Source organism: Panthera uncia, unplaced genomic scaffold (genome assembly GCF_023721935.1).
Source record: "Panthera uncia isolate 11264 unplaced genomic scaffold, Puncia_PCG_1.0 HiC_scaffold_1468, whole genome shotgun sequence".
NCBI lineage: Eukaryota > Metazoa > Chordata > Mammalia > Carnivora > Felidae > Panthera > Panthera uncia.
The window spans coordinates 1-65,189 of record NW_026058105.1 but is presented as its reverse complement, the minus strand read 5'-3'; the positions used below and the strand labels follow the sequence as shown (position 1 = coordinate 65,189).

Genomic DNA, 65,189 nt, shown 5'->3' with positions numbered 1-65,189 from the left:
ATAGGAATGCAATTGATTTCTGTGCATTGATTTTTCTATCCTGCGACTTTGCTGAATTCATGGATCAGTTCTAGCAGTTTTTTGGTGGAATCTTTTGGGTTTTCCATACAGAGTATCATGTCCCCTGTGAAGAGTGAAAGTTTGAATTCCTCCTGGCCGATTTGGATGCTTTTTATTCCTTTGTGTTTTCTGATTGCTGAGGCTAGGCCTTCTAGTACTATGTTGAATAACAGTGGCGAGAGTGGACATCCCTGTGGTGTTCCTGACCTTAGGGGGAAAGCTCTCACTTTTTCCCTATTGAGGAGATATTAGCCATAGGTCTTTCATATATGGCTTTTATGATCTCGAGGTATGATCATTCTCTCCCTACTTTCTTGAGGGTTTTTATGAAGAAAGGATGCTGTATTTTGTCAAATGCTTTCTCTGCATCTATTGAGAGGATCAAGATCACATGATCTTGTCCTTTCTTTTATTGATGTGATGAATCACATTGATTGATTTGCAGATATTGAACCAGCCCTGCATCCCAGGTATAAATCCCACTTGGTTGTGGTGAATAATTCTTTTAATGTGTTGTTGGATCTGGTTGGCTAGTATCTTGTTGAGGATTTTTGCATACGTGTTCATCAGGGAAATTGGTCTATAGTTCTCCTTTTTAGTGGGGTCTTTGTCTGGTTTTGGAATCAAGATAATGCTGGCTTCATAGAATGAGTTTGGAAGTTTTCCCTCCATTTCTATTTTTTGTAACAGCTTCAAAAGAATAGGTGTTTACTCTTCTTTAAATGTTTGGTAGAATTCCCCTGGACAGCCATCTGGCCCTGGTCTCTGGTTTCTTGGGAGATTTTTGGTTACTGACTCAATTTCTTTACTGGTTATGCCGACCCTCCTTTAAGGCCTGGGTTGTGGTAGGTCCCTGCCCTAGTCACGTCTTGTCTCCTCACCCCACTACCTGACTGGCTACCCCAAGCCTGTCCACCCCCTGGTGGGGAGGGGTCCCACCCCTGCCACCTGGCTTGCATTGAGGGGCTGGGGTGGGCATTGTGGGTGGGATGGGCACGGGCTCCTTCTGAAGGCAGACCTGGGGGCCTGTCTGCTCTGCCTCCCTGCCTCTTGGCTGGTGCTTACGGAATCAGTGCTCTCTCCCAACCCCAGGGCCCTCCTGTCGTCTTCTGCTGAGACACTGGGACCCACACCTTGGTCACCCACAGAACACCTTCCGTAAATCCCACCTTAGAGGGAGCCAGTAGGGAGCAGACAGAGGGGGCTGGGCCAGGGGAATGGGGGGGGGGTGTCTGCTCAGTCCTGTCCTGTACCCCTAGTTAGCCTCTTTTTTTTTAATTTTTAAAAATGTTTTATTTATTCTTGAGAGAAAGAGAGACAGAGCATGAATGAGGGAGGGGTACAGCGAGAGAAGGACACAGAATCTGAAGCAGGCTCCAGGCTCTGAGCTGTCAGCACAGAGCCCGATGCGGGGCTCTAACTCACAAACCATCAGATTGTGACCTAAGCCGAAGTCGGACGCTCAACCGACTGAGCCACCCAGGCACCCCCCGCCCCTAGTTAGCCTCTTGAGGCTAACTGGCCAGCCCCGTGGTCAGGCCCAGTTGTCTTCCGGAGCCCATTTCCCAGTGGCCCCTGCAATGGGCGTGGGGCCCTCTTGGCCACTTCGTCTAGGGGGTGGGTGGCTGTGATCCATCCCCCCGACATGGGCCCACAGCCCAAGGGCCCCCCGGGGCCTCCTTCACTCCCTCTGGGACTCCAGGCACCTGGAAGCCGCCTCTTCCTTTTGTGGGACACCCAGGCAGGGCAATGAAGGCAGTAGAGGGACAAAGGAGTGTCTCCTGAGCCTCGTCGGATCGGGTGTGGATGTGGAGTGTGATGTAACTTCATTACCACCACTCTCCTTTAATCGGCACCCAAGGGGCTGGAGCCTGGAGGCTGCAGTCCCGGCTCGGGCTGCCCAGGAGCCAGGAGCACAAACCAGAGCCTGCCACCGAGTCTGGAGCCATGGGGAAACTGAGGAAAGCTCGGAACATATCACAGGCCACATTGTTTCTGTATGTATTCTCTCTGATTATAAAGGTGATGTTCATCGGAGAAAGTACTGTAAAAAACAAAAGAGAGAAGAAGAATCCCCTGTAAATCCATCTCCAAGATACAACCACTGCTAACGCTTTTCTGTTTTTGTGAATTTCCTGATAGTCTTTAAAGAAAGTATTGTGTAACGTTGAACCCATTCGCACATACGCACGTACGAGTGAAAACTCAGCCAGCCACCTGTCCCTCCCTGCCTCTGTCCGAGCTGGGCTGCCTCCTACTCACTGAGACCCTTGCTCCCAGAATTGGGGTCACACTGCCTTAAGCAGATCTTTTTGCTTAATATTGTGTCGTGAGAATTTTCCAGCCACGTTCTTTTTTTTTTTTTTTTTGAAGTTTATAAGCATTTTTTTTCCCAAAAACAGTATAGGCATGTTCTATACAGTTTGGGAAAAGGGGGAAAAAATCTCAGATTTCCCTCGCACAGTGTTTTTATATATTCTTTCTCAGCCTTTGTCCATAAACAGATATTTTATAAGATAGGCCTCAGAGTTCCCATGTCATTTTATATCTTTTTTTGAGAAACAGGCTTGCTGTTGGCAGACTGCGGTAGGGCAGCCGTATGCTTCAGTGAGGTCGACACTTCATACCAAAGATCGTTGCCACTAAAACGAATTTTGGTACCTCAATAAGTTCAGTATAGAATGACCTCAGGGCCCGGCAGTTGCACTCCTAGGCATGCACCCCAAAGATCCGAAAACAGGGACTCAGACGAAAAGTCGCACACAGGGGTGCACGGCAGCACTGTTTGCAGTGGCCCCAAAGTGGAAACAACCCAGTGTCTACTGACGGATGAACGGGCCAGCGAAATGTGGTCCCTGCGTTTGGGGGACTAGTAGGGAATATTCAGCCGTAGACAGAATGGAGTGCCGATGCCTCCTGCAGCCTCGCGGGAACCTATAAACCGTGCTAAGGACATTGTTCAGTTGCATTTATGTGTGGACAGAAAAGAGAGCGGTAGGGGCTGGGGTGAACGTGGAGACAAGGGGCAGGGGGTCACCTTCCGGGGGGATGAAAATGTGCCAGAACGAGATACAGGCTGTGGTTGCAGAAAAATGTGAATGAGCTAAGTGCCACTGAAGTGTATACCTAAAAACTTGTTTTAGTTTATTTAGTTTTGAGAGACAGAGAGAGAGAGAGAGAGAGAGAGAGCAGGAGAGGGGCACAGAGAGAGAGGGAGAGAGAGAATCCCAAGCAGGCTCCACACTGTCAGCACAGAGCCCGATGTGGGACTCGCACTCAGGAACTGTGAGATCATGACCTCAGCCAAAGTCAAGAGTTGGACGCTTAACCGACTGACTGCCCCCCCGCCCAGGCACCTCTGAAGTGCACCCTTTAAATGGTAAAAATGGTAAATGTTATGTTAGGTATATTTTACAGGAACACAAAAAACTATGCTGCTCTGCACAGCCTTGTAATTCACGTGCTGTTATTATCATTTAGGATCTACTACTTAGAGATGATTTATTGGATCAAAGGGGAAATGATGAACATTTTCAAGATTCTTTAGAGTTATTAACAAATTTCTCCAGAAAGTTTCCCCTTTTAACAGCGGGTGAGATTCAGACAGAGTGTGTGACTGGGCGACAGGGTCAGCCAGGATGAGGGACCCCTTAGTGCCGTGGGGTCTGCGAGGGGCCACTGCCCTTGGGACCTGTGGAGCCGGGGCTTGCCAGGTGCTTTGGTGTCTGGGGACCCAGGGCAGCGAGTGCTCTCCCAGTGTGTAAATGGGAACTGGGCCACGTGCCAGGAGAGTGTGAGGGCCGCCTGGGCCACATTAGAGCAACGGGGCGTGCCTCCAAGGCTTCGATCCCCTCTCCCCACCGTGGAAGTGGAGTGACTTCCAGCTCAGCCTTGGGTCGGAGCGGCAGGTCTCTGGCCAACCCGCCTGGGCCCATCTCGGCAGCGGGGACCGGCTCCGTGTGTGCGGCGTCCTCAAGCAGGGAGCACCGAGTCGCTCTCCGGAGGGGCAGTGCTTGACGATCCGCTGGCTTTGCGAGCGCACCGTGACACCAGCAGGATTGGCAGTCGGGGGGCCGTTGAGGTGGGCTTCGGGCGTGTGTGGGTGTTGCGAGACGAAGTGGATTTCTTCTGGATTGTTCCAAAGGCGGGAGGTTTGTACTTGATGAAAGCAGCATCTTCTAATAGAGTTTCTGACAACGAGCGTGGCCAGCAAGCACCGCTCTCCCCGGATCGGAAGTGACATCGCCAGTGTGATCCTAATTGTGGATTCCCTCTGGATAGAAGGCTCCCTGGCCTGGTGGGAGAGACAGACGTAGAAGCAGAGCTGAGGGCCACCTCGGAGGCTCGGGTGGGGCCCCTCGGGGCCTGGCTTCCCCTCTGAGCTGTGGATGAGGACGTCTCGCCTGCCCGTGGGGAGTCGAGTCACAGGCCTGTCAGGCCACGTCCACATGCTGGGTCTCCTCTTTGTCCCGGGGTGTTCGTTGGGCCTTTCGTGGCGCCCTCAGCATGTGTCTGCTTGCCAGCGAGTGTGACTCTTCGGCCAGGGATGGATGCACCTGGCACCCGTCCTTGCCTGGGTGTGGGTGACAGGAGGGGGCCAGGCAGTGATGAGCGGCTAACAGGGGGGAGGAAAGAAGGATGTGCGAGGCAGGGGACGGAGGAGACCGAATGATAGAGGCTCACCCAGCTTAAGCAGGGACATGGGGGGGGGGGGGGGGAGGGGAGGAGGAGACCCTCTGGAAGGAGAAGGGGATTCAACACAGGGTCAAAACCCGCCCCCCTACCACCGAGCACTAGCGCCCACCCACACGCGCCACCCACTCCCACTCCCCGCCCACAAAGGCCACCCTCACACACGCTCTACCCACACCCCTATGCCCGTTCCCACCCACCCACACTCACATGCCCCCAGCCCTCACCCCTGCCACCCTCGTGGGCACCTACCTCCCACGTCCCCCCCAACCGCTGCTTGTCTAGAGAGGACGGGCTTTCTTCCACGGTGGCCTGAGATGCCCCGGCGCTGGGCCCCCGCTTCCTCTGCTTCCCACCCGACGCGCTTGTGCGAGCACTCTGAACACAGCCTGGCACAGTCGCCCTTCGGCAAACCGGAGCCGCTCTCTATTCCTGCTTTGTGGCTGTTCGCAGTAACAGCCGTCAGGCCACCCAGCCCAGAAAGCTCCATGGCCCCAAGCCCCCCAGTGTCGCCCTCCAAGTAGGCGATGGCATCGTGAGCTGCCCAGCGGGCCTCCCTGCCCCCGGCTGCCCCTCCACACGCAACCGTTTTGAAATATTTCTCAAGTACGGAAAAGCATACAGCCGTCCGACCTCGCCTCTGGCCTGTTGGCCTCAGCGTCTCTCCCCTAAAAAGGCAGGTCCGAAGCCGCCTGCACACACCCATCCCTGACCCCATTCTATTCCTTCCCTTGTGGACAGATTTGGGTTTGTCATCCTGATGTCCGTTTTCTCCTACTGATACCCTTAATGAGCACAAGTGTTTCCATACGCCACACGCACGAGCGAGCCCGATTCTTTGATCGATCCTACCCACGGCACATCCTTGGGCTGTTTCCCCGCCTTGGCCATTGTGACGCGATGCTGCTGACACCCCAGCGGCCAGAAGGGGCATCTTCCCAAATGCTTATGGCTTGCTTCGGGCTCCCTCTTCCGCGAGTGTTGGTTTTCCTGTTGAGTTGTTTGCATTTTCTTATTGTTTTGTTGGAAATCTTCTGTGTTTTGTTGGAAATCTCCTTACAGAAGATAGGATAGTCCTTTATCGGTTCTATGCTTGTAAGGATCTTCTCACAGCCGATCTTCTCTTTTCACCGTGCTTATGTCCTTTGTTCAAATTTGTGTCTTTTCCATTCTTGCTTGTCTGTTTTGTAATCTTAAGAATCGCTTTTCTGTTGCAACATCATTGACATTGGTCTCTCGCCTCCAAGGTAGGCGATTTTGCTTTGTCCATTTAGGACTTTGATCCATTTTGGATCGCCTGTCGGGGGCTTGGAGTGTGGGCAGCAGGGGAGGAGCGGGAGTGGGTCCCGGGTGTCTCCGTGGGGACAGTCTCTGGCGTGTGTGCACGTTTGTGTGTGACCCGAGGAGGGGAATCTGAGGGCAAGCCGGCCTGGTTTCGGACAATGTTGAGGCTGGTGTGCACGACTTTAACTCGAGATGGCAGGACGAGGGCAGGGCTCGAGGCAGGACGAGAAGAGGTCTTAACACAACACTGGGTCCTCACTGTGTGCCTGCCCCCGAGATACTCTGCCCATCCCCCACACTTCCGTAGCCCGCCAGTGGCTCTCACCCCCTGTGGGAGGGGTCATTTCTTACTTGTCACCGGCTGTCTCTGCCCCACTTACCTTCATTGGCTTGGGGGGCCCACCCTGCGTGAGGAAGGGGAAAGAGAGGAGGCTGAAGGAACACGCGGGTCAAAGGGAAGGCTTCTGGGCTGCCCAGGTGTCACTCTGATGACTCATGACCCATCTCTGCGGGCGCCCATCCTCCTCGTGACATCCCAGCCCACCCCGTATTCCCCTCCCCACTGTCTGGTCCCAGTTTCCATAGCAACGCTGCAGCCGGAAAACCAACAGATTCCAGGGAGAAAGACATTCCTGCATTTCTCAGTGTCACCTGAGCATCCTGTTGCACACTTGTGGCTCTGCGCCAGGAGTTCCAGGGAGACACCTACCCCTTGGAGATCCCGAGGACAGCCCAGCCCTGTTGCATTTTAGGGAAGCACTTGACTTAAGGGCGCTGGGGCGCTGGGAAGCGTCCGAAACAAAAAGCCCCACTTTGGAGCGGTTGCTAATTTCTGTGGTGCAAGTACTCCCATCACGGCCACCAGCGTGATGTCACTGAACACGGAAAGAGATGCAGGTCCCACGCCATTATATAGGATGTCCTCTTTCCAGACACGCGACGCATTAGGAACCCTGAGAGTGCAAACAGGAAAGGGTAGGGAAGATCATTAGACAGTCGTGAGCTTGGAGTACTGGCTGCCTTTGCTTGTAATATAATTCATTCCGTTGTAAGATTAGTCCATCAAAATGGCGATAAGGGCTGTGTTTAACAAGGGGCTTGCAAATTTCCTGGCAGCTTCACAGTCAGTTCTGCTAAGGGCTCCAGGGCCGTTCCTGCCATCCCTGTGTCTACAGGCTTTCCCAGACGGCCCTTTCCTCGCCTTTCCAATGCACACCTGCAGCGGGCCTCTCCCCTGCGCGCTCAGCCGCCCTGCCTTGACCCTGCAGCCTCTAGGGCTGTACCTGCCACATTCGCACACTTACCATTAGTTGCAAACCAATACCTTCTTGGCTGGTTTTTGTTTTCTTCTTTATGATTTTCTGTGTTTTTCGAATGCTCTGCAATGAACCTTTGTTTCTTTGATGATTAGACCCGACTGATTAAAAAAATCTTTTCTGACTATGGAGAGTTTGGGGAGAGGGAGATCTAAATACTGAGATTATTATCTACAAGGACATAATCAAGCAGCAGATAGGTAATTATTTGGGCTCCATGGCTCAGAGGAGCCACTGGTTGGCCAGGGGGCCCTAGGACTCCCTGTGCTTCCTAAGACGGCCTTCTTGGAATGACAGCCAGGGCTCGATCTGTTACGCGGCAGCCAGAAGACACGATTTTGCAGTTGGGTTGGGCATCTGTGTGAAGAACCCCATCCCCCTGAGACACCCAGGGACAGAGGTGGCACTGTGGGAATTCGGAGACTGGGACCTGTGCCCAAGTGCGGCCCCTCCCCCCTCTTCTTGCTGAACCTCTGTCCTTGCACGGGTGCTGGGTCCGTGGGCCCTGCACTCTCCGTGCTGCCTTCACTTCCCCTTGCAAACCAGCCTCCCCTCTCCTTTCTCCTGATGCGGGCCAGGTGCCCCTGCTCGGGGAGCCTTCCCTACCCCCTTCCTAGATGGGGTGTGGCAGGCCCTGTGCTTCCTTGGTAGCAAAGGTCTGCTTCAGTGGCGACCCGCTGGGTGTGGCCGTTTGCGGTACCCCCACTAGTGCGTGTGCTCCCTTCCGTGAGCTGCCGCTGCCATTTCCCCTCCTTCTGGAACTGCTTCCCGATCCTCACCCTCCGCCCCTCACTGGCCTCGTGGCACGTGTCCTGAACTCTGTCCGTGTCTGTTGGGGCCTCAGTCTACTTGCCTCCGCGCCAAGGAGCACATGGAGGTCACAGCGCGTGGTGCCGGGTTCGCAACCCCACCTTGGCCATCCCAGGGCCCAGCGCACCCAGGCTGCTGCAGAAATGAGCAGAAACAAGCGGCCAGGCTGGGGCCGGCCCTTTGCCCCCGGTTGCCTTGAGGGCACACCTTGCTCCGCCCAACGGGGCCCAGAGAGCACTCCGCCCTCCGCCCACCACCCACCACCCACCACTGGGGGTCTCTTCCTGGGAGGCTGCAGCAGCCCAGCCTCCTTGAACACCGCCCCCAACTCTGACCACTACAGCCCCGTCTGGTTCATGACCTTGACTCACTCCCTCCCTTCTGCTCCCTCAGTTTCCTCATCTGCAAAATGGTGGTTGGGGTCAGGATTCCGGGGGAGACGCACATCAAGGCACCAGAAAAATGGTGATGGTCTTGTAAGGGTCACTTCCTTGGCACCTCCCTTAGGTTGCCTTGCAGTGTCAGGAGGGAGGCTCTGTGTGTCACCTTCTCTCTTCAGCAAGTCTGTCATTGCCTTGACGACAGAGATCCTGCCCTTCGTGTCTGCGTGCTCTTTCCAGCCCTCCGGCCTGAGCCCATTTATTGACTGACTTCCGTTGGGAGAGGAATCAAGGTCTTCCTCCAGCCTTGCTGTCAGATGAGCTTCTAGACACCAGCTCTGGCCTCAGTACTGCCCGAAGGAGTGAGGAGGACGGAGGAGTGGGTGGCTTCTGCTGGAGGAGGGCCAGGGCGTGTTCCAGGGCGAGGGCAGAGCCCCCAGACCCAGTGCACGGTCGCCGGGGCTCCCCGAGCCCCGGACGGCACCGTGTAGGGCAGGGCGAAGGGGGCTCGCTTGGGAATGAGGGTGGAGAGCCCACCCGCCACCGGTGGCAGGTGGCGGAGAGCGGGGCGGGGCTCGCCGCGTGCTCACGGGGGCGTGTCTCTGCCGCAGGTGAACGGGAAGGAGCTCTCCAAGCTGTCTCAGGAGCAAACCCTGGAGGCCCTGCGCTCCTCCAAGGAGCCCCTAGTGATCCAGGTGCTGAGACGCAGCCCCCGCCTCCGGGGGGACAGCTCGTGCCATGACCTGCAGCTGGTGGACAGTGGCACTCAGACCGACATCACCTTTGAGCATATCATGGCGCTGGGCAAGCTGCGCCCGCCCACCCCGCCCATGGTCATCCTGGAGCCGTACGTCCTGTCTGAGCTGTGAGTCGCCCTCAGGAGGGCCCCGGGCCCTGCCTCCAGAGAGGGCACGCCACCCAGACGCTGCCTTGCCGCAGCTCTGGGCACGGCAGGGAGACCCCGACTGGCCTGTCCTCTCAGGCGGGAAGCAGGCTCCTTGGCCTCCAGAGCTGACCGTGGCATCCACGGGCTCAGAAATTTCTAGGCTTCTAGCCTCAGGCTGGACAGCAGCCGGTGAAGGGACCAGGGGAGGCTGACATACAGGTTCCCTGTGGTAGCTACCGCAGGGCCAGGGGACTTTGCTGCCTCGGCCCTTCCTTCTTCCTCCTCTGTCCCCCTCTGCCGTCCATTGTCTTCTGCCTCTCAAGCCTCCCTCTCTGAATCTTCCACCATCCTGGTCTGTCCCATCCATCTCTTCGGCTTCTTTCTGGCCCGCTCAGAAGAAGGGCCTCTCGTCCAGGCCCGTGGCTCACTCCGCTAATCTAAACCCGGGCTGCAGGGAGGTAGTCCCGGGATCCCCTCCTCTACCGAGAGCGAGGCCCCTGGCCGCCAGCAGCCACGCTTAGCCTTGGGGCCAGGAGGGCTGCCCCTGGAGTATCCTGCCCTCCCCAGCAGTCCTCTGGGGCCTGGATAACTCCTGGGGGCGTTGCATGAGCGGGGCCAGTGCCAGGTGGGAGGGACACCTGTAGTTTGGAGAAGTTGGTACCCTGTCGGCCGGCGGGGGCTGGGCGACAGGGTGGGGTGGGGGGGGGAGAGGTAGGCATGCCTGTGTCCTCAGTGCAGTCCCCTGCACACTCCTGTCCAAGAAGCATTCCCGGCCTTTGCATGGATGCATGTAGCTCAGAAGCAGGGGCTCCGTGCTGAGCGCGCTGGGACCGGCCAGCCTGGGGGCTGAGGCTAGGGCACGAGAAGACCAGACGGTTGGCCTGACCCCCCTTCTCCTGGGCAGCCCCCCCATCAGCCATGAGTATTATGACCCAGCGGAGTTCATGGAGGGCGGCCCACAGGAGGCAGACCGTATGGACGAGCTGGAGTATGAGGTGAGCCAGGCGGCCAGGCCAGGGCGGGGCCCACAGCCGGCTCCAGGGGCCAGCCCCGGGATGGCTGTCTGTAGCCCGGCTCAGGCCTGGCTCCTGTTGTCTGCAGGCGGCTGAGCCTTGTGGCCCTTGCCCACGCGCGACTGGTTACTCAGGCTCACGGGCCAGGTTGGGTCAGGTTGGACTGAGTCGGGGAGGGTACGGGAGAGGTCCCTCAGCCAGTCCGTGTCAGCGAGTGTGTGTCCCACGCATGTCCGTGTCCCGTGCGTCCCGTGTCTTGTGTGTGTCTCGGGCATTTCCCGGTAGGGTGGGCCGTGGCACACTCGCGCCCTGGGGATGGCAAGAGAGACCCTCTGAGTCGGAGGCTGGAAGCTTGGCTCAGGTGATGTGCCGCTGCTGGGGGTGGGGCTGGGCTGCGGGGCGGGGCTGCGGCTGCCGGCCCTGCAGCACGCCTCCGCGCTCACACGTTCTGGGGGCTTCCTTCCTCCGCGCCCCCCATTCCCCACGTGGCAGGAGGTGGAGCTGTATAAGACCAGCCACCGAGACAAGCTAGGCCTGATGGTTTGCTACCGCACGGACGATGAGGAGGACCTGGGCATCTATGTTGGAGAGGTACGAAGGCGGGGCGCAGGAGTAGAGTGTTCTAGGAGGCGGTGGAGCCCCACGCCTCCTCCCTGTGTGCCAGGACATCAGGGCCAGACTCTGACGGTGTCCACCTGCACGGCACCAGCAGCGGGGGGAGGCACCGTGGTGGCGGGTGCTGACGCAGGGTCTGGTACGCGGAGAGTCCCCGCACCTACCCCTGTGGCCTGTCCGTGCCGCCCAGGGCACTGAGGCTGCACATAAAGAGCCGACCGCTGGGGATGGGGCCTACTTAGCATCACATAGGGCAGCTGATGGCTTCCGTGTGTGTGTGTGTGTGTGTGTGTGTGTGTGTGTGTGTGTGTGTTCATCCCGGCAGCCCTCCCCAGGAGGGGATGGGGACAGTGATGGGGACAGTGAGTGAGGCCGAAGTCCCAGCCAGGCTTTGTTCCCCTCCCACGCCCTGCAGCCAGCCTCTCCCGGTACTCACGGGATCCTTCTTCCCCAGCGGCCCCTGGCAGATGTCTGTGTGTCCGCAGGAGGGTGGATGGCTCCCCAGCTGCCCCCCACGTGCTGGTAGCGCTCTGATCAAGTCAGCCTCCGTATGACTGTCTGACTGTCCACCAAGCCCCAGGGCTGATATTTTGGTGTGGGTGTATGCAAGGGAAAGTGTCCGGCTGCCGCCATTTACCCAGCCAGTGACAGGTTTCCATGCAAAAAGAGTATACGAGTGCCAGCTGGGGGCATGGGCCTGGGCCTGGGGGTGGTGGCCGGGGGCTGGGAAGCTCTCGGCTGGCAAGTTCGCGGCTCGTGCTGGGGAGCGGTGACTAGCCCAAGACCCAGTTTTGTTCCTGCCTCCTGGAGCTTGGAAGCTTCTGGTCTGAGCTGCAGACGGAGCAAGCAAGGAGGAGGCTTCAGTTTGCTTTGGGGGTTTGGGGGTCCCCGAGGTGAGGCTGCCCCTTGCTACAAAGGGAACCTTAGCGAAGCGTGCCGGGCCACCGTGATGCATCTGCCTTGCAGGTGAATCCCAACAGCATCGCAGCCAAAGACGGCCGGATCCGCGAGGGCGACCGGATCGTCCAGGTGAGCAGGGCCGGCAGGCCTGACCGAGGCCTCGCTGCCCTGGCCGCCCAGCTACCGGTCCTCGGCCAGCCCCAGCTCTCTCCGGCTGTGCCTGAAACCAGGGCTGGGTCTCCTCCCTCTCCTGTACTGCTGCCCCTGGTGGCTCCCGTGTGCTCATGGGATCTGCTGGCATCGAGGAGGGCCTGTGCCACTCTGGCACCTAGTCAGCCTCTCCGTCCATCCTGCAGGCATGAGCACCCCCCCCCCCCCACGCCACATTGTCCTCGGGGCACAAGTGCTCTTGCACGGGCCGGGCTGTCCTGGTCCTGAGCACCTTGCAGCCAGTTTCCATCCTGTCGGAGCTCCAGAGCCTTTCCTGGCTCACGGTGCTCTGCCTGGAGCTCCCTGTGAGGGCATCCGAGCAGTTCGGCCGGGGCCCGTGCCACAGCCAGCCCTGGCATTCTTGTTGATGGTCCCTTGGCTTGTCACAGATAAATGGCGTGGACGTCCAGAACCGGGAAGAGGCGGTGGCCATTCTGAGCCAGGAGGAGAACACCAACATCTCGCTGCTGGTGGCCCGGCCTGAGAGCCAGGTGTGTGTGCCCAGTGGGATACTCTGGGACCCCTGGCATCGGGCTTCTGCCTTGGAAGCTGCTGATCTGTGACAAGGGCAAAGATATGCCAGCGGCCCGGCCCCGCTGGAGGGTGGGTAGTGTCTTTGGGGCGCGTCTGCCCTTCTGGCCTCGGATGGCTGAGTGTTCACCTTCACTGAGACCAGGAGGCTGGGTGTGAGGCCTAGAGGCCGCTGCGGGGGGCGGTGTCTGGGGAGGTCCTTAAAGCAGAGGGGACAGCACGGGCCTGTCTCTGCAGCTGGCAAAGCGGTGGAAGGACAGTGACCGGGATGACTTTCTGGATGACTTTGGCTCTGAGCATGAGGGGGAGCTGCGCGCACGGAAGCTGAAACCCCCCCCTGCCCAGCAGGTGAGGAAGGAGGCCAGAGGCGGGTCGCGGGGAGGGCAGATGGGAGGCCGGGGCGGGGGGGGGGGGGGGGGGAAGGGCTGGACCCAAAGGCCCTTCCGACCCTCCGACCCTCCGGCCTCCGCGGGCCGCACGCTGAGTGGGGCTCGTCTCTCTGCCCCAGCTTGGCAACGAAGAGGAGAAAGGGGTCCCCGATGTGGGCACGGGCCTGAGCAACAGCCAGGAGCTGGACAGTGGGGTGGGCCGCACCGACGAGAGCACCCGCACCGAGGAGAGCTCCGAGCACGACCTGCTGGGTGACGAGCCCGCCAGCGCCGCCGACACCCCCGGGGCCCTGCGCAAGAGCCGCGACCTGCACTTCAGCATGGACTCCCTGCTGGCCGAGGGGGCGGCGCTGGGCGGGGGCGACCTCCCGGGCCTCACGGAGGAGGAGTACGAGCGCTACCGCGAGCTGCTGGAGATCAAGGGCCACCTGGAGAACGGCAACCAGCTGGGCCTCCTCTTCCCCAGGGCGTCCGGCGGCGGCAACAGCGCCCTGGATGTGAACCGCAACGAGAGCCTGGGCCACGAGATGGCCATGCTGGAGGAGGAGCTGCGACACCTGGAGTTCAAGTGCCGCAACATCCTGCGGGCGCAGAAGATGCAGCAGCTGCGCGAGCGCTGCATGAAGGCCTGGCTGCTGGAGGAGGAGGGTCTCTACGACCTGGGGGCCGGCGAGCCCAAGAAGCACGAGCTGTCGGACATCTCCGAGCTGCCAGAGAAGTCGGACAAGGACAGCACCAGCGCCTACAACACCGGGGAGAGCTGCCGCAGCACCCCGCTGCTCGCAGAGCCCCTGCCGGAGAGCCCCCTGCGGCGGGCCGCCGCCGGCAACTCCAACTTGAACCGGACCCCTCCCGGCCCCGCCGGCCCCACCCACCCCAAGGCAGCCCCCCCGCAGGGGAGCCCCGCCAAGTTCCGATCTCTCTCCCGGGATCCCGAGCTGGGCCGGAGACCGCACTCGGAGGAGCGAGTCCGCCGGAGCCCCAAGCCGGGCGTGACCCTGGAGCGCGTGGGCCCTGAAGGCAGCCCTTACCTCTCGCGGCGCCACCGCGGCCAGGGCCAAGAGAGCGAGCACTACCACAGCTGTGTGCAGCTGGCCCCGCCGCGCGGCCTGGAAGAGCTGGGCCACGGGCCCCTCACTCTGGCCGGCGGCCCCCGGGTGGGCGGGGCAGCGGCGGCCACCGAAGCCCCCCGCATGGAGTGGAAGGTCAAGGTGCGCAGCGATGGGACCCGCTATGTGGCCAAGCGGCCGGTGCGCGATCGCCTCCTCAAAGCCCGGGCCCTGAAGATCCGGGAGGAGCGCAGCGGCATGACCACCGACGACGATGCGGTGAGCGAGATGAAGATGGGCCGCTACTGGAGCAAGGAGGAGCGGAAGCAGCACCTGATCCGGGCCCGGGAGCAGCGGAAGCGGCGCGAGTTCATGATGCAGAGCCGGCTGGAGTGCCTGCGGGAGCAGCAGAACGGCGACAGCAAGGCCGAGCTCAACATCATTGCCTTGAGCCACCGCAAAACCATGAAGAAGCGGAACAAGAAGATCCTGGACAACTGGATCACCATCCAGGAGATGCTGGCCCATGGCACTCGCTCCGCCGACGGCAAGCGGGTCTACAACCCTCTGCTCTCCGTCACCACTGTCTGAGCCCCGCTGTGCTCCGGGGCAGGCCTTCTGCCCCCCCGCCCCCCCAGGTCCAGGGAGCCTCCCAAGACCCTGTCCCCTGCTCTCCCTTAGAATCTAGTGTGTGTCTGTGTGTACGCACGGCGTGTGTGCACCTGTCTTTGTGTGTGTGCACAGGACCTTGTTGCCAGAGAGAAGCCCCTGAGGAGGAGGGACGCCTCTCTCCACCGGCTACTTCCTGCTCCAAGCACAGCGGCAACGTCGCCAGCTGGCACGGGGGACACCCTTTCCGCTGTGTGCCGGCCACGTGTGCCTAACGCGAGCGCAGGCACACGCACACGCACACGCAGTCCCCTCTCCGGAGCTCTCGGCCTGGGTACTTGGGGACGGGAAAGGACTGAAAAGGAGAGACGAAGAGGACTGTCCTAAGCACAAGAGAATGCCTGGCTGTGAAGCTGAGCACGGCCTCGCCCCCTGCCGGGAGACTTGGTTATTTGTAGACAAAGGCACCCCTGAGTTTTGTGGTTTTTCTCCCTTTCTGTGCTTGCCGGTTGTTGTTTTTGTTTTGTGGACTTGCCCTGGGGGATGGCGGCTCCTTCAGGCGGCCTGACAAAGCGGACCCCCAGTGATGGCTGGGAAGGAGGTGGGGGGGGGGGGAAGGAAGAGAGGGAGGGCTGGGGCAGGGGGAGGGAAGGGTCGGGGGGAAAAAGAAGGGGAGAAGGGGAAGCAGCTTTCTTGGTGGTCTCCGCCGTGAGGTGTGGGGATGGGCAGCCTTCGATGTGGCCTGCGAGGCCCACTCCGGAGCCCACGTCCTTCCCTGATGACCGAGGGAGAGCCAGGACGGAAGTAGCAGTGGAAGAACTCAGTGACAAGACCCGTGCTGACCTTAGGGAGCTGCCGCACCCAAGAGGGACGGGCCGGCCAGCCGGGTTGCCTGGGGAGAAGACGCTCCCCAAGTGTGGACCCGGCCCAGGCTTCGGGGCCATCCCGGCTCAGAGAGCCTCAGACCGGAGGCACACAGGCTGCCTGCCCCTGCCCCCCCATTGGCATTGGGAGAATAAAGTAAGCTGCCTTTTTGAGGGGACTCCTGGTCTGTGTTCATTCTCGTTGGGCCAGGAGACGGGAAGAAGGTTTTGGGGGGCGGGCACGGGCAAGGTATGGGTCAATTGAAAGCTATGCTCTGTGCCTTCTCGGTGTCACTGAGGAACGGCGAGGTCTTAAGTCCGTCGTGTACTCTGGGAGCACACACAACAGTCACCTGAATTATTTCAGAAGTGTGACGTGGTCACAGGGATGGTGCCCAGATGCAGGAAGGATGGCAGAGGACTGGCTTAGCGCCGGTGGCAGGCCTGCCTCCGGCATGTGGGTGAGGCCGGCACTAGGTGCCGGGGTGCGGGGTGAGAAGGCCCGGTGTGATGTGCCATCACACCGCAGGCCTGGAACCCCAGCACATGGGGAGGGAGGAAAGGGCTTGTTGGTGAAAAGGGGCAGATGGGAAAGGAAGGGGTTGGGGCTGGGGACAGGCTTTCTCAGCCCTCCTAGGCCTCTGGAGCCCAGCACTAGGCACATCTGTTCTGCAGAGGGGCCAACTGGGCCCCAAGCAGGCCCCATAGAGGATGGGGCCCCAAAAGCCTGGCCCCGGCTGCGGGAAAACTGGCTGGAAGCCAACTGGAGACGGGCCAACCTCTCTGGCTGCTGAGGGACTCACTTTGATGGCTCTAAAGGCACCCCATTTTTGTCTGGGAGGAGAGAGTGCCGGAAGCCCAGTGTTCTTGGGATGTGGGCCAGGACAGGCCCATAAACTGTGTGGAGTCCCTTGCCACGTGGAAGCTGGCACCAGGGGTCCTGGGAGAGGTGGCACCAGGAGGGCCAGCAACCCTTAGCTATTGCTGCCCTGGAACGGACGTCACTTTTGGGTCCTATTGCCGTGGAGCGGAATCAAAGAGCCACCGGGCAGCCACAAGCGACCACTGTTCGCCCTGCGTGCCTGGCACAGGTTGTTGGCAGAACCCCTCCCCCTTCACCCCTCGGCAAGGCGGGGGAGCAGCAATCCCTGCCAGCGGGCGCCCCCCGAACCACCCACCGCTGGTTTCCCGGAAGTTCGGGAAGCCCATCAGCCAGCAGTCCTAGCCTCGCCTGACCCTCGGGGGACTCTCGGCCCCAAGTCTCCTGCTGCACCCCTGTTTCTGGGAAGGAGTCAGCCCTTCCCCACAGCCTCCATTCCTGTCACTTTGTCCCCACCCACTTCGAGGACTGAGAGTCAAGGAGCGGGGAGAGGCTGGTGTCCCCTAGCCCGAAGGAGGTCCCCAGGCAGTCCCAGGTCACAAGCCACCCTCCACACACCCGGGCCCTCCCAGTGCCACAGAGCACTAGGTGCTCAGGGGAGACGGGGCACTGAGACGAGATGCAGGACGAACTGGAAGAGGCGAGATTGGCTCCTCAGAGACGTGAGGACTCACGTCACCTTTCCTTCCACTTTCCTGTGCCTTCTATGCGTCCCGCCGGACACCATGAAGTGAGAGCACAGGGGGAGGCAACACAGAGGTGGGGTGCGGGACCTGGAGGGACCACCCCACCGCCCGCCACCAGGTGCAGCGGTCTTAGCCGCACCAGCGAGTAGGGGGGCCCACGACACCCCACGGCAACAGCGCGGGAGGTACGCGCTCAGGAGCGCGGCTCGAGCCCGGGGCTCCGCGCAGGTGGCGCTGTACCTACGCGTGCTGCTGACTGCCACGTTCCAGGGAAGCTGGCCACGGCCCCTGACTTTCTCTGGGCAGCTGCCCTTCTGCTGGCAGGTCACCGGGCCCTCTCCCAGGCGGGCCACAGAGACCTTGCCGTGCAGCGGCCAGGTGAGGGCAGGAGAGAACGAGGCCGTCCCCTCTGCCAGAAGACAACAGGTGCTGGGTAGAAGCGCAACCCCACGGCCTGCCCAAACCTATGCGGGTAGCTGGGAGAGGCAGAAGGCAGACACCGTGGGCACCGGGCAGGGAAGGCCTAACTGGGGCCAAGGAAGGACAGCCTGTGGCAGCAGAGTGAGGCCCCAGCCAGTGCCTGCGCCATCCAGGTGGCTAAGGGGACCGGTGGCCCAGCTCTGCGCATGTGCAGAAGGCACGACAACGCAAGTCGGGAGCCCACGTCCCGAATACCGGTGACAGCCAGCAACTGTTTATTGAAAGTAGCAAGGAGGGCCCCTCGGTGCCACCTTCAAGCCTGGATGTGACTCTTGGCACTGAAGGCCAGGTAGTAGATCACCAGGCCGATGGCTGCAGCCAGTACCTCGGTAGAGACCCAGGGTCCATTCCAGGTGCCCTGCAAGAAAGGAGACCAAAGCCACCTCAGGGGAGAGAAGGGCGAGGAACCAGCCAGCCCCGGCCACCTGCCCTCTAGGGCGCAAAGGCACACCGACCCTCTCCCGGCCCGTCCCCACCCCTCAAAAAGGGCAAGGCTTGCGGCACGCTCCCTGCTTCCCCTGAGACCGGCCGGCCTCTTCAGCACGCTTACCCGATGGTCCACACTGACTGTGAACAGGGGTGGGATGATAGAAATGTCCTCATTATTTCTCTGAGCCTGCAAGAGATGCTTGGGTCAGGGGTGCCGCCAGGCAGGGTGGGGAGAGGTTGGACGAGCGGGAACATTGGCCCAAGCCACGGAAGACAGAAGAGCCGGGCAAGAGAGAAACACGGAAGGTGCGAGCACAGGCGTGGCAGGTGGTCAGGAAGGCGTGCCACCCCCCCACCCCCGACCCTGGGTCAGCCTTCTCTGTGAAGGCAAGGCCCCTAGTGGCCCGGAGCTCGGGTAAGAGGCACTACAGGGCGGAGGTGGCCGTGGAAGTGAGGTGCACCCTCCCTCCTGTAGGCCTGGGCGGGGCTCCGGGTCGCTGATACTCACCTTCCTCAGCAGACTGTAGGACTCCTCGTCAAAGAATCTGACCTCATAGGTGCCTGCATGGGCACTCTTGTGGTCTAGGCTCCAGGACACCTGGGTTGGGTAGGTTTGACCGAGGTGGGCACAGTGGACACATCCAGGCCCCCCGGCAGCACTGACACAGTACCACCACCCGCGGCCTGAGTCAAACAACCGCAATCCTGCTCCACTGGGCCATCCCTAGGGCTTCAAAGTCATGCCGGTGGGCAGGTGGCCTCCCCCCAAATGACAACCGCGGCATCAGCATCCCTTACCTGATAACGTCCCACGTCCTGGCCCCGGGTCACGGGAAATTGTTTTCCACTGACATCAGCATAAAGAGCCATATTCTGGGACGGGACAAAGAGAGAGTCACCTTCTCCTCCCCCCCCCCTCCCCCCCCCCCCCCCCCCCCCCCCGTCAGCAGAAACCCCACTGTGCTGTTCACAGCAGCACTCGTGGCCTGTGGGCAGGGAGGCTGGGCACACCAGGGGACCACACTGTGTCTGGCAGGGGGCACCACGTAAGAGCCATGGAGTTAGGCCTGCCGCAACCGGAGCGATGCCAGGAAGCCGACCCCCGTTGATGCTGTTACTGCCTCTGCACATCTACCTATGAGGGGGGCTCATCCCCGCTATGGCCCAACCTCCCTAACCCACGGCAAGCCTGTTAACTGTGAACACGGGTGGGGTAACTGAAGTGTACTCATTCCTCTGAGCCTGGGAGAGGGTGTTGGGGTCAGGGGGTGCCCCCGAGCCACCTAAGGAGTGTTGTACTCAGAAAAGACCACCTAGGCAAACAGCAACCAGTAAAGGGCTCCGGGCTATGGGCGCTCAGGGGCCAAACCTCTGCTGTTTCTCATTTCCCAGTACCCTTACAAGGCACAGCAAGACGTCTACCTACGTTTCCACACCGAGGCAGACTAGGAAAATGTTCTCTTAACACCTGCTTCACACAGTCTGGCCTGGTTGTGCCCTACCCTCTCTCCTCTACCCGTTAAGTCAAAATCCTCAATCTCCCTCTGTCTACATGGGTCCCTGGGTCTGATCCCATCAACTGCCCGTGAGGACCTGATGCCCAAGGTCCCAGGCTCCCTGTGGACCTCTGGCTCTGGCTGAATCCCCCCTGGACCCTGCCTCACCTGGACCCTGTTCTTGCACGTCAGGGAGATCTCCACGATGAAAACGGTCTCGGTGGAAATGACGGCATCCGAGGTGGTGTAGTAGGAAGGGGTGATCTGGGGCTCCACGCAGGCCTCTGCTGTGGGGAGGAGGCAGACGTGCTTACGTAAGGCCCAACTGGTGGGTGCTGGGCTGGGGGGCAGAAGGGACCGCCCAGACCCACTTCCCAGACCTTGTCGGCTGACAGACGGGGCCCTTTGGAACCTGTCAGGTGGGATGTGAGAGACAGATCCGAACACTCAGTCAGAAGTGCAGTGGCGGTGGAAGGGGTAGGGTGGGATGGCCTTGAAGGAAGGCCAGGGCTGCGAAGGCTTTGTACAGGCGGAACCTCAACGTAAGGGCAAAAGAAGAGCAGGTGAGCGAGCACGCACGTGAGAGGGGGTGGAGGCGGCAGCAGCAGGACAGACTCACTGCACAACTGGGGCCTGTGGCTGGACCTATGGACACGGAAGCCATGCGAGGGCTTGGGGTTGCAGCCGGACCTCGATTCAGAGCCGTGCACAGCCCTGGCCGGTTTATTGAAGGCACCCTCCACAGACACCAAGCATGGTGCAGCTTGCAACCCGTGAGGGCTTGAGATGCAAGGGTCTCTGCCCCCACCCACGGCTGGCAGAAGGCCAAGACTGGCCCCAGTGTCTCCGAGGGAAGAAAACGGGCACAGCTTGTACCCTTTAACAGGGCTGCCCTGAGAGAAAAGAGGCTGCCTCAGCCATCATCACGCTGCTCGAGGCTGCAGGGAAGGAAGGACACTGCCTAAATCACAGGGTGCCAAGCAGATGCTACCAGTGGGAAAGTTCTCAGCCAGCTGCTCTCTGAATGTGTCCTGGCACAGCCACGCATGAGGCAGACAGAGAAGCTTTGCAGCTGGGCAACAGGAGGAAGATGCCTGGGAATGTTAGTGGGGGCTGGTTCTCAGGGGCCACATCTGTGCCCCGCTAAGCTTGGCTTTTTTCCTAAGGACCTTGTGGAGCACCACAGGGTTTTACAGTCAGGTTTGTCCCTTCCAGACACCACTGGCTACACCATGGGTAATTCCTGAGGGGCAGGTGAGAAGGGCGCGAGTAGGGAAGCCAGTTAGGCTGATGAAACCCTCCAGGCACCAAAGGCACTGGCCCAAGTGGCGGCGTGGTGTGGCGCATAGGTAAAGTGAATGTGTACGAAGTACCCCTGACTCAGGCCCCCCAGACTTAGCGCTGGCTCCTGCAAGGACCTCCTCCTCAACACGCTTCTGGACTCCAGTTCCTGAGTTCAACCCCGCCACCAGGTGTTAAGAATCTCTCAAGAATGTACATGTAGATCTAACCGTGGCTCAACTCTGCTGAGAAGCCCTGTAAGAATACACCAGGGCCTCAGAGAAAAAGTCAAGGGTCTGGCCCGGCACTCAAGCCCTCCCCCACCCTTTTCCCCTTCCTTCCCTCTTTTCCAATCTAACTTGCCCACGTTCATGGTCCTTCTGCCGGGCCCCATCCCCGCTTCCTCTCTTCACTTACAGCTCCCTTCCTGGGGAGGCCTGGCCCCACTGCACCGGGTCAGGTGGCTCCTCTCCCACTAGCCTAGTCTTTCACTCGGATAGCCCTGCGCTGCCGAGTTTTGCTCTTGTCCGACCACCCCCACCCCCACCCCCTCCAGGACTGGGAACTCCGGTGGGAGCAGGGACGTATGTCATTTTCCCTGCTGGAGCTGGGAACGAGACAGACTCTGGTACTCTTCCTCGGAGGGGCGGACGGGGCGGGGGGGGGGTTGGGAAGTTTTGGCTGTTTCTTCCAGCAGCCTGGCTGCTGGGTAAACGTGTGTGGTGCAGGAGCGTGTGGTGGCCTCGGTCGCCGCGCCCCGGGGCCACCTGCCTCTCGGAGGAAGAAGGCCCAGAACCCCGCTTCGCCCGCACCCCTCCTCCCCCCACGCACCACCAGTCGTGGGAGAGAGGCTCGCCAGAAAGGGGCTCCGGCCAGGCCGCTACCTGAGCAGCAGGAAAGGCTGGACAGCAGGAGTAGCGCCAGGGCGCCGAGAGATGCCAGCGCCGCCATCGCCTCTTCTCTGCCGAGGGAAAAAGGGAGAGACTCCCCTGAACACGAGGGGCAGACGAGGAAGCGCGACGCGTAAGCAGCGGGGGCAGCCAATCAGGCGCCGGCGGGCCAGTGACGCCACAGGCGGCACTGACGTGTCCCCTCCCCAGACCAGAGGCCTCGGTGGCCGCCCCATCAAGATGGCGACGGCGACGGGCGGCGGCAGCGGCGGCGGCGGCAGCGGCGGCGGAGGCGGCGGCGCTCTCTGCGCCGGAAGGGGGCGTGAGAACCGGCGCGTCAGCGCGCGTGCGCACTACTGGGTCCATGCCGGCTCCCGGCACTTCGCGCCCTGCCAAGCTCTCGCGAGAGCGGTGTCTACGTGTCTGGACGTGCGGCGGTTCTCACTTTCCGTCATGGCGCTGAAGGTGGCGGCAGTCATCGGTGGCGCTGCGAAAGCGGTGCTCAGACCGGCCCTCCTCTGCCGTCCTTGGGAGGTGAGAAGGGGCAGCGGTCCGCGGGGACAGCCTCAGCGCTCGCTGGGCCAGGCCGAGGGCGGCTGGCTTGCGGAGCGTCTTGGAGCCCGATTGGCTGTGGGCCCCGTGAGGGGCGGGGTGAGGGCTACGCGCCGGAGTTGATTGGCTGCCTCCGCTGTCAGTGAGGGGATTGGATCAAGTGGGCCCTTTGTTGGGCTTTCCCAGGGGTCTCGGTCTTGGGCGGGGGGAGCCCCGGAGGGGCGGGGAGAGCGGGCAGCGGCCGGCAGAGTGTCAACTCCCTAGTATATTGTGGGAGCCCTGCCGAAGCGGTCACGTGTCCCGGCCCGCCTTCCTCTTGCGGCCTCAGGAATCCTGTTCCTAGCCCCAGTACCTCCTCGGGTTTTTCTGTTGCGGACCTTTTTGTCACTTGTCCCAGTGGAGTTGGAGAACCGAATTTTGCCAAGTGCATCACCCCCCCCCCGACATTTTTATAGTTCCAGATGCTTTTTCATCCCCCAGGCGTCCGGAATGGGAGGGAGTTAGATTTTCTGACGCTGGTGAGGTGGGGTGGCCGTGGGGGCTTTGTTTCCGCAGTTCTCCGTTTAGGACCTTGGTTATTCACTCAAGTCTCATTCCTCTCTCTTTACACACTTAAATGAGGATAACTTAGTCCCTGGGTGGGTCAGAAGCCATCCGAAGCATCAGCGAGCCAAGACTGATTTTAGGGGACAAGAGGTATGACCTCCTGGCCTGGCTCCCCCCAACTAACCTACAGTGTGGCCACCCTCCTGTCTCTGGGTTCCAATTTCCCCCGTCTCAAAGGATCTAGCCCACCCTGACCTTCCAGAATCCTGTGACTTTGCTGACACTCCTGTGGACGCATGTGCTATGCCTCTGCCTTCTGACCCCTCGGGAAGACTACCCTTTGACAGTTTATGCTTTATGAAATTTTCATTTCTCTTAACTTGCTGATGAGGGACTTGCCAGAGGCCCTGATGGCTCTGGCAGCTGGGCTCCCTTGGTGTCTTGGTGAAGACTTTTGTGCCCTCCCTGACCTCCCCTTCTATGTGTGCTTGTGTCCACGTTAGGGTGGGGGGAGGGCAGTGAATGGTTGGTAGCTGGGCAGTGCCTTGCCCTGAGACTGGTTGTCCTGGGTATGGGAAGCTTTAGAGATGAACCGTAGATCTTTGGTCCGACTGATTGGGACCTTGTGGGAAAACATGCAGCCACCATCGGCACTTGATGTAACATAAACATGCCAAGGAAAGGAGCCTCGCTAAGATGTGGAGCATGGGAATCCTTTGTCAGGAACACATACCACCCAGGACCCCTTTCTTTCTGTGGCGCCATCACAGCATGGCTGACGGTCCACCTCCCTGCTTAACGAGTGAGCGGCAGGCCTGAGCATATGTCCCATCCTGCCTTCAACTGGGCGTCTCTGATGGGTAATGTCACAGGGTGGCATAGGTGTGAGGTAGAACCTGTGTAAGCCCTCGAGGGAAGGTGCCTGTATCTGTCCTGAGCAAGGTCAGGGGAGTAAGTCTATCTTGAGAGCTCTCTGGGGCTTTGGCTAAAGCCTGAAGGAAACATCTAGCATCGGGACCAGGTGAGGGAGAGGTTTAGCCCAGGTGGTGATGTGATCCAAGGTGGGCGGTGGGGGTGGTGGCCCAGATACAGAGCTAGGTGAAGGGGCAGCTCACCACCGTGGCCGAGTTACCTGCGTAGCACCAGCGGACTCCCAGGAGGATTTACTGCTGGGAGCTGTAGGGGTCCACCGCATGCCGCCCCCACCACTGGACATCAGCCATGAAAACTGGCCTAAGGGGCTGGTGTAGTGAAGGAGTGGGCCTGCCCTGCTGGGGACCAAATGGCTTGCTGCGTCCTCCCAGCAGCCACGTGAAGTGGGTGCCTCTGTTCTGTGGGTTTTAGACAGGAAGCTCAGCAAGGTTAAACTGTTTGCTACCAAGAGATGGTGGGTTTAGACCGAGGCCTCCCTGACCCCCAAGCCCACCATCTCTTCCTTCATTTTCTGGCGTGTTCATTAATTCAGGAAATGTTTCTTATGTCTGAGCTCTGGACCGGGCATTCTGTTCGGTCTTGGGATGACAGTAGGAAATTGGACCAATATGGCTTCCACCCTCAAGGACTTCGGGGTTGGGGAGGGACCGAGGCAGTTGCTAGGGACAACCTAAGTATATTGTGGTTGGTGGGGTGGAGGGGGGAGACAGTGAATGGTTGGTAGCTGGGCAGTGCCTTGCCCTGAGACTGGTTGTGTCAGCCAAGGGGGACCAACAACTTGGCAGCCTTAGGGCATCAGAGAAGGCTTCCTGGAAGAAAGGCGGTGGAAGCCTCCTTCCACAAGTCATATCGAGAGCCTACAAGTAAGGTGAATCCAGGGGTGCCTGGGTGGTTAAGCATCAGACTCTTGATTTCGTCTGCAGTCGTGACTTCATGGGTTGGGCTCCACACTGAGTGTGGAGCCTGCTTAGGATTCTCTTCCTCTCCCTCTGCTCCTCCCCTGCTTGTGTGCCTTCTCTCTCTCTCTCTGTCTCTCTCTCTCTGTCTCTCTCTCTCTCTCTCAAAAAAAAAAAAAAAAATGAGTCCAGATACTGATAGGTGCTAGAAAGGAAAATTGGAAAGCCCTGAGTGTGCCTGTGGCTGCAGATCCAGGGGCCACATGGATGAGCAGATACCCCGAAGCCTTTTGTCCTAGTAGTCACCCCCCTCCTGGCCCCTGGCTTGGCTGAGTGAGTGGCACACCTATGCCGCCAGAGCCTGTGCAAGTGGCCGCCTTGTGAATACCAGCGTGGGAAACCCAGAGGGGATGATCAGCCTCTGTCTGAGCTTTCTAGACTTCTAGCAGGAAGGTATGGCTCTTTGCAAGATGGCCACGGTGACCCTGCTGTTGGCTGGAATACTCTGATGCTGCCCCAGTGGGAAATCGGCAGAGCATCTCCAAGTGACAAAAAGGACCTTGGCTCTGCCCCTGCCTCTTTGGATTGAGAGACACCGGGTGTGTTCCCAGGTGGGGAGCAGGAGGAGCAGAGTGAGGATGCCTAGGCCCTCCGCAGTGGCACGTGGCAGACAGGTGTCTACCTCCAGGACTGTGCGGGGACCCTAGATGGATCACTGCTCAACAGCTGTCCCCTTTGACTCGGATGGCTTTTACTCTGAAGCTGTCAGACGTGGCATTGGGGTGGCCAAACATGGCTGTTTCTGAGTCGGGGGGTTGGGGACATTCATCTTCCACGTAGGCCACAGAGCAGTTTTGCAGTCCTTTGTGAAAGCCCTCTGAGAGATTGGCGTCTGTTATTCTTCTAAAAATGGTTAGATTTTCCCTGGCGTGTTTGCTTTGGACTTGTGATTCCGGAGGGCCGTTCCCACGATGCCAACAGTGGCTGTCTCTGGGTGGACAGGGGACTGGGTGCTATCTTTTTGTTCTGATCTCCGTGTTAGGACTGTGTGTTGTTTTTGTAATAAGGAACAAGATTTATTTATAAATTTTTAAGTTTCGCTCGTTTATTTTGAGACGGAGAGAGAGGGAGAACCCCAAGCAGGCTCCGCACTGTCAGCACAGAGCCCGACGTGGGGCTCGATTCCACGAACCGTGAGATCATGACCTGAGCCAAAATCAAGAGTCGGATGCTTAACCGACTGAGCCACCCAGGCGCCCCATAAGGAAAAAAGATTTTAAAAATGACAAAATGATTGTTGTGGCCGCCCCAGGGTTTGCCACGTGCAGTGTGCCAACTTTTCCACGTTATAGACAGCAAACATCACTGGGCAGGACTAATTATTGGCTAATAAAGAATCAGACAACACAAGAGAGAAACATTTCTTAAGTTGATTAAGAGCTGATTGCAGAGCTGACGGAAGCATAGAGGGTCGCCACGACCCTCCATGATGATTTGACTGGCTGGTCCTTGGGAAATGGAGGCTCTCGGGCCATTTGGGTGCGTACCACGTGCCGTTCACCACATGATGGTGCAGGGGTGAGGCGGAGGGATGACGCGTGGGACCTGGCTGGGCATGGTGGGGACGGTTCCTCTTCCCTGCCAAGAGTTCAGCTGGCCTTTACCGAATCGACTTTCTGGGCCGGACAACAACCACTGGCATCTGGTTCTCTTCGCCAGGTTCTAGGTGCCCACGAGGCCCCCCGGAGGAGCTTCTCCGTAAGTACCTGCCAGAGCGTGTACGCGCGTGTGTATGTGTGTGCGCCCGAGAACGCTAGTGTTTATGCACATATGCACCTGTCTGTGCGTGCGTAGGTGTGTGCGTGCATGCACGTATGTGTGCTGTGCCTGCCTGTTTGTTCCCTGGCGCTCCGGGTCCTTCTCTCTGAGGCACAGTCTCAGAGGTCACCCACCCCTCCTCACCCAAAGCGCACTACACAGTATCCCCGTTCCCTGGGCACAGCCTCGTTCCTCCAACCCTGGCTGATTCATGTCTTCTTCCTTTCTGTCCCTCCTCTAGCAACAGACAATTGTGAGTATTCCTCTCATCTGCCTGTTAAGTTTTGGGGCTTTTAGTTGCTCTGGGATTGAGCCAAGTCCAGGCGGGGGTGGGGACTGCTTCTGCCGCCACTCTCCCGACCAAGGAACCCCCCCCCCACCGTGATTAACTTGTCTGGGCTGGGGTGGCGGGGTCAGGTAACCCCAAGCTGGAACCTCATGACTGGCCGGCCCACCGGGCCCACCCTCACCTTCCCGTCTCTCCAGCCTCCGTCAGCTAAGTATGGTGGGCGGCACACGGTGACCATGATCCCGGGGGATGGCATCGGGCCAGAGCTCATGTTGCATGTCAAGTCTGTGTTCAGGTACACGGCCCTTGGGCCTACCTCCCCTTGACCCGTACCCCTAGGGGAGCTTATATCCCGGCGGGGGGGCGGGGCTTGAGAACTGTGCCAAGAGGGACCGTCAGCCCAGAAGCCCACTGGCCAGGGCTCTGCCCCAGCGCCCCTTGAGGCAGCGGCAGGAGGGCTGAAAGCCCAGGCCTTTTGTCCCAGTGCCTGTGATCCCGGGCACGAGGAAGGTGGCAGCGGTCCTGCTGCTAACTGTGTTGTAGAGTTCAAGTATCTCCCCGTCAGTTGGCGCAGGTCGACCCCGTCTCCCCTCAGGCAGAGCCAGGTCAGGGTGGACAGCGGTGGTGGCCAGGCCTCTGCGCCCAGTAGTCCAGGCGGGCTTCCTAGAAGAGGCGTGGGGGAGGCCTGGGGCTCGCCACCTTGACCCAGTTCTGCCCCAGGCATGCATGTGTGCCGGTGGACTTTGAAGAGGTGCACGTGAGCTCCAACGCTGACGAAGAGGACATCCGCAATGCCATCATGGCCATCCGCCGGAACCGTGTGGCCCTGAAGGGTGAGTGCGGAGGCCATGGCGGGGCACCGTGCACGATCCCTCTCATTTCCAAGCCGACACACACTTGTCCCTGGGGCCGCACGACTTGGACTTTAGGGTTTTTTTTCTGGCTGGGGAGGACCCTTGGGCTTGGAGAGTGGACAGAAACTTTTGGGGTCTGTGCCGCGATTCTGAGAGCATGTGGAACTAGGCTGGACAGGAACCTGTTCAGTAAAGGGCTTCCCCCACCCCCTTCTCTCCTGGGGCGCAGCCCTCTCTGCCGGGGTCAGCTTTGACCCTCGGGGTCTTTTTCTCACGAACCGTATGTCACAGGGATGCGGTTTTAACCCTCTCCCGCCGCCTTGCCCGTAGCTGGCACAGCCGTGGATGTTACAGACAGGAATTTTAGCCCTTCCTCTGTTTGCCTGGGTTTGGTACATGTTCTTAAAATGCTTGCATTACTCGTTCTGTAAGCTATAGTCCATCACCTGCTCTGTGTGAGCAGAGCTGAACCCGGGTGGAGCCCCAGCCCCTGGCAGTCAAGCAGAGGGGCCAGCGTGGCAACTGAAGGGTGCCTGAGGCATTGTGGGCAAAGGTGGTGTGGGCAGGGCGTGACTTGGAGGGGGCGGTGGCCCCAGTGGGCCCTGAGAAAAGCCTGCTCTTCGAGGCACCCTCTGACCGCCTTTTCTTGAAGGCTGCTGACCTCCTCTTGCGCCCGTTCTTTTTGCCCGGGTCCGCCCCGGCCCAAACTATAGTCTTTTCCAGGCAGCCACCACCTGCCCCTGAACTGGGGCTCATGTGGCACCTCGATGCAGGGCCTGACGGTGACGCCAGCCAAGGTCACATTGCTGGCGCCAGGCTGGCTAGCCAGCCGGTTAGTGAGCAGGAGTGGTCACTTTCTCTCCAGCCAGACCCCGATCTTGCCATTTCCTGCCCGGGGTCTGGCAAGGTCTCCTAGCCAGCTGCCAACCCTTGTTCACTCATTCATCTGTTCATTCATTAAGTATTTATCGAGTGCCCGCTGCGTGCCAGTCCCTCTCTAGGCCCTCAGAACCCCTCAGTGAACCGCACGCACTCTCTGCCCTCACGGGGCTTACGTGAGAGACCACCCTGGCGCTCTGCGAGGTACCTCTGCCGGTAAAGCCACCTCCTCTGCTTGATGCTGCCTTGGGCACGCGTTCCCTTGCTCAGGATGGGGAATGTGGTGGCATCGCTGAGCCCAGGGGCCCCCTCTCCAGCCTGTCTTTTTTCCGTCCCGCAGGTAATATTGAAACAAACCATAACCTGCCACCGTCCCACAAATCCCGAAACAACATCCTTCGGTGAGAGCCCAGTGCACAGGGTGGGGGCTCGGCAGGGGCGGAGTGTGGCAGCAGACGGTCGTGGCACTGGCCGGCTGCTCTTCTCTCTGTGTTCCCAGTACCAGCCTGGACCTCTATGCCAATGTCATCCACTGTAAGAGCCTGCCAGGAGTGGTGACCCGGCACAGGGACATAGATATCCTCATTGTCCGGGAAAACACAGAGGGCGAGTACAGCAGCCTAGAACACGAGGTGGGTGGGACCCAGGCTGTCCCCTTATTGTCTTGGGTCGTGGGGGCTGGGGACAAGCCTGGCCAGGCCCAAGGAGAAGCTTGTGCTGGAGGGACTCTTCTCCCCGTCTGTCCCAGAGTGTGGCTGGAGTGGTGGAGAGCCTGAAGATCATCACCAAGGCCAAGTCCCTGCGCATCGCCGAATATGCCTTCAAACTGGCCCAGGAGAGCGGGCGCAAGAAAGTGACAGCCGTGCACAAGGCCAACATCATGTATGTCCCACCCCTGCCGTGTCCCTGCCCGTTCTGCAAGCAGTTGTGAAACGGCTGAATTGAACACTCTCCTCTGCCCTGCTGTTAGGGACTTGGGGCCCCGGGCCCCGCTGCCCCCCAAGGGGGCGTGCCCTCTTGCCCCTTTCCCAGCCGCGGCGTCACCACAGCGCATACTTTGGGCAGGTAGAGCAGGATCGTGCCCGTCGTACAGGCGGGGGACTGGTCAGGGGTCAGAACCCAGCTTCTCTGGCCATCTGTACACCCCGTGCCTCCGGCTGACTGTTCCAGTGGCCAAGCTGGCATCTTGTGCCCCCCTCCTAGGAAACTGGGCGACGGGCTCTTCCTTCAGTGCTGCAAGGAGGTGGCAGCCCGCTACCCCCAGATCACCTTTGAGAACATGATCGTGGACAACACCACCATGCAGGTAGGTGGCCTGCCGGGTTCCACGGCAACCTGCCTCCGGTGCGGTGGGCTTCCCGTGCGCTCTAGCTTTTCTGCCTGTCCCCCCTTGCCCTGCAGCTGGTGTCCCGGCCCCAGCAGTTTGATGTCATGGTGATGCCTAATCTCTACGGGAACATCGTCAACAATGTCTGCGCAGGACTGGTCGGGGGCCCCGGCCTCGTGGCTGGGGCCAACTACGGCCACGTGTACGCCGTGTTTGAGACGGTGAGTGTCGCCAGGGCCGCTGGCCTTTCTGTGCTAGAGAGCTCGCATCTCATCCAGTTCGCTGAAAGTATAGGATACGGTGTGGCCATCGCCACTGTCTCGTCCCAGAATGTTGTCGTCCCCCCAGTATTGGGGGTACCTGGGGGGCTCAGTCGGTTGAGCAACTGACTCTTGATTTCTGCTCAGGTCATGATCTCACGGTTTGTGAGTTCGAGCCCTGCACTGGGCTCCGTGCTAACAGCGTGGAGCCTGCTTGGGATTCTCTCTCTCCCTCTCTCTTTGCCCCTACCCCACCTGTACTCTCTTTCTCTCTCAAAGTAAATACATAATCTTTAAAAAAAAGAAGAAACCCTGTGCTTGTTGGTTGTTACTCGCACCCCCCGCCCAGCCCCTGGCCACCACTCATCTGCTTTCTTGTCCCTCTGGCTTTGCCTTTTCTGGCCATCTCCTACACGGAGTCATATACCGTGTGGCCTTCTATGATTGGCTTCTCTCCCTTAGCACAGTATTTTGTTTTCCTTAATTTTAGAGAAAGAGCGTGTGAGCAGGGGAGTGGGGCAGAGGGAGAGAGAGAATCCTAAGCAGTTATGCTCAGCGTGGAGCCCGACGTGGGGCTCAATCACACAACTCTAGGATCATGACCTGAGCTGAAATCAAGAGTGCGAGGCTCAACCGACTGAACCAACCAGGCGCCCCATTAACGTAGTATTTTTAAGGCCTATCCACACTGTGGCATGGCTCTATGCCCCAACAACATTTCTTACGGTGGCTGAATAATATCGTGTTGTACAGAGAGACCACGTTTTGTTGGTCTCTTAGCTTCTATTTTTAGGTCTTTTTTTTTTTTATGAGGTAAAATTCACATAACACTGTGAAACCATTAAAAAAATTTTTTTTAATGTCTATTTTTGCGAGAGAGACAGACAGACACATACACACAGCTCATGAGCAGGGGAGGGGCAGAGAGAGAGGGAGACACAGAAGCGGGCTCCAGGCTCCGAGCTGTCAGCGCAGAGCCCGATGCGAGGCTCGAACTCACGAACCGTGAGATCTGAGCCGAACTTGGGACACTCAGTCGACTGAGCCTCCCGGGTGTCCGACCCTGCTTTCTTACCATCCCCTTTCCTGTCTTGCCCTCTCGAGGCTACGAGGAACACGGGCAAGAGTATTGCCAATAAGAACATCGCCAACCCCACCGCCACGCTGCTGGCAAGTTGCATGATGCTCGACCACCTCAAGTAAGCAGCTCCGTGACCCCCAGCTGCCAGCCCCCCCGGCCAGCCCCCAGGCCCCAAGCACCGAAAGCTTCCCTCCTTCCTTAGGCTCCACTCCTATGCTGCCTCCATCCGTAAGGCCGTGTTGGCGTCCATGGACAACGAAAACGTGAGGCTCCTCTTTCCCCGCCTTCCCCCAACCCCCCCCCCCCAGTGGGGGGTTGAGCTGGTGTGCTACCTGAGGGGCCGAGGTGATGACCTGGCACTTCCTGCTGTCCCCAAGGGGAGGGCGGTACCGGCCAGGGTAGGGCTCTCTTGGCCTTAGCTGGTACCACCGCCCTCCCGCTGGCAGGTCCCGCCCCTGCAAGCCACGGGAGACCACGGGCGGCCCCGGGTAGGGGTCAGGGCTCAGGGCTCAGGTGTGCGCTCAAGTTCGCACGTCTCCCGCAGATGCACACCCCGGACATCGGGGGCCAGGGCACTACGTCGGAAGCCATCCAGGACATCATCCGCCACATCCGCATCATCAATGGCCGGGCTGTGGAGGCGTAGGCTGTCCCTGGGCCTGCCTCAGCTCACTCCCTCCCGCTCCCGGCGCCCCAGCTTGGTGGGCGGACCCAGAGTAAATCAGCTTCCGTCCCGGGGCCCGGGTCTCTGCTCCTGTGTTTCTGTCACTCCGGGACGCTGACGTTTCAGTTCACACTTTATTAAGAAAAGAAACACGCACACTTCCCATCCGGGGCCCCTCTGTGAGGGCTGGGGACAGAATGAACGCTGAATGGCGGGCCTGGCTCCAGCATCTCTCCGCCCTGCCGCGGGGCGCGGGGCGGGAGAGAGCTCGTACGCTGCCGGGCGGAGGAGGGCAGCTCCCGAAGGGTGGCTCGCAGGGTGGCGGGAGCCGTCCGGCTTTCCCTGAAGGCACTGGGGGGGGGGGGGGGGGCGGGCACGCCTCAAGCTGAGCAGAGTGCCTGTGGGGCCTAGGGGTTGAGCCAAGGGTGCCGGAGGCAGTCGGCCGCGCTGGCCCGCTTCTCGGGGATGTACTCCATCATGGGCAGCAGGAAGGCGCTGAACTGTGTGGCCTGCTCCAGGGGCCACTCGTACTTCTCCATGAGCACCTCGTACAGGCCCCAGTGCTTGAGGTTGTGGATGTGCCGCAGCTCTCCTGGGGGCCGGCCAGCGGGCCGGAGGTTAGGCTCTGCCAGGAAGGGGGCCTCTGGACCCCGTGCCCCCCTCCCCCCGTTCTGGAGCCCGTGCTCCCTGCCCTACCCCCCACATCCAGGGGGCCCGAGCCCGCTCGGCCCTACCTCTCCGGTTGAAGAACTCCCGGGAATAGCGGCCCGAGAGGGCGAAGGCTGGGGGGATGTCTCCCAGAAGCTCCACGATGTGGGCGATGTGGTCTGTGGACAGAGAGGAGGCTGGGCGGCGGCCGGGCGGCCGGGAGGCCCCCAGGCTGAGCCCAGGGCCGGCCTCCCCCTACCCTCGTCACGACTGTAGTCTTCTCCAGAGTGAGGCTCGAATAGGTAGTCTCCGGTGGCCAGCTCGAAGGCCTGGAAGGGGGAGAAGGTGAGGCTGCCGGCTGGGGGGGGGGGGGGGGGGGGGGGCGGGGAACGTGCCCTAGGCCAGGGCAGCTGGGGCGTACCATGCACGCCGTGCTCCAGATGTCGGCGGGGGGGCCGTACTCGGCTCCGATCAGCACTTCCACGGCCCGGTACTGGCGTGTCTGGATGTCCTCGGTGAAGTGCTTGTGCTGGAGGCAAGGGGAGCCCTGGGGAGGAGCTGGGGCCGCGGCTGGCCCGCCCCCAGCGGCCCCCACCATCTCCCACCTCTGGGCCGGGCAACCAAGGAGCTCAGTGGGGCTCCCTCTGAGCCTCAGGGTCCCCAGAGGTCCCGAGAGGGACTGGCCTCTTCCCAGGGGTCCCCGCCCCTTGCAGTGGGTCCAGTTCTGGTGACTGGATGGGACAGACGCTGGTCTGGGCTCGGTCCCGGGTCTGTGTCAGGAGGCAGAGCCCGGGGTCTGGATGAGTGGCGGTTCGGGGCCCGTGGGGCTCGGAGGAGGCCGGCCTGTGCCCCTGCCCTCGCAGCCGGGTGCCCGCTCTGCTCTCCAGACCGGCTCATACCACCCAGCAGGCGTTGCCCAGGTCTGCGATCTTGATCTTGATCTTGTCTGCGTTTTGGGGCTCTAGGGGGTTCACCAGGAGGTTCGAGGCACCAAACGGTGCTGGAGAAGGAAGAGAAGGGGGAGAGGCTGAGCCGGCTGGGCCCCCGCCTGTCCAGCCCCCACCGAGCCCACCCGCAGGCCCGGCCCAACTTACTGCTGGGCGACAGGAGGCCCCCGGTCTCCCGCTGGTTGGAGGAGCCTGAGAGGATGGAGCACGAGGCGGGAGAGAAAAGGGAGCCCGAGAAGCCTGACGTCTGGGAGCCCGGGCTGAGGCTGCGCTCGCCCCCGGTGGCGGGGGAGGAGGAGGCGGGGGAGGGGCCGGCCCCGGCCCCGCCCCCGGGGTGGCAGCCGGAAGAGGAGGTGGAGCCGCTGCCCCCCTCGAACCTCGAGCCAGCGTCTGGGGAGAGGGGCAGAGGCGGGGTGTGAGCCGGCACCCCGGTGGCCTGCGCTTGCCGGGCGCGCGCCGCGGCCCCTCACCCTCGGCCTGGGCCGCCGCCTCCATGGCTTCCAGCCTCTGCAGGTCCCGCAGGCGCTCCTCCAGCAGCCGCTTCTGCAGTTTCCGCTTGCGCCGCATCTTCTTCCTCTTGTTCTTCGACAGCTTCCCGGGCTGCCATCAGAGCCCGGGTCACCCCAGGGTTCCCACCGCCCAGCCCCTGAGCACCCACGCCTCTCCCTGCGGCCTGCATGCTCATGGGGGACGGGGCCTCTGGGCCCTAGGGCCACCGTGGACGTAAACGCCGGGCCACCCCGCTGTGGCCCACACCTCGGCGCCAGTCCTTCGCTGCCCGAAGCTAGACTTTTGGGGGCAGCTGATGGGCCTTCGTCTAGCTCGGAGCCCGCCTCACCTGGGGGGGGGGGGCAGCTTGGGCCCCTCGTGGCCCTGGACGCACCGTCCGCCCACGGAGGCAGTGGCGCCCAAGCGACCGCCCACGTGTGCGACCCACCCTGTGTCTCACCCTCATCCCTGGGGAGGGTAGGGACGTGGGGAGGGGATGGGGCCAGAGAGGCCGAGGAGGGAGCTCTGAGGAGATGGGGAGATGAGGCCCAGGCAAAGAGGAGCACCCCAACTTACCAAGACCTCCTGGGGGGCAGTGCTGACTGAGGGGGGGCAGTCGGGGCATCGGGGGAGAGAAAGGAACAAAGACTCAGGTGGGGGCTGAGGCCCACGGGCCCCTCCCTGGGCCCGCGCGGGCTCGCGCTGGTACCTGTGGAGCGGGATGGGGGCGGGGCCCCTGACTGCTGCCACTCTGTGGCCTCGGTGGCCAGGCGCCTGATGTAGGCGTCGCCCACACACAGCAGGATGTTCTCGGGCTTGATGTCTGTGTGGATGATCTTGCACTTGGTGTGGAGGTAGTCCAAGCCGTGCAGCACCTGGGGAGAGCCACTCCGGAACTTTCGCAGCCCCGCCCCGGCCGCCTCGCCACACTCCCAGAGCACTCGTGATGCTCACCTGCCTCACGATGCTCTTGACGCAGGGCACGGGCAGGCCCTGGTAGTTGGACTTGATGATCCACTTGAGGAGCTGGTGGCCCAGGACTTCCAGCACCATGCACACATCTGGGGCTGGGAGTGAAGGGTGGCCGGCGGGCCCACGGCAGCGGGGCACGGGCCCCGCCCACCTGCAGCTGGGGAGCAACGGGTCTGGCGGTGCAGAGTCACCACCTGCCCGGTGTCGTTATGGTGTCCCTGCCACTCTCGGGTGTGCCACTTGGGAGATACCTTGGGTGCTCGTCCCGGGGGCAGGGCACCGGGGGAGCAGACACGGAGGCCTGTCAGGCCAGCCGCACTCCCGTGCCCAAGTATTTGCCAGAGAGCCTCTGGAGCAGCTCCTCGGTGGACGGCACTGCCATTTGGGGGTAACTCGGCAATGCCCGTGGATAACCGATGCCCGCCCGGTCATCCGCTGGCCCCCGCGCAAACACAACCCCCAAAGCGGTGGGGCTATTTTGCAGACTAGTGTCACTAGAAGGGATAAGCCCCCATTGTGCAGATCAGTAAACCGAGGCCCCGGCAGCTGGGATGGCGGGAGCGGGCACTGCTGCCGCCACGCCGCTTTGCTCGTCCTGCAAAGGATACGGACTCCGTTAACCCCTGAGATCCTGAAGTCATCGATGAGCTGGACAATGGTCTCTCTTTTGGGGTCACTGGGGTCACTGTCCCGGACCTGGAGCAAAGCGACCACGAACGAACGGCTCCACCCTGGCCCTCACCGGCTGCTCCCTGCTGCGCCCCCCGCGCACCTCCGGCCTCGGCTGCGGCTGCGGCTCCCTGGCCTGCTCCCGCAGGTCCTCCCAGGCAGAGCCAGCTGGAGCCTGCCCCTCTGGGAACTCCGCCCTGCCTGGGAGCCGGGAGCGGGGAGGGTGGCGCCTCACACATTTCAGGAGCTTGATCTCATCCACGGCGGTCTCCGTGTAATGCCCCGCGCTCTTCACCACTTTCAGGGCCACGAAGCGCTTGCGCCTGCAACACCGAGCTCCGCGTCGGCCGCCGGCCCGGCCAGACCCGTGGGGGCATCGTGGTGGCCCCAACGGAGCCCAGGGGTGGGCTCCTGGCTGGCACTGGGCCCCGGGGGGGTGGGTGGGCGGAGGGGGCACTTACTGGATATCCCAGCAGAGCCAGACGGTGGAGAAGTGGCCCCAGCCCAGCTTGCGCACCACGTGGTACCGCCCATTGAACAGGTCGCCGATCTTCACGGGGTAGTAGCCGCCTGGGGAAGGAGTCCGTAGAGCGTGGTGGGTGGTGGCGCCTTCCTGGGGCGGGGGGGTGTGGGGGGGCCAGGACGATCCAGCCCCGCCGGCCCCCTGGCCCACGTGGGCCGGCCTCGGCACCCTCCTCCTCCCCAGCTGCCCTGTGTCCCGCGGCAGCCACCTGGCCGCCTGCGCCGAGGCCAGGCCTCACCCTTGCAGTAGTCCTTGGGGTCCTCCTGCTCCTCGTCATCGGAGCCCAGCAGCCCCTGCAGCATCCGCGGCGCCGGTGTGGCGGGGGCGAGTTCGGAGCCCGAAGACTCGGGCCCGCAGGAGGCCTGCGAGCTGCGGGTTGGGGGGCGGCCAGTGAGCACTCGAGGCGCCGGGGAAGGCGGGGGCGGGGGGCCCAGGGCGTCCCGGCCGAACCCTACCTGCTGCTGCTGCCGCCGCCGCTGTCCCCGCCGCCGCCACCGGCGCTGGCGCTCATCCCGGCCGCGCGGCCCGCAGCTCCCGCGCCCCGGGCGGCTGCTCCTGTGGGGCCCGGCGGCGGCCCGCGCATTTATAGCCTCGGCCGCTGATCTCACCCGCCTTTATAAATAGCCTCCCAGCTGCTCGGCTGTGGGCAAGGTATGCGGCGGGAGGAGGCGGTGCGGCCACGGGCCGCCCGGGAAAGCCTGGTCCCCGGGCCCAGCCACCCCCCGCCCCCGCCCTGCCCCAGGGGTGGCCGAGGGGGCCCACTGAGTGGGGACTGCCGGCAACCTGCTTCCCAGGCGGAGTCCCTGCGCTCCGGAGCTGGAGCCAGCTGAGGCGGGGCGGTGGACAGGACAGCCCAGTCCTCAGGTCGGGCGCTACTACACACCCCACATACCCTAGGGCGCCGTGACACTTTCCGAACATTCTCTGGCTTCCTGCTGGGCCTCTGGTAGCCTTGGCGAAGGAGGCCCTCCCCGTTCCCATGGGTGCCCTGTTCCCTGCCCGCTCTCAGTGGGGTTCCCGCTTTTCCTGTGGCTCATTGACCCCTTAGGCAGGCGCCCCCCTCTCCCCTGAATGTGGTGTCGCTGGGGATCCCGGATGATGGAATCAGGGGCATGAGCCGAAGGCAACTGGCGGCTCCCACCAGAGGTGCTGGGACGGTGTCGAAGCCCGGGAACCCACCTACTGAGGACCCCAGCCCTGACGCAGTGTGGTCTCCCCTCCAGCTCCTCAGCGCCCGGCCATCCCTGCCTTCCTCCCTGCGTCCACCAGCATGTGCCACGTGCCCACGTGGGGGGCACAGGGACCCATCTACCCTGGCCCTGCCCTCAGGGGTCCTCCTCCGGTGGGGCCCAGACAAGCCCCCAGCTCTAACAGGCCGGTGACAGAGGGACCTCCAGGTCAGGCAGAGCCCTCTGGAGCCTGTGACTTTGGGGCTGCATCCGAGGGACCAGACCAGGAAGAGTCGGTTGCCCAGCAAGGGGTGGGTGGGCAAGCTTCCAGGGCGGTGCAGGACCCGGCTGGGGTGAGGTCTGCAGCAGGATAGGCCGGGGGCCTCTTTGGCCACAGAGGGGTCGGGAGTGGGGAGAGGCAGGGAGGCCCTGGGCGGCCAAGGGTCCTCACGGAACCCGTGGGCGTTTGTGTGAGATCCTCGCAGAGGCTGACGGGCACTTTTGGTCTTTGGAAACATCACTCTGGCTGCTCCCAGGAGGGAGCGGAGGGGGCCGGTGTGGAGCGGGGAGGCCAGCTGGGGACTGTCGGACAGTCAGAAAGAAGCAGTGGGGGCTCGGCAGTGACCGTGGTGAGGCGAAGATGGGAGATGCTTGGTCCTGCTGTCCCTGGGCCAGGAACGAATTGGTAGGGGTAGGGTGGGGTGGCCGTAGGTGGGGGCGGGTGGGCCAAGGGAGGCGGTGAGGGGACAGAAGAGAGGAAGGCACGGGGGGGGGGGGGTGTGTGTGTGCCGGATGGCCCTTTTTCCTCGGGCAGAAGTCACAGCCGTGGGGCCGAGGGGAGGACCAAGAAGGGAGGCACTGAGTAAACTCTCACAGGGACAGGCACAGGCTGGGGTTTTTTCTAAAAAGATGTATTTCTATTTTATTTCCAGATGTGATTCTCCAGCAAGCAAATAAATATAGTGGGGGAGGCGGGGGAAAGAGGTAAGGATTACGATAAATTAGAAAGAAGCCGGGGTAGGGGAAGGAAGGGCGGGTGGTGGGAGAGGTGGCAGGGAGCCCCCTGGCGGGCACGACCCCCTTCCGCACCCTGCCGGCCCCTCCTCGGCTGCTGGCTCCATCCGGGCAGTGCTGCTCCTCTCCAGGCCGCTGGGCCTCAGGTGACCAGCTCACAGGTCCGTCACTTTGTTCTCCACCAGGGCTGCTACCTGCTGCAGGCGGCAGGCCAGCTGCATCTTCTGGCCCACGGGATCCTCCTCCAGGGCACCGATGATCTGCCAGGGCAGAAGAGGGTGCCCTGCCTGAGGCCTCCGTGCTCTGCCTGTTACCCAGGGCCGTGCCAGCCTGGGGGGGTCCAGCAGGAGCTGCCCCAGGCCTCCCCGAGGAATCTGGACAGAAGCCACGCTCCTTCCCCAACCTGGGCCCTCCCTCCCCCCTGCCCAGATTGGCCCAGACACCTGCTTCCACCGGCAGGGAGGATCCTCGGGGCCTGGCTCTGGGCTCTGGGGCCGTGCCCCCCCCCCCCCCCCCCCCCCCCCCCCGCCTCGAGCGCCCCTCCCCCCACTGGAGCGCGGCAGGCCTCACCTGGTCGTAATACCTGTGGATGTGGTTGTAGAGCTCTTGCAAAGCTTCCAGGCAGTGGGGGGCTGATGTGTAGTTCTGGGGGCGGCACGTGGAGGGGTGAGCCCTGGCCTGGACCTTAAACCCCAAACCTCCCCCCTCCACCCCGCCCCCACCCGAACATGGAGGAGTGAGCCCCCTGGGCTGCGCCTCACCCCGGAGAGCTCGGCCAGAGCCGAGTTCATCTCCTGATAGCTGGCCGGGGAGCTCTGGCGGATGTCGGAGTAGTATCTGGCAGGGGAGACACGGTTAGGCGCGGGCAGCCCCCCCCCCCCCCCCCCCCCCCCCCCCCCCCCCCCCGCCGTGGCCCGACACCTACCTCTCCACCATCTGCTTGTAGCGAGGGATCTCCCGGGCATACAGCAGTTTGTTCACTGGGGAGTCCTGCTCCGGGTAGGGGTGGGCCTGAGCGGGGAGGCGGGGGAGCTCCGGCCCTGTCACCCTGAATGCATCACCGGTGCCCCCCCCCCCCCCCCCGGGCCTCCCGGCCCGTTAGGCGCCACCACCCCACCCCCACCGCCAGGCCCATTCAGGGCTGGGTACTGAGCCTCCGTGGCGTGTGCCCTGAGCCTTTCCTCGTCACCCCTCTGGAAGCTACCAGGGCCGGCTCTGCCTTTACCCGGCCCACTTTATGCTCCGAGATAGTGCAGGAGTCGATGAAGGTTTGGGCGATGACCGCCAGGATGGCGTCCACGTTGTCTGACACGCGCACGTCAAAGATGAGCTGTGGGTTCTTCAGGGCGTTCACCCAGAATCGCAACAGCAGGCTGGGGACAAGGGTCGGCCACAGGCATCGTCAGCCCGGGCCTCGGACCAGAGTTCCGCAGGGAGCTGTCTTACGAGTCCGTGTCGGGGGCGGCCAGAAATCCAGGGTGCGTGACACCACACGTAGGTTCGCGTCCTGGCCCTGTGGACCCCACCCCGGGCAATGCCCTTATCCCTCTGGGACTCCATGTCTCGACCGCATGGGGGCGGGGACAGTAGGCGAGGCACCTGTTAGTCTTCCAGATGTGCAAGGTCTCCGGGTCCTCAATGCCATGCTTCTCTGCCAGCTCGTCCAGGAAGTCGAACAGGTACTTGACGGCTATGGGCACGGGCCTGTTCACGCTGAGGATGGCCTGGAACGTGTCGTCCACAAACTTCTGCAGCGTGCCCTAGAAGGCATGGGAGGGGCCGTGCGGGAGGCCGGGGCGGGCTCCGTCAGTGGGTGGGGCCCCTCTACCTCTCGGGACCACGCCCTCTCCACCGCCCAGTCAGGGCCCCGCTCCGGGAACCTTCCCAGCCTTGTGGCTCCTCCCCCCAGCTCCGCAGCCGCACCGACCTTCATGGAGAGCAGGCGGGTGAGGTAGATTTCTGGAATTGCCTTCGCGCGCGCCCGCTCCCGTTCTCGCTCTCTCAGGCTGCTGCGCCGGGCCTTAGCCCCTTCCGGCTCTTCGGTGGCTTTCACCAGGTGCCAGAGGTGGACCCCGCCCTCCTCGCCATCCTCCAGCATAGGGGTGTCTGAGGGCGCAGAAGCCCGGCCTCAGTCCTGTGCCCCTGCCTGCTCTCCCACACCACCGGCCGGGGATGCCCAGCCTGGGAAAAGAGAGGCAGAGAGGGTGGCAGCCGAGGGGCTCGCTCAGCCCAACACCCCGTTGTCCCAGAGCTCCCCAACCAGGACGAGCTGGCGCCCTCGTCTGCCCCAGGCCCTCGGCCCAGTCTAGAGCGTTCGCTTGCCCACTGGCGCGGTGTGGGGGACACCCAGGCAAGGCAGACGGCAAGCCCAGGGCTCCTGCCTGCCCACTTCAGCTCTGGGGCACAGATGGGCACATGGGGGCCGCGGGACTCACTCTCCCCCAAGAGGCAGCTCTGGGCCAGGCTCTGGGAGACGGCGCCTCCCTTGTGCAGCTGGGGGATGAGCCTCACTGTGGCTCCGTCTGGGACCTGGTGGGGCGATGAGCAGAGGCTGGGCTTCCTCCCTGGCTGATCCAGAGATGGGGGCCTGCCTCCCCCCAGCACCTGCCCGCCGGTTACCTTGTAGTGCTGTAGGGTGTTGAGTCTCTTCCAGTGGTTCTGGGTCACCGAGGTCAGGTCCTCATCTGACAGGGTCAGATGACCAGCGAGGCCCGAACGCCACTCTGGGGGCACGCGGGGAGGCCGATTAGCCTGCAGCCTGTCCCCCAAGCCTGCCATTTGAAGCAAGGCCCGGCTGAGCATCTACAGGTGGGAACAGGCCCATGCGGGGACGGGTGGGTGGGCTCTCTCACCGAGGTCCAGGGCGTGCACTGAGGGCCTTTGGGAGAAGGGGGTGCCCTTGTAGACTTGGTCCAACACCTTCTCTTTGACCTGGGTGATGGTGTCTGTGTCGAGCACCCGGGCAGGCACGCGCTGTGCCGCACCGCTCCCCGCGGCCCCGCCGGCCCTGGGGCCCACCAACACCATCAGCGTCAGGGGCCGGAAGTCCACATCCTCCCGAAGCAGGCGGCTGTCATTCAGGGTCCGTTTTGCCTTGCCGGTCACGGCGTCCACGGGGCCCTTGTCCACCTGGTACTGGATGGCCCGGAGGAGCATGTACAGCGGCTCACCGGCCACCTCCTGCAAGCATCGGGACAGGCCCGTGTCAGCTCCGAGGGGAGACGCCTCCGCCCCACGCCTTCCCCCTTTCCAAGCCCTCGTAGCCTGAGGCCCCGGGGGGAATTGGGGCCAGGTCCGCGAGGCCACACGCAGCAGCCCGCGCGTGAAGCGAGGGGATGAGGTGTCACCTGGGGCGCCTCTCACCTTCAGGAAGGCGTAGAGACAGATGGACAGCCAGTTGGTAAGCAGTTTCTCTACCATGGTCTCTGTCCTGGGGGGAGCAGGCCCCAGGTCAGAGGGGGTGGTGCTGCGGGGCCACCCCGTCCCCGGGCCGAGGTGGGTAAAGGAGGGAAGCCAGGGCTCTGCTGCCTGTCGGTCCCCTTTGCCCGGGCCCCCGGGAAGGATGCCCATCTACCTCCCTACCGGTGCCTTCTGTCCTGGCCTGCCTCCCGGGGGTTCCCGGCCCTGCCCGGCCCCAGGAAGGGGCAGGGCGGGCGGGTGGGCAGCTCAGCGGGGAGCCCCCCACCCCTGCTCCCGGGCCCTGTGGTCGGGCCAGAGCCAACCTGCGCAGCATGAGCTTGGGGTTCTTGTGCACGTAATGGGCGGCCAGGTCACTTAGCAGAGTCCTCATGATGTCAGTCAGGTACTCAAGCTTGCCGTGCAGCGCCAGAGACAGCAGAGAAGCCACGTGGCAGCGGTCCCGCTGGGAGAAGCCGGGCTGCTCCTCCAGGGTGTGGATGAGCTGCGGGGGGGGGGGTACTTAGGGGAGCCCCGCGTATTCTCCCACCTTTGTGCCCCCACCGGCTGCCCAGCCCCGCCGCACCCCCGCCCCCGGGCGCCCTGCCCAGCCACGTAGTCCTCACCGTGATGAGGAAGAGCTTGCTGTTGAGCAGATTGGAGAGCTGCGTCAGGCCCTGGCGCACGGGGGCGCGGCGGCCCTCTTCGCCAGGCCCCTCGGGTGCGGGCTGCAGTGGGCAGCCGCCGCGCCCTGGGAAGAAGACTCGCTCGGCATACGTGTGGTAGTCCAGGAAGGGGATCCCGCTGGCCTCCAGGTCGCTGCTGAGGTCGGTCATCTCGGTCATCAGGTCTGCGGGCCGGGAGTCACCCAGGCGTGGGCTCGGGCCCAGCCGGGCCCTCTGCCCACCACCCCCTCCCCACGGCCCCCACCCCACCTGTGAACTCCTTGCGGCACTGGTCACCCACGCCAATCTCCAGGTTCTCCAGCTGCACCAGAACCTTCTGATAGTCCCGCAGGGCCTGCTTGCTCTTGTGCCTGCAGCCCAGGGACCAGGTGTCAGCCTCGGGCCCGAGCCTGGCGGGGCCGAGGTCACCGAGCCAGGGTAGCCAGCTGCCTGGAGGCCTGCCAGGGGCAGGGGGCGCCTCTCCACCAGTGAAGGGGGAAGCTCGCTCAGGGGTTGCGGGGCGCTCTCACCTGTACATGAGGGTGAGGAGGAGTACAGCGGCAATGAGAACCGCCGCGCCCATGCCCAGGCCCACCTGGGCCTCCACAGGGAAGGCGGACAGAGGGGGCTCAGTCTCGTACTGGACGGGGCCCAGGGCCAGGCGCACGTTGCCCATCTGAACCTGGGGGGACGGGGCTCCTGAGTGCGGGCCTTCAGGGCTCCGCCCGCCCAGCCGCCTCGGCACCCGGAGCTCCGCCTCACCACGAACTGCGGCAGGCTACTGGAGCCGTTGGCGGGCTGGGGGGCCCGCGACGGCGGCTCGCAGTAGAGGTGGGTAAGCGTGAGGGTCTTCACCAGGCACTCGCCGTCACCGATGTGCACGCGCACCTCCTCCTTGCTGATCCCCAGGTTGAGGCCCTGGCCCTGGGAGACACACGGTGGGGGGGGGGGGGGGGGGGGGGCTCGAGCCAGGACAGCCAGCCTAGGCGCGCGCTTCCCGCACAGAGCCGGCTGGCAGAAGCCCTCACCTCCACGTCCAGGACGTTGCCCGGCTTGAGGCGGTAGGGGCGGGCGGGCTCCTCGCGGCTGAGGGGGGCCAGGCGGGGGTTGGGCTGGTACAGGAAGTCCTGGCCCCCGCTGGCGCTGGCGAAGTCTACGTGCACGTTGTCTAGGGTGAAAAAGACCCGCTGCGGGTGCGCCCCATCTGGCACGGCAGGGCTCTGGCACAGGAGGAGGCTGGACGAGTTGACGGAACAGACGGTGGAGCACTAGGAGGCAGCCGGGGGCAGGACCAGGTGGGGTGAGCTGGGGCTCCCTCGCTCGCTCCCCGGGGGCCAGGTGGACCCCGGGCCGCCGTCCTCCCTCCGCGGGCACGACCGGCCCCGCCGCCGGCCGGTGGGGCGCTCACCTGCAGCAGGCCTCCCTCGAGCTGGATACAAGCCTGGGGGGCTGCAGCGGGGGTCCCGCAGCTCCTCGTCGGGGTTGAGGACGGGGGCCGGGCCCCTGCGACCTGCATCTCCGCCGGGGCCTCCAGCCACACGGACAGCAGGGGCTGCCGCACCACGTCCAGGCCCGTGCCCCTGGCTCGGATCAGCCGCCCGCCCCTGTGCCGGGGCGGCAGTCAGCAGGGGCGGGGCGCGGGCGGGAGGCCCCGCCCCCGCCCCGCTTCCCCGGCCAGGTGCGGCGGCGACCCCGAGCGGACTGGGTCCTCACCCCCGGAAGCTGACGCTGGGCTCTGCCGCCACAAGCTGGGGGTTGGCGGTGTAGTGGAACGGGCTGGTGGGCAGCGTGCGCTGGGCGTGGCCAAACACCACTCGAACCACAGCTTCTCCTGGGCTGGCCTGGGCCATGGTGTGGCACACAATGGCCTCGGGACACACCGGCTCCCGGCTGCAGGGTGGGGAGGGGTCTGGCATCTTGCACTCTAGCCTGGGCCTGGCCACCCCACCAGAGACCCAACGTCGCCTCCCTCAGTGAGGGCACAGGGTACTAGGGATGGGCACAGTGGCCATTTCTGTTGCACTTTGATGGGGGCTTTTAGGGAGCCCTGACTCCACTGCCCCCAGTACATGAGGGGACAGTGAGGCCTGCAGAGAATGCCCCGAGCTGACAGCAGCCAGCTTGGGGCCAGGAGGAGAGACACTCACATAGGACAGGGTTGTCCACCCACAAAGACGCTGACGTTGCCTCCTGTCTGCAGGTGCTGCCCGTGGATGGTGAGCTGGGTACCCCCTGCCTGGGGGCCCCACTGGGGGCTCAGGCTCAGCAGGACGGGGTCCTGGGGGACAGAGCAGCCTGGGGCAGCCATGGCAGCCTGGCCTGGCACTCACCCACCTTGGCTCTGGTCCCCGAGGCACTTGTGCTTCGTCACCCGGGCCACCGCCCACCACACCCTCCTTCCGGAACCCCTGTGTCAGGGCTTCTGCAGCCCCGCGGCTCTCCTTCTAGCTGCCCTGCCCTCGGAGGGGGCTCTTCTCTCCTCGCTGCGTCTCTGCCCCTCGGGATGGCCTCCTCTGCCACGGCTTACACCTCCCAGCCCCCCCACCCCACCCCAGCTCTAAACCCTGAGATCCAATCACCACCTTTGGGCGCCGCAGAACTCCCGATACTAACTGGGCCCTGCTTCCCCCCGCTCCCGCCCTGGGCTTCCTGGCTTCAGAATTAGCCCCAGTGGGTGGCGGGGACTCAAGCTAGTGTCTGGAGGCGTCCCCGCTCTCCCTCACTCCCGAGCTGTGCCGGCAGGAAGCTCCAGTCCCTCACTGCCCTCTCCTCGGCACCGGGACAGATGCCACCACTGTCCTCGGCTCAGGGGCCTGAATGAACAGTCAGATCCGTGGCTTCGCTCCTGGACAAGTGGCGGCCCTTCGTGCGACCTCCCAGGCCAACTTTGAAAGCCTCACCTAGATGTCCATGCCCTCCGGCCCCTCCCTCCTACTGTCGTTCTGCTCGGGGACCACCCAGGCGTGGGCACTGACCTGGTAGGTGAAATGCTGGGTCGAGACGCCTGGTGGCCGATTCTTAATGGCCACTTGGACTGGCCCTGTGGTGCCGTTGGGAGCAGGGGATGTCACGCACACAATCCTGGGGAATGGAGACCCGGTGGCTGGTCAGGCCCTCGCTCAGCAGGAGCCGTGGGCCACTCACCGGCCACTGCCCAGGACCTGCGCCCTCTCGCTGCCAGCTCCCCTCTCCTTCCCTCCCCTGGCTCATCTTCCTTTGGCGCATCTGGCCCGGGCCCACGTTCCTTGGCTCCAGGCCTCCCTTCTCTGAGGGCCTCCCCGGGAGGGCATCCCTCCCCCGCCCCCCACCCCCCCGGGGGGCTAGGATGCCTCACCGGGCAGAGGTGCGGTAGAGGGAGGGCTCAGGGCTGCAGGGCCGGCCAGCCACATTCACGGCGTCTCGCACCTCAGCGAAGTCCCGGCCCAGGTCGGAGCCCCAGATGGTGAGGGCCAAGCCACCCTCGGGGGGCCCGGTCAGGGGCTCGATCTGCAGCAGGGAAGGGTGACGATGGAGTGTTCGGATCCCACCTCCGACCTGCAGTAGGGGTGCCCAGCCAGCTGACCAGCCTGAGGCAGGACAGAGCCGCTAGGGCTCGGGGGCCTGAGCGCAGGCTGGTCTGACCTGGGTGAGGTCAGGAGAGTGGAGAGCGCAGCAGGGCGGATGGGGAGGGGGTGGAAGGGTAGGCCGTGGGATGGGGGGCGGCAGAGGGGCTGGGGGCTCACTGCGTCGATGCTGGGCGTGGGACACAGCAGCTCCACGGCCCCGGGGGGGCATAGAGGACCGTAGCGACAGGCGGGCTGCCCGTGGCTGCACCACAGACAGCCCAGGCTTCCGTTGGCCGCCTGGCAGCGGCTGCAGTCGGGGTGGCCCACGGCACAGTCGTACAGGGTCACTAGGGAAGGCCAGGTGGTGCACTGAGGCGCATCCCGTCTGCCACGCGCCTTGTGCCACCCGCCCTGCCGTCCCCAAGCTCACCATGAAGAGTGTGGGCATTGTCCAGCCGTTGCCCCTTGCCCCGGGTGATATAGATGGGCACCGGGAGCTCCTGCTGGGCCATGGAGGGGTAGAACTGTGGGTGGAGGCTGGGGTCAGGCTGGGCCCGACTCAGGACGCCCCTGGCCCCCGTCTCCTCCAGGACCCTCCTCCCAGAATGGGTGCCTCGCTTCCGTGCCCACGTCTCCCGGCAGACTGCGAGCCTGGGGCAGAGGCTGTGGGTGCCATGTTCCCGCTGCACGCCCCGGGCCTACGCAGAGCAGGCAGCGGGATGGCGACAGGACACCGATGGCCCGGAAGGGTCTGCGAGGCAAGGGCCGTGCGGGGCCCCCGAGGGCTACAGAAAGTGTGTGGTGGCAGGTGAGGCTGTGGGGCGGCCACACACCTGCTGGGCCTGGCAGTAGATGAGGCCCACGTCCCCGGCCGTCTCTTCCAGAGAGGCCGGCAGCCTTCGAAGTTCTCCGGGCAGCTCCAGCCAGCAGTGGTACGAGGCGGGCAGGCTCTGGGAGGGGACGTCGTCAGGACCCTGGACACGGTCAGCCACCCCACCCCCACCGTCCCCATCCCCCACTCACTCCGAAATGCTGAAGGTTCCGCACGCGCAGGGCCAAACGGCTCTCCCAACCGACAGGCACCAGGAGGGGACCCGCTGGGCCCTCCACCCGGGGACAGGCCCCTGGGCCACGCACCCGGACATCCGCCTGCGGAAAGGAGACCCTTTAGCCCTTCGGAAGTTGAGGGGCCCGGGCAGGGCATAGCGTGGGTCGGGGGGGCTGGGCCCACCCACCTCCTGGGCGCTGTAGACGGTCACCTCCCCCTCTGGGCAGTGCTCCCCGTACACACAGCGGCTGCTCCGTGGGCACCAGTGGCACCGCCAGAGGCTGCCCACACAAGCGCGGCACCTGGAGGGGCGGGGGGGGGGCGGTGGCTGCTCAGGCTGGGCTCTGTCGGGGGCTGCCACCCCTGCCCAGCAGCCAGGCCCAGCACTCACGGAGCGGCCGCCTCCAAGGCCTGGACGGCGCTGCAGTCGTAGAAGGAGAAGTTGGTGGCGGCCACGGCCACGTCCTCAAACATCAAAGCCAGGGGCAAGGTGACGTGGTCTGGGAGGGGATGGTGGTAGGTCATGCGGCTCCTGCCCCTGCAGCTCTCGCCCCGGTCTCCAACCTCCCCGCCCCAGGGGCCCCTCACCTGTGCCTGGAGGGTTCAGAGGCAGCTGATCTTGGGGAGGAGTGATGCAGGCTACGTGGGGCCCTTCCACGTGAGCCAAACTGTCGTAGTCCCCAAAGGCGCAATGGAAGTATTCATCCATGGCCAGGGTGGGCAGCCGAGGGACAGACAAGGTGACCTGGGACACACGCAAGGAAAACAGAGCAGGCAGGGGCTTCTCGTTGGGGGGGGGGTGTCTCAGGAAAGGAGATGCTGCTAGGGCAGAGCAGGGGTGAGGGCGGAGCGGGGTGGGAGCAGAGACAGCAGGACAGGAGGCCGGGGAGGCCTGGGGGCAGCCCCCCACCCCCACCCCCGCAGGCAGCTAGCGGCGGGCATCTTACCACGCCCTGCTCCTGGCGCGGGCGGTGGGCCGGCAGCAAGGTCTGCACATGCGGGCAGTGGCTGTCCTCGTAGCTCCACAGCCACTGGTTGGCCTGGGCTGCTCGGTCGCATTGGCCCTTGCGGGTACACCTGTGGGACAGGGGCCCGTTGGCCCGCCACGTGGGTCTCAGGGGGAGTGAAAGGGACTACGCTCAAGAGGAAGGGGCCAAGGGGGCGCCCGGGTGTCTCAGTCACTTGAGTGTCCGACTTCGGCTCAGGTCATGATCTCGCGTTTCATGGGTTCGAGCCCCGCGTCGGGCCCTGTGCCGACAGCTCGGAGCCTGGAGCCTGCTTCGGGTTCTGGGTCTCCCTCGCTCTCTGCCCCTGCCCTGCTCGTTCTCCATCTGTCTCCCTCCCTCCCTCCCTGTCTCTCAAAAATAAATGAAACGTTAAAAAAAAAAATATATATATATATATATATAACATTAAAAAAAAAAAAAAGAGGAAGGGGCCAAGCAGACAGGGCTTCCCGGTCAGTGTGCAGGCTTTGGGGGCCACTGCCGCACGGGGAAGGCTTGCCCCCCGGCGGAGGCCTGGCTGGGGGCGGGGCTGGCAAAGGAGGAGGAAGCAGGCTGGGCCTCCAGGGGCAGGGTGGAGGCAGTGCCCCTGGGGCGCCCTCGGGCACACACCACCTGTCAGCCACGCTCACCTGCCCTGGAGGACGCACCAGCCACACAGCGGGTCCCGGGCCTGGAGGCAGCTGGCACAGTCAGGGAACTGGGGGCACGCTGCCACGGGCACCCGGTCCACCTGCGGGGGCGGCAAGGGCCAGGGGCGGTGGGTGCGGGGACTCGGGGTGCGTGTGCCCTCCCTGCCCCGGGACAAGCCTCACCCGCTGGGCAGTCAGGACGTAGAGGTGGCTGCCCCCGCCGTCCACCAGCAGGTCTGGGCTGATAGCTGAGCCCAGAAGCCCCACTTGCTGGGAGTGGTACACCTGGCCTCGGGAGCCATTGACAAAGACCTGGAGGGACGACAAGGCCTGCTCCTGAGATGGCCACGGGCCGGCCACCCAGGGCACGTGCTCTCCTCTCGGTTGGGGCTCCCAGGAGGCACCCTTTCCCGTAGAGCCGGCTCTTCTTCCTGCCAGACCGGGGTGGCCGGGCCATGGGCCGTGTGTGGGAGTGGGGCGGGTCCACGGGCGCCCTGTTCTGCCGGCATCACCTCCCTCTTTGGGCATCACCCGGCCACCCCGGCTAAGGGCCTTGGGAGCCAGGGGCAGGAGGGCAGCTGCAGGGAGGTGAGCAGGTCACGAGGAGGCCAGAGTCTGCCTCGCAGAGACCTCCGGGGCCAGGCTGACTCTGGGGACCGGGCACTGCCCACCCCATTCCCGTGGCAATCCTGCCCGCCTTGACCGCTGGCTCCCGCTACGATCTGGAGCAACGGGGACTGCCCAGGAGGTTCCTGGGAAGTCGTCCCAAGTCACGCACCTAGGCGTCCCAGGAGGCGGCACCCAGCCAGCCATCAGTGTGTGGCGTGGCCTTCCGACCTGCCAGCGGGACGCGGCCCGAGAGGCATGAGGGACCTGGGGCTTCCCCGAGCAGGGCAGGGGCACCCCCAGTCAAGCCAGCGAGGCCAGGCCTTGCCGGGCAGCGTGGAGGCCTTTGGCGCCCAGGGCCCAGGGCTCAGGTAGCCCCTCCTCCGTCAGGGCCTCACCTTATGCAGCTGCCCCTGGGTGTCCCCCAGGACAGCTATCGTGTGCCCATCTGCCTGGAGGCCTGTCACGGCGCTGATGGGCTGCCGGAGCTGCAGCAGCGGCCTGGCCTCCAGGGGCTGGCGGCCAGCAATGGGGCTGGGCGTGTGCTCGTCACCGCAGGGGTATGACTCGGGGGAGTCCTGGGTGGACAGGGAGGGGATCAGATTCCTGGAAGAGGCAGGAAGTGCCTTACCCCGGGCCCAGAGCTAGTCAAGGCTGGAGGGCGAGGCCAGGGAACCCTGGGGGACCCGGGACAGAGTGGTCAGGCCCCCTGCCCCGTGTCAGGACAAGCTCACACAGCAGAGGGACACAGGCCAAGAGCAGCTAGGAGCCCGGCCCTCCTGGACATCCTCTAAGCGGCTGGTTGTCACCTGACAGCATCCAGCCACCCACAGCCTGGGACTACGCGTGGCGGTCCCCGCCTTGGGCCGAGAGACACCGCGGAGCGACAGGGACGGAGAGGCAGGCCAGGCAAGACGGGGCCGCCTCACGAAGGCGGCACACGAAGCCCGCGGTGACAAGGGGCACTCACGGGGGGCAGGGCGACGCAGCGAGACGTGACTCCATACTCCACGGAGGCCTCCTCCGTGCCGCTGGGGCCCCGGCCACCCGCCGTGTAGCAAAGGCGCCGGGCCCGGTCCATGCTCCCGTCCAGCTCAGACAGGGGAAAGGCGCACAGGGCCGCCTGCGCCCCGCTGGGGCCTGCGGCAAATGCCCCCAGCAAGGTGGTCGGGGCGAGGAAGGCAGCCTGGATGAGGCCCTGGCCCTGGCAGGTGAGGGGCACCTCCACGTAGGAGTAAAGGTTGGCATCCCCGAGACAGAGCCGGGCCACGTAGGAGCGGTACTCGGCCTGCGCCCGTGCGCCCCGGCGGCGGAAGACGAAGTAGGCGGAGCGGGCGTTGGCAAAGGCCCCCACGTAGCTGTTGTTGTAGTCCGAGAAGTCGCCCACCACCAGGCGGCCCAGGCCCTCGCTGGAGAAGGGCTGCGGCCCGGCCAGCTGGCGCACGGTCAGGGGCGGCACCCCTCCCGACAGCTTGCCCGCCAGGCCTCTGGCCACCAGCAGGAGGTCCCGGCCTGGCGTAGGCACCACCAGGCCCACCGTGGCCACCCCCGGGGCGTTGGCGGCCACGAACTGCCCGTCGCCAGGGTCCTCGGCCTGGTACAGCACCTGGGCCACATCGTCAAGGCGCCGCTTCTCACACACGCCCTGCCGCACCTGCCCGCAGGCCACGAGCTCCCCGGCCCGGCCGCTCACCAGCAGCAGCTGGTTGGCGTTGTCGGTGAGCCGGGCCTGCGGGCAGTCCGCCGGGTCACGGAAGGGCACGCAGTCGGGACTGTCGAACACAGGGCCGGTGACAGCCACGGCCTCCAGCTGCAGCTCGGGGCTGAGCTGGAAGAGGCGGTTCACGGCACCCACATAGAGGGTGCCGCGGCCAGGGGCCAGGGCCAAGTGGTTGAAGGTGGTGTTGGGTGCGGAGAAGTGACGGGCCTCGGCCAGGGGCGGCGGCGGGCACAGCAGCAGCACGAGCAGGAGGTGGGGCCCAAGGGGAGGCCGGGGAGCCATCACAGGTACCTGGGGGGAGAGCGGAGCCAAGCGAGGCCTGGTGGGGGGGGGGGGGGGGGGAGAGCACCAGCCTCCACACCCCACGCCCGCACGCACATGTCAGGGCAGCGAAAGACACCGACGAAGAGGGGTGGAGAGAGCACCAGAGGAAGAGGAGGATCCAGAAGGGAGACAGATAGGAAGGGAGGCAGAGGACAGAGAGAGAGACAGAGGGAGACAGGGAGAAAAGGGGCAGAGAGAGAGACAGAGAGAGGCACAGAGACAGTATCCATGAGATGGGGAGAGGGTGGGCTGGGGGGCACACACACGTGTGCCCGAGGAAAGAATTTCTCTCATCTCCTACGTCTTAAGCATCTACATTGTTGAAGGACGGGGCGGGTCCTGAAAAGGCACAAGAACAAAACAGAAGGACTCTGAGCCACGGAGGGGCAGTGAGAGAGGGGAAAGGGCGGGAGAGGAGGGAGGGGCAGGGGAGAAGCGGGAGGTGCTGATGGGGAGACACCAGGGGAGGCAGAGAGGCTGCGGCAGCCAGGCAAGCGGGAAGGGGAGGGAAAGACAAGGAAGAGGACAGGGACGTAGAACAAAGGCTGGTGGCAGTTGTCAGCCTGGGGGCAAGGGGAGCCGGGCCACCATGCAAGGTGGGGGACAGCCACAGCACGAGAGAGACGGCGACGGCGTGGAGAGAAACCTCGCCCTGGGCAGGCAGGGCCAGATGTAAAGAGGGACCCTCTCCAGGGTGCCTGGGTGGCTCAGCCAGCTGAGCGTCCGACTTTGGCTCAGGTCGCGATCTCGAGGTTTGCGGGTTCGAGCCCCGCGTCGGGCTCTGCGCTGACAGCTCGGAGCCTGGAGCCTGCCTCAGATTCTGAGTCTCCCTCTCTGTCTCTCTGTCCCTTTCCCGATCACGTGGCAATGGAGGCAGGGCAGAGGAGAGGGCTGGGAGGGGGTCAGAGTGGGGACTGGGGGACACCTGGGAGCCAGCCAGAGTGGGCACTTGGGGAGGCCGTGGGGAAGCACCGAGAGACGACACCGGGTGCAGGGGTAGAGCGGGGGCCCCAGCCCCGGGGTGCTGACGTGCAGGCGTGAGAGAGAGAGAGAGAGAGACAGAGAGAGAGAGAGAGAGAAGGGTGAGCCTGCCTGAGGAGAGGGCACTCAGGGGCGAAGCCAGGCCTGGGCACCCCCACCCCCACCCATGTGGAGCCATTCGGAGCTCACGCTAAAGCTATCTCCCTTGGGCCTGTGGGGGCCCCGAGCCTCCAGAGGAGGCCGCCCCGCGTCCTGGCCCCTGCTCCACAACCTCGGGTCCCCACGGCTGCCAGGTGACGAGGCGACAGGAAGTGCCGGCTCACCACGCAGAGCCCCTGGGCGCAGAGCCGCAGAGAAGGGGACAGAGTCCAGGTCCTAAGTTGGGCTGGGGTCCTGCGCAGCTGGGCATGGCCCGCTGTCCCTGGGTGCCCTGCGGCTTGGCGGTGGAGACGCCAGCCCGGGCCCCGGCGGGTGTGCCGGCTGGAGGCAGAGCCCCGAGGAAGGCCCCGGAGCCCCTTATCTCAGGGACACAGACAGGAAGGCCAGGCCCGGCCTGGGGACAGGGGCATTTCCTGTGGACCCGGGATCTCGGCGGCCAGGCCCGGGCTGTGTGGGTGAGGGGAACAGACGTGGTGCACGGGAGCCCCGCGCCCGGGCTCCCCTGGACCACTGTGCCTGCCCTGCCTCGCACCCCCGCCCCCCACCCCTGGCACCACGTCTGTGGACGGGGGACCCAGGCGCTTACCGCCTCGAAGGGGAGCGACAGAGGGGTCTCCTGGGCAGCGTGGCGCCGAGGGAGGCCCATCTCCTCAGTTCGGCCGGCCCAGGGCGGCGGCGACGGGCACAAGGCGGCTGTGGGGGGCATTGTCCTGAGTGGGAGGGAGACACTGGAGCCTCGGCCCCGGGGGAGGAGGGAGGCCAGGGGGGCCAAGGGCCCGGCGGCTGGGCTCCACCGCAGCTGGCAGCTTTGTGAATAGTGGCCGGGCCAAGGCAGCCCTGCCTCCACCCCAACAATGTCCCCTCTGTCCGCGGGCCCGGGCCAGGGACTCACTGTCTGGTGCTCTCACCCCCACCCGGGCTGTTCGGGCTGGGGGGCTCCCCGCCACGCCCCACCCCCAGAGAGACACCCCCCGGGACCTGGGGACAAAGGACAGGGTTTCTTCGAGCCAGCAAAATGAGACCCACACGGCCGGCCCCGGCCCACTCCCGCCCCGTGCCAGCCAGCGTGCGCCTCTGTGTCCCGCCCCCCGGGTCCCTGTGAAGGGCACAGGGTAGGCCACTGGGCCCCCACGGGAAGGTCAGGGCGCTGAGCCCCTGCGATGCCAGCCTCAGCCTTGGTAGCCTTGGTGCCCGGTCGAAGTGCCAGTCCTGGCCCTCAATGCCTGCCTTTGTCCAGGCTGGGGGCCGGGAGATGCTGACAAAGGCAGCCCGTCCAGGAGACCTTGCACCCCCCCCACCCCCTTGGCCCGGAATAAGACTGTCCAGAGAGCAAGCGACCTGTGTCCATCCAGCCCCGCCCCGGGGGACTGGGAAAGTCGTGCCAGGTGCAGCATGATGGTAGGGGGCGGTGCCCGTGGGGGGGGTGCTGTGTGGGGGGGTGCTGAGGCAGAGAGGATGCGCACGAGGGGGCGGGGGCATGGCCCCCAGGAACCCAGTACTTAGCCTCAGTCGTGGCAACTGGTTTCCCTCGCCCGGGAAACACGGGCCCGAGATGGGCCTAGAGGTCCCCTCTGTGTGTGGGGCGCAGGAGGGGGTGGGAAGGGAGTGGCGACCGGCAGCTGGCTCTCTGGCCAACCTCACAGGGCACCGTCTGCATCCCAGGCTGGCAGAGCAGGGGTCCTGGGATGTGGCGCGGGGGCAGGTGCACGCGGGGTGGGGTGACCACTTTCTCCACTGTGCACCACAGCAGCAGCTTCGGGGCAAGGTGGTGGCAGCGGGGCTCACTGCCACCCGGTCGGGCCGGTTGGGTGGCTGTGGGGGTGGGGAGCCAGGCGGGCCTCCTCTCTACCCTGCCCCCTGCCCCCAACCCCGCCAGCTTTCCCATTTGGGGGGTAGAAGCCTGGGGTCCCGCTTCCCAGCTCCAGGGCGCCCCCCTCAGGGGGTGCCGTGCCCCTAAGGCCTCAGGAGGTGTTGGATCGGGGCGCCTGATGGCCTTTGCCCTCTCCGGCGAGCGGGCCCTGCAGACCCCCGGCTTCTCCCAGACCCAGCACGCCCCAAGGCAGCACCCCACGACCCAACGTCCCTTGCACCCCGCGTCCTCGCCAGCCCCAGTTCCTGCCTACCTGGGTGGGCCGCTGGCAGGGGTTGAAGAGCAGCTGGCAGTGCCCGAAGTGCGTCCCCAGCACAGCCCTGGCCTCCCTCCCCACAACGCAATCGCGCCCAACCCCACTTCTGGCGGGGCCTGCCTGGGCCGCCCGGCCCCTCCCCGCCCGCCCCTGTGCCTGCCGGTGCAGGGCAGGGCGTTGCTGCCCTCTGCTGGCCTCGGTGGGCACCTGGCTGGAGCAGGTGAGAGCGGGCAGTGCCCTCCCGTTGGGTGGGCAGGCAGGTATTCCGTAGCGCCTACCAGGTGCCGGTCTTGGGCCTCACAGTTCAGAGACAAAGCCCACTGCCACCTGATCCAAGGGTGTCTGTCCCGGGCCTGGGGGGGGGGCAGAACTACGTGCCCACCGATGAGGCTCCACTGCTGGAACAGCTCATCTCTGGAGGACACCTCGTGTGGGAGGGAGAGGAGGCAAGTCTACGGGGGCTCAGGGCATCAGGGAGAGCTTCACAGAGGAAGTGAGATTTAAGCTGACCTTGAACCACACATTTCTGCTACTTCTGATGTCCTCCTGACCATCAGGGCCGCTCTAAGTGTTCTGCGTGTGTGAACTCATTCACCCCTTACCATGACCCCAGAAGGGGTACCCTGATTTTCTACAGTTCACAGGTGGGGAAACTGAGGCATGAGAGGTTAGGAAACTTGCACAAAGTTGCAGGGCTAGTTAATGGCAAGGCTAAGAGTCAACTGTAGGGCCCCTGCACTTAACCAGCAGGCCACGTGGCCCTGAACTATGAACCGAGGCAGGCATTGGGCAGCAGGGGAGATGGGGACTGCCCGATGCCAGGCCTGCAGGTGACATAGGCGCACGTGCCTCCCCGTGCCTGGAGCACAGTTTTCGTCGAACGGGATGCAGAGGTCAGCCAATCAGGGAGAACTTGGACTTACGGCAAAAGTCACCATGACCTTGTAAACAGCTCGGAATTTGGACAAGTGTAAGCTGGTGGCCCTGGGTGGAGGGCGTGGGAGAATGTGGACCAGTGGGGGCCATGGGCACGTGGAGAGGTGGGTATGCTCCAGATGTGCCGGAGGGGGCAGAATCCTGGAGACCTGGTGTTCCATGGGGTGTAGGCAGTGCGGGCAGGAGAATCCGGGGGACCCCTGGGCCCTTTCTGCGGGAAAGTGGCTCCCTGCAGGGCAGAGGTGCGGGTGGAGGGGTGGGCGGTGCAGGGTAGGACGAGAGGACTGAAGGGCCTATGAGGTGAGAGATGGCCGAAGGAGTTGTTGGGGTGTTAGTGTGAGAAGCTCGGCTCAAGGGGACTGGGGCACTGGGATGGATGTGTGTCGCTAGAGGGGACTTGGAAGCAAGACCAGGGGCGTCCAGGCAGGTGAGTGACCCTGAGCCCGAGGGCCCGCGGATGTGGAGCACAGGTGCTCAATATGTTACTGCCTCCCTCTCCGTGCCCTCCCAGGGGGAAGACGAGGTGCCCACAGGGGGCCGGGGAGGGATCTAGGAGCCCCAGGAGGGCCGGGCTGTTGGGGAGGGACAGTGTGTGTGGGGGGGACACAAGGGCAGGGCTCTGAACAGTAAGACTGGAAAGACCGTCCCCCAGCAGCCCCGGAGCCAGCCGGCCCCCCAACCTCCCAACCCTATCCACCCCTCCGCCTCTGCACCTCACACACACGTATGTCCTGACTGACCTCGGGAAAGACATCTTCCATCTCGGCAATGGCAACGTTTTTCCTCCCTTTCCACAGAAGAAAATAAACCTGTAGTCTCACGGCACCGCTTTTTGTAAGTTTATTTATTTTTGAGAGAGACAGAGAGAGACCACAACCAGGGGAGGGGCAGAGACAGAGGGGCACAGAGGATCCGAAGCTGGCTCCCTGCCCACAGCAGAGAGCCCGACCCGGGGCCCCGAACCCGCCAACCGTGAGATCATGACCTGAGCCGAAGTCGGACGCTCAACCGACTGAGCCATGTCTGCGCCCTGCGCAACACGATTTTGAATAGCTTTGCGCGCATATGGCCTGCAAGGCCATCTGGAGCAGGTGGCGGCCCCGAGCCTGAATTTGGTGGCAACCATGGAGGATGTTTCCAGGTTTTGTGCGCTTGAAATCTCCTAGAAAGGGAGCCGTGTGGTGGGCTTCCTTCTGCCGACGACCCCTTCCCCTCACCACGGCCCTGGGGAGATGTGTTTGTGCCGATCCTTGCCGATGGCGCATTTATCAGCGTCCCCTCGAGGGGTGGGGAGGCGGCCGTCGCTGGTCCAAGCGCCCGGTGGTGCCGTGCCCGGCGTCCTGGCGCTGACTGCTTTCCCATTGCCAGACTCTCCAGACGCTGGCGGGAGGCTCGCCGGGTCACAGGCCATGTGCCACCGCCGTAATTTCCTACTCAGGTATCCTTCCGTCCCTCCGGAATGGGTTTGTTTGCATGTACCTTCTCCTTTTCCACATGGGGGGCTGTCCTCCTTGCCCCCGTGTTCAGCCCACCCAGCTCCACTGACTGTCCCAAGCCTATGTGGCCGTGGCTCTCTCTTCTGTCCTTTTGGTTGATTTCTCTACCTCTGTTAAACTTACTAAAGCTTGAAAGCTTCTTTTTCTTCTCTTCCTCCTTTTTCTTCTCCTTCGCTCTCCCCCTCAGTTGGCTGCTCCTTCTTCTCATCATCTTTCAAAATTATCTCGCCTATACTAGACCCTTTAGTTTTCCTTAAAAGTTTAAGAAACAGGGGCGTCTGGGTGGCTCAGTCGGTTGAGCGTCCGACTTCGGCTCAGGTCACGGTCTCACAGTTTGTGGGTTCGAGCTCCGCGTCGGGCTCTGGGCTGACGGCTCGGAGCCCGGAGCCCGCTTCGGATTCTGTGTCTCCCTCTCTCTCTGCCCCTGCCCCGCTTGCACTCTGTCTCTCTCAAAAATAAACATTAAAAAAAAAATTTTTTTTAAGCTTAAGAAGCAGTTTGTCAAGTTCCAGGAAAAACTCTGTTGGGATTTTTTCGAAGGGGTAAGTAGAGATTTTGTTCCATTTTAAAACCCTTTGGAGACTAGCTACCTCTAAAATTTTGTTTCCCCGTCTATGAACATAGCGTATCTCTATTTAATAAGGTCCTTTAAATACATATTTCCCCAAAGGACACGCGCATCATTTGTTAGATGTCTCATACCATGATAAATGCTGTCTTCTTTTTAATTTACCTTCTGATTGTGCTGCTGGTGTTACGTCTAGTAATGCTTTTTGGAATCCTTTTGTGGATTCTGTTTGTTTTCTATTTATACAATCATGTCATCTGCCTAGTGACTACTTTGTTTCTTCTTTTGCAGTCCTTTTTTTTTTCTCAAAATGTTAATTTGAACTCTAGTTAGTTAACCTATAGTGTCATGTTGGTTTCAGGAGTAGAACTCAATGATTCATCACTTACATACAATACCCAGTGCTCATCCCAACAAGTGCCCTCGTCAATCCCATCACCCATTTTCCCCTCCCCCACACCCCCTCCCTGCAATCAACCCTCAGTTTGTTCCCTATCGTTGAGTCTCTTATGGTTTGTTTCCCTCTCTTTTTCCTCCCTTCCCATATGTTCACCTGTTTTGTTTCTTAAATTGCACATATGAGTGAAATCATATGGTATTTGTCTTTCCCTGACTGACTTATTTAGCTTAACATTATACTCTCTAGCTCCATCCATGTCATTGCAAATGGCAAGATTTCATTCTTTCTGGTGGCTGAGTAACATTTCATTTCATTGTCTATATGAACCACATCTCCTTTATCCATTCATCCGTCGATGGACATCTGGGCTCTTTCCATACTTTGGCTATTGTCGATAGTGCTGCTGTAAACATGGGGGTGCGTGTGTCCCTTCGAAACAGCACCCCTGTATCCCGTGGATAAATGCCTAGTGGTGCAATTGTTGGGTCGTAGGGAAGTTCGATTTGTAACTTTTTGAGGAGCCTCTGTACTGTTTTCCAGAGTGGCTGTACCAGTTTTCATTCCCACCAACGGTGCGCGACGGTTCCCCTTTCTCCACATCCTTGCCAACATCTCTTGTTTCCTGAGTTGTTAACTTTAGCCACTCTGACCTGCATGAAGTGGTATCTCAGTGTGGCTTTGATTCGTATTTCCCTGATGATGAGTGAAGTCGAGCATCTTTTCATGTGTCTGTTGGCCATCCGGATGTCTTCTTTGGAAAAGTGCCTATTCATGTCTTCTGCCCATTTCTTCACTGGATTATTATTATTATTATTATTATTTTTTTTTTTGCGGGGGGATGTTGAGTTGGATAAGTTCTTTATAGATTTTGGAGACTAACCCTTTATCTAATGTCATTTGCAAATATCTTCTCCCATTTTCCAGTCCTTTTAACTGTAGTTTCTTTTCTTTCGCTTCCTTCCCTGGATAGTACAACATGGAATCAAAGCAGAAAGAATGTTCTCAGTTTAACCGTTAAGTAGGATGTTTGCAGGCGGTGTTTGCTAGACGCCTTTATGAGAGTAAGGAGACTCCCTTTCAGTCCTAGTTTGCTATGTGTTCAACTCTTATCGAATGCTTTTTCTCAGTGTATTGAGATGGTAACAGGAGTTTCTTCCTCTCACCTGTTAATATGGTGAGTTACAGTAATTGATTCTCTAATGTTAAACCACTTTTACGTTTTCTGGGCTAAACTCAACCTTGTCATGGTGTATTCTCTTCATATATAGTTCGGGATTGGCCTTTCTTCCTTCCTCCCTTTCTCTCTCTCTCCCTTCCTGCCTGTGTTCCTTCTTTCCTTTCTTCCTCTTTCTTTCTTTCTCTTTCTTTCTTTCTTTCTTTCTTTCTTTCTTTCTCCCGTCTTGTATTATCCTTGTTGAGTTTTGATATAGAGGCATCATAAAATGTGTTGGGAGAGCATTTTGCCTTTTCTGTTCCTTGGGACTAGTGAGCTGAGAGAGAGAGTTATTAGTTTCTTGAAGATTTGATAGAATTCATCTATAAACCTTGTTTTTGCAGTCTTTTGCCCCTCTTTCCACACATTTTAACCTTAAGAAATGTTTATTTTTGAGAGAGAGAGAGAGAGAGAGAGAGAGAGAATGGGCAGGGGAGGGGCAGAGAGAGGGAGACAGAGAATCCTAAGCAGGCTCTGGACTGTTAGTGCAGAGCCCGTCTGGGGCTCGATCTCACAAACCAGTGAGATCATGAACTCTCATGAGCCGCCATTAAGAGTCAGATGCCTAACCAACTGAGCCACCTGGACGCCCCCATCCGTACATTTTAAACTACCTATCCAATTTCTTTAATAATTATGGGACTGTTCAGGTTTTCTGCTTTTTCTTGAGTCAATATTTTATTGTGATAGAAAATTCATAAAGTTTACCATCCGAACCATTCTAGGTATACAGTTCAGTATGTTAAGTACACTTACATTGTTATGAAACAGATCTCCAGAACTTTCATCTTGCAAAGCTGAAACTCTATACCCATTAACAACTCTCCTTTTGCCCCCCTCTCCAGCACTTGGCACCTATCATCTTATTTTCCATTTTTATGAATTTGATCCCTTTAGATTCCTTGTAGAAGTGGAATCATACAGTATTTGTCATTTGTGCCTGGCTTATTTCACTTGGCATAATGTCCTCAAGGTTCATGCGTGCAGTAGCCTATGACAGGATTTCCTTCCTGTTTTAGGAAAGTAGTGTTGCATGGATAGACCACATTTTGTTCATCCATTCATCAGCTGGTGGCTGCTGAGGTTGGCCATCGTGAATAATGCCGCCATGATCATGGACATACAAAAATCTCTGCTTTCAACTCCTTTGGATATATATCCAGAAGTAGGATTGCGGGATCACGTAGTGGTTCTAGTTTAAATTCTTTCAGGAACCTTCATACTGTTTTCCATGGCGCTTGCACCATTTTATAACTCCCAACAGTGCACACGTTTCCAATTTCTTCTCATCCCTGCCAACACCTGATATTTTCCGTTCTTTTTCAAGTTTATTCATTATATTTTGAGAGAGAGAGGCAAAGAGAAAGAGAGAGAGCAGGGAGGGGGCAGAGAGAGAGAGGGAGAGAGAGAATCCCAAGCAGGCTCCATGCTGTCAGCACCAAGCCCGACACTGGGCTCGAACCCATGGACCGTGAGATCGTGAGTCAAAGAGCCGAGTCAAGAGTGGGTCACTTAGCAGACAGAACCACCCAGGCTCCCTGAGATCACGAACTGAGCCAAAATCAGGGGTCGGACGCTAAACCGATTGAGCCACCCAGGCGCCCTGGGAGTTTTATAGTCTTAGGTCTTACATTTAGGCCTTTAAGCCATGTTGGATGGGTGTGTGTGCACGATGCAAGGTAAGGGTCCAACTTCATTCTTCTGCGTGTGGATGTCCGGTTTCCCAGCTCTGTCTGTTGAAGAGATCATCCTTTCCCCCACTGAGTGGTCTCGGCACCCTTTCGAAGATCGTCTGACCTTCTCTGTCAGGATTTATTCTGGGGTCTGTGCTCTGTCCTGTCGGTTTGTCTGTCTGTCTTCATGCCACACCACATGATTTCGGTTCCTGTAGCATGTTTTGAAATCAGGAAGTGTGACTCCTCCAACTTTGTGCTTCTTTTTCAGAATTGTTTTGGCTGTTTGGGGTCCCTTGAGAGTCCATATGAACTTTTGCATGAGTTTTTCTACTTCGACTTAGTTTTTGATAAACGTATTTTATTAGGAGCATGTCCCTTTCGTCACAATTTTGCATTTGTTAGGATAAAGTCTTTTGGTTTTATTATTACGAAATTTGGTAGGTCAAAAGCAGATGGAATTGCTTAATATCCAGCTATCTTTGGCTTGTAAAAATGGCAGCTTCATCTTATCCGATGTAATACATACACAAGAGAACACACCAGTTCTGTGGACTGTGTAGAGAATGACGAAAAGCGCTATGCCTACATCCCCGCCATCCCCTGGAGGACTGCACTCCCAAAGCCTCTGAAGCCCCCAAGTACCCTCCTCCTCACTCAATGGAGGTAACCACGATCCCTCCATGTTTTTCTTTTTTTTTTTATGTTTATTTGTTTTTGAGAGAGAGAGAGACAGAGCATGAGCGGGGGAGGGGCAAAGAGAGAGAGAGGGAGACACAGAATCCGAAGCAGGCTCCAGGCTCTGAGCTGTCAGCACAGAGCCCGACGCGGGGCTCGAACTCATGATCCGTGAGATGATGACCTGAGCCAAAGTCAGACACCTAACCGACTGAGCCACCCAGGCGCCCTTCCTTGTTCTTCTTTATACTTATCCCAAATAAGAATTATCCCGAAACAGTATGATTTAGTTTTGTATATTCTGCACTTTATATAAATGGAATCGTACCAGATGCAATTTTCTGTAACTTGTCGCTTTAATCCCATATCACACTTGTGACAGAGTCCAGACTGCTGCGCGGGGCTGCGGTTTCCTCACTCTTATTGCCGAGGGCTCGCTGCGGCAGCACATACGCTGAAATTGGCGTGATACAGATATTAGCATGGTCCCTGAGCAAGGATGGCACTCTTATTGCCGAATAGTTTCCTGTCCTATGACTCTAACATACCGTGTTTATTCTCCTGCTACTGGACGCTTGGCTCGTTTCTGGCTTTGGCTTGTTATAAGATGGTTTATTTGTAAACCATCTGGTTTATTTGTAAAAGAGCCTCTCCAGGATGTGCCCAGGGGTGACATCCTTAGGTCATACGTATGTACATCTTTAAGTCTACTGGATAAGGACAGATGGTTTTCACATAGCACCCTCCGCTCCGCACCGCAGTGTAAGAGTTCCTGCTGCCCCATAGCATCGCCAGTGCCCAGGGCGGTCACACTTTCTAATTTCTGCCAATCAGTGGGAATACAGGGATATTTCACCGTGACTTTAGCTTGCATTTGCACGGGCCTTCTGTCCTAACTACATCAAGGGTGAAGTCCGGTCTTCTGCAAGAGGTGGGGCAAGGATGTGAGTGTCTAGCAGTTTCTTTATTTTTTTTAATATTTTATTTCATTTTATTTCATTTTATGTGTATTCCATCTTGAGAGAGACGGAGGGAGAGCATGAGCAGGGGAGGGGCAGAGAGAGTGGGAGACAAAAGATACGAAGCGGGGTCTGCATTGACAGCAGAGATCCCAAGGTGGGGCTGGAACCCTGGAACAGTGAGATCATGACCTGAGCCGAAGTCAGATGCTTAACTGACTGTGCCACCCAGGTGCCTCTTTATTTTATTTTATTTAAAAAAAATATTTATTTATTGAGAGAGAGAGAGAGAGAGAGAGAGAGAATCCGAAGCAAGCCTGGTGCTGTCAGTGCAGAGCCCAACTTGGGGCTCGATCTCACCATCCACAAGATCAAGGACTGAGCCGAAATCAAGAGGCTGACGCTTAACCGACTGAGACACCCAGGCCCCTGCAGCTTCTTTATATGTGTGTGTGTGTGTGTGTGTGTGTGTGAGTGTGTTTAAGATCAAGCAGCTTCCTATACAGATTTTCCATCAATCCCCCCCCCGCCACCCCTGACCGAGCATGCACACATATTTTCTTCTGAGAGATCTCATGCCTCCAGGTCTTGTGCAAACCAGCCCCTGCTCCTGGCTGCCTCTTCCTGCAGTTTTAAAACTTTGCTCTGGTCTCCTGAATCACCTGTTACTCCCCCACCTGTCTTCCAGCTTCTAAAACATCCTTGGTAGGCACCCATCCCATTTCTGTGGTGAGTTCATTCCTTTCCACCTTGGTCATCCCCTTAGTGTCATTTGCACCAGATTTGTCGAGCCAGGACTCCCCAGGTGCCCACGCTCCCTCGTAACTTCTCTCCTTCCGTTCTGGCCAGAGACTTGTTTATTTTACGAGTTTCAGAGAATACACTTTGCGTTTTATTGATCTTTCTTTTTTCCATTTCATTAATTTCTGCTGTCTCCGTGATTTCCTTTGGTCTGCTTTCTTAGCGTTTATTCTACCGTGGTTTTTCTAGCTTCCTGAGTTGTGCTCATCTTAAGCTCTTTAAGGCTATACATTTCCTCCTAAGCACTGCTCGAGCTATACATCCCGTAAGTTTTCATACGTAGTGTTTTCACTGTTGCTCACTTCCGTTTTTAGAATTTCATTATAATTCTTCTTGCGCCAGTTAGGTGGAAGTGTATTTTAAAATTTACATTTGTACATTAAAATTTCCAAATATATGAGAGGACTTAGTTGTGTTACGGACTTAGGATTTTATTCTCTCACAGTTTGAGAACGTCATTTGTACAATACCAATTCTTTTAGTATTTGTTGCAGCTCGTTTTGCGGCCTGGGACATGATGAGTTTTAGTAAATGTTCAAGGTGAACTTGAAAAGAATGTGTAGTCTCTAGTTTTGCGATGTCCATTAATGAAGCGTGTTCAATTTTTCCTATAGCGTTACAAGTTCTTTCTTTCTTTAATGTTTGTTTATTTTTGAGAGAGAGAGAGAGAGAGAGAGAGAGAGAGATGGAAAGAGACAGAGAGAGGGGGACAGAGAATCCGAAGCAGACTCCGTGCCAACAGCACAGAGCCCGATGTGGGGCTAGAACCCATGAACCGCGAGATCATGACCTGAGCCGAAGTCAGAGCTTGGTGGACTGAGCCACCCAGGCACCCCTAGTCCCACAAGTTTTGTCTCTTTGAGCTACCAAGCATAGTGAGGAGCACCTCCTCCCCAGGCTCCTTGTATCTTCACCCGCCACCTGCCCTCCTTCAGCGAAGGCTGCCATCACCCACCTGGCCACGTCAGCCAGAGCCCAAGGGTCATCTTGACTATCCCTGTCTACCTCCCCCCGAGTCTGATCCCCAACCCCCATGCTTCTTGACTTTCTTCTAATCTCGCTCTTATATATCCAGGATCTGAAGCGTCAGCACATCTTGCCTGGGCTGCTTAAAGTGGTGCTTTAAGGGCTTTTACCTTTATCTATCATCCATCATCTCTCTGTATATATCATCTCTCTATTACCTATCGATCATGCATCATCCAGCTATTATCAATCAATGTATCTATCACGTATTATCTACAGATCTATTTTCTGAGGTGAAATTCACATGACCTACAATTCACCCTTTTAAAGGGCACAGTACAGTGGCACTCGGTACAGTGACCATCACCTCTACAGTTCCAGAACCCCACCCCAAAAGGAAAGCCCATGTTCCTTACGCAGTCCCTCCATTTCCTACCTCCCCGGCCGCTGGCACCCACCCGTCGGCGTTCGGCCTCCGCGGATTTGCCCGTCCTGGACATTTCCGGTCCGTGAAATCACGCACCATGCGGGCTTCTGCGTCCGGCTGCTCTCACTCCACCCCGCCCTCCAGGTCCTGTTGTGGCAGGTCCTGTTGTGGCAGGGGTCAGAACCGCATTCCTCGTTCCGGCCGAGTCGCCGCCGTCACCCGGACGGACCGCATTCTGTGTGTCCGTTCATGTTGATGGGCTTCTGGGTTGTTTCTGCTTGCAGATTATCATCAACACCACTGCTATGAACGTTCACATCTAAGTGTTTGATTGAACATCTGTTTCCAGTTGGCTTGGGTTTAAGCCAGGAGTGGACGTGCTGGGTGGTATGGGAGCCCCATTTCCCTTGCTGCCCGCAGGGGACGGGGACCAAGCTGCGCCCTCTTGCCTCCTTCCAAACAGCCCTCCACACACCTGCCATAAGCGGAGCTGCGGGCCGCCTCCCTCTCTCCTGCTGAAAACCCTTTGCTGGCTTCTTCTCGTCGTAGCCTCCGAGGTAAGTCCAGGCTCCCCAGCGTGGCCCCAG

At 61.1% G+C, this 65,189-nt stretch overlaps 5 protein-coding genes and 1 non-coding gene across 11 annotated transcripts; 3 read left to right on the top strand and 3 right to left on the bottom strand.

Annotated features, from left to right (window-relative positions):
- The first annotated feature begins 9,156 nt into the window (after positions 1-9,156).
- On the top strand, positions 9,157-14,726 carry LOC125917089 (PDZ domain-containing protein 4). 2 transcript variants are annotated; one of them, XM_049623349.1, is made up of 7 exons: positions 9,157-9,389; positions 10,333-10,423; positions 10,934-11,032; positions 12,023-12,085; positions 12,556-12,657; positions 12,935-13,045; positions 13,206-14,726. In XM_049623349.1, exons 1-7 carry the CDS (start codon positions 9,337-9,339, stop codon positions 14,724-14,726), a joined length of 2,040 nt encoding a protein of 679 aa, XP_049479306.1. In that variant the 5' UTR covers positions 9,157-9,336. The 2 variants fall into 2 exon arrangements, with proteins under 2 accessions (XP_049479306.1, XP_049479305.1); XM_049623348.1 differs by having other exon boundaries at positions 9,157-9,407.
- Positions 14,727-17,845: 3,119 nt separating this feature from the next.
- LOC125917091 (translocon-associated protein subunit delta) lies at positions 17,846-21,842 on the bottom strand. Of its 2 annotated transcripts, none has more exons than XM_049623351.1 (6): positions 21,744-21,842; positions 19,747-19,865; positions 18,881-18,955; positions 18,591-18,680; positions 18,204-18,269; positions 17,846-18,011 (listed from the first exon to the last, which is right to left on the bottom strand). In XM_049623351.1, exons 1-6 carry the CDS (start codon positions 21,808-21,810, stop codon positions 17,907-17,909), a joined length of 522 nt encoding a protein of 173 aa, XP_049479308.1. In that variant the 5' UTR covers positions 21,811-21,842; the 3' UTR covers positions 17,846-17,906. The 2 variants fall into 2 exon arrangements, with proteins under 2 accessions (XP_049479308.1, XP_049479311.1); XM_049623354.1 differs by having other exon boundaries at positions 19,747-19,862; positions 21,744-21,825.
- A 251-nt stretch (positions 21,843-22,093) lies between these two features.
- LOC125917092 (isocitrate dehydrogenase [NAD] subunit gamma, mitochondrial) lies at positions 22,094-31,922 on the top strand. Its single transcript, XM_049623355.1, has 13 exons — positions 22,094-22,283; positions 26,396-26,452; positions 26,736-26,747; positions 26,981-27,078; positions 27,504-27,616; positions 28,857-28,917; positions 29,016-29,148; positions 29,265-29,398; positions 29,720-29,822; positions 29,918-30,064; positions 31,208-31,302; positions 31,387-31,447; positions 31,729-31,922. Exons 1-13 carry the CDS (start codon positions 22,203-22,205, stop codon positions 31,828-31,830), a joined length of 1,197 nt encoding a protein of 398 aa, XP_049479312.1. The 5' UTR covers positions 22,094-22,202; the 3' UTR covers positions 31,831-31,922.
- Positions 31,923-31,973: 51 nt separating this feature from the next.
- Positions 31,974-36,679, bottom strand: LOC125917090 (SRSF protein kinase 3). The gene is made up of 15 exons (XM_049623350.1): positions 36,552-36,679; positions 36,335-36,465; positions 36,035-36,143; positions 35,809-35,896; positions 35,513-35,600; positions 34,887-34,993; positions 34,642-34,807; positions 34,509-34,534; positions 33,914-34,043; positions 33,591-33,833; positions 33,396-33,496; positions 32,918-33,025; positions 32,756-32,825; positions 32,583-32,675; positions 31,974-32,440 (listed from the first exon to the last, which is right to left on the bottom strand). The coding sequence occupies exons 1-15, from the start codon at positions 36,677-36,679 to the stop codon at positions 32,256-32,258; spliced, it is 1,773 nt and encodes a 590-aa protein (XP_049479307.1). The 3' UTR covers positions 31,974-32,255.
- A 1,485-nt stretch (positions 36,680-38,164) lies between these two features.
- On the bottom strand, positions 38,165-54,572 carry LOC125917093 (plexin-B3). 4 transcript variants are annotated; one of them, XM_049623358.1, is made up of 36 exons: positions 54,483-54,572; positions 52,946-53,052; positions 50,146-51,186; positions 49,574-49,753; positions 48,753-48,881; positions 48,570-48,670; positions 47,881-48,010; positions 47,522-47,678; positions 47,325-47,433; positions 47,121-47,235; positions 46,909-47,034; positions 46,719-46,835; positions 46,316-46,409; positions 46,063-46,232; positions 45,675-45,826; positions 45,316-45,421; positions 44,488-44,618; positions 44,054-44,230; positions 43,749-43,944; positions 43,369-43,608; positions 43,103-43,264; positions 42,871-43,022; positions 42,611-42,711; positions 42,302-42,525; positions 42,002-42,180; positions 41,643-41,709; positions 41,132-41,459; positions 40,899-41,002; positions 40,715-40,808; positions 40,207-40,385; positions 39,879-40,039; positions 39,505-39,652; positions 39,205-39,269; positions 39,041-39,116; positions 38,850-38,924; positions 38,165-38,539 (listed from the first exon to the last, which is right to left on the bottom strand). In XM_049623358.1, the coding sequence occupies exons 2-36, from the start codon at positions 53,003-53,005 to the stop codon at positions 38,435-38,437; spliced, it is 5,751 nt and encodes a 1,916-aa protein (XP_049479315.1). In that variant the 5' UTR covers positions 53,006-53,052; positions 54,483-54,572; the 3' UTR covers positions 38,165-38,434. The 4 variants fall into 4 exon arrangements, with proteins under 4 accessions (XP_049479315.1, XP_049479316.1, XP_049479314.1 ...); XM_049623359.1 differs by lacking the exon at positions 54,483-54,572 and adding an exon at positions 51,486-51,558 and having other exon boundaries at positions 52,946-53,031; XM_049623357.1 differs by lacking the exon at positions 54,483-54,572 and having other exon boundaries at positions 38,863-38,924; positions 52,946-53,097.
- A 7,307-nt stretch (positions 54,573-61,879) lies between these two features.
- LOC125917094 (U6 spliceosomal RNA) lies at positions 61,880-61,983 on the top strand. The gene has a single exon (XR_007456091.1). It is a non-coding gene; the product is annotated as a U6 spliceosomal RNA (small nuclear RNA).
- The last annotated feature ends 3,206 nt before the right edge of the window (positions 61,984-65,189 follow it).

What these genes read in the sequence shown, in the direction of transcription:
- LOC125917090 (XM_049623350.1), bottom strand. Translation starts at nt 36,679, where the DNA reads ATGCGCGGGCCGCCGCCGGGCCCCACAGGAGCAGCCGCCCGGGGCGCG. An exon ending in CTGCCCCCCAGGAGGTCTTG is followed by an intron (nt 34,044 to 34,508) that starts GTAAGTTGGGGT and finishes CTCTGATGGCAG; the next exon opens with CCCGGGAAGCTGTCGAAGAA. An exon ending in TGGGCAACGCCTGCTGGGTG is followed by an intron (nt 33,026 to 33,395) that starts GTATGAGCCGGT and finishes CCTTGCCTCCAG; the next exon opens with CACAAGCACTTCACCGAGGA.
- LOC125917093 (XM_049623356.1), bottom strand. Translation starts at nt 53,065, where the DNA reads ATGCCCCCCACAGCCGCCTTGTGCCCGTCGCCGCCGCCCTGGGCCGGC. An exon ending in GTCTCTACGCCTTCCTGAAG is followed by an intron (nt 41,460 to 41,642) that starts GTGAGAGGCGCC and finishes CGATGCTTGCAG; the next exon opens with GAGGTGGCCGGTGAGCCGCT. An exon ending in CACATCTGGAAGACTAACAG is followed by an intron (nt 39,653 to 39,878) that starts GTGCCTCGCCTA and finishes CCTTGTCCCCAG; the next exon opens with CCTGCTGTTGCGATTCTGGG.
- LOC125917091 (XM_049623351.1), bottom strand. Translation starts at nt 21,810, where the DNA reads ATGGCGGCGCTGGCATCTCTCGGCGCCCTGGCGCTACTCCTGCTGTCC. An exon ending in AGGACGTGGGACGTTATCAG is followed by an intron (nt 18,681 to 18,880) that starts GTAAGGGATGCT and finishes TACCCAACCCAG; the next exon opens with GTGTCCTGGAGCCTAGACCA. An exon ending in CCTACAGTCTGCTGAGGAAG is followed by an intron (nt 18,270 to 18,590) that starts GTGAGTATCAGC and finishes CATCTCTTGCAG; the next exon opens with GCTCAGAGAAATAATGAGGA.
- LOC125917089 (XM_049623348.1), top strand. Translation starts at nt 9,337, where the DNA reads ATGGCGCTGGGCAAGCTGCGCCCGCCCACCCCGCCCATGGTCATCCTG. An exon ending in CCGTACGTCCTGTCTGAGCT is followed by an intron (nt 9,408 to 10,332) that starts GTGAGTCGCCCT and finishes TCTCCTGGGCAG; the next exon opens with CCCCCCCATCAGCCATGAGT. An exon ending in AACCCCCCCCTGCCCAGCAG is followed by an intron (nt 13,046 to 13,205) that starts GTGAGGAAGGAG and finishes TCTCTGCCCCAG; the next exon opens with CTTGGCAACGAAGAGGAGAA.
- LOC125917092 (XM_049623355.1), top strand. Translation starts at nt 22,203, where the DNA reads ATGGCGCTGAAGGTGGCGGCAGTCATCGGTGGCGCTGCGAAAGCGGTG. An exon ending in TGGACAACACCACCATGCAG is followed by an intron (nt 29,823 to 29,917) that starts GTAGGTGGCCTG and finishes CTTGCCCTGCAG; the next exon opens with CTGGTGTCCCGGCCCCAGCA. An exon ending in ATGATGCTCGACCACCTCAA is followed by an intron (nt 31,303 to 31,386) that starts GTAAGCAGCTCC and finishes CTCCTTCCTTAG; the next exon opens with GCTCCACTCCTATGCTGCCT.